General features: G+C 41.1%; 5 protein-coding genes across 15 annotated transcripts in view; 3 read left to right on the top strand and 2 right to left on the bottom strand.

The window, feature by feature from the left end:
* The first annotated feature begins 6,365 nt into the window (after positions 1-6,365).
* On the top strand, positions 6,366-11,894 carry LOC115669527 (glucan endo-1,3-beta-glucosidase 6). 3 transcript variants are annotated; one of them, XM_030590736.2, is made up of 3 exons: positions 6,366-7,510; positions 10,111-11,250; positions 11,439-11,894. In XM_030590736.2, the coding sequence occupies exons 1-2, from the start codon at positions 7,176-7,178 to the stop codon at positions 11,225-11,227; spliced, it is 1,452 nt and encodes a 483-aa protein (XP_030446596.1). In that variant the 5' UTR covers positions 6,366-7,175; the 3' UTR covers positions 11,228-11,250; positions 11,439-11,894. The 3 variants fall into 3 exon arrangements, with proteins under 3 accessions (XP_030446596.1, XP_030446584.1, XP_030446589.1); XM_030590724.2 differs by having other exon boundaries at positions 11,432-11,894; XM_030590729.2 differs by having other exon boundaries at positions 11,412-11,894.
* A 7,215-nt stretch (positions 11,895-19,109) lies between these two features.
* LOC115669562 (uncharacterized) lies at positions 19,110-21,107 on the bottom strand. The gene is made up of 2 exons (XM_030590753.2): positions 20,779-21,107; positions 19,110-19,412 (listed from the first exon to the last, which is right to left on the bottom strand). The coding sequence occupies exon 1, from the start codon at positions 21,065-21,067 to the stop codon at positions 20,783-20,785; it is 285 nt and encodes a 94-aa protein (XP_030446613.1). The 5' UTR covers positions 21,068-21,107; the 3' UTR covers positions 19,110-19,412; positions 20,779-20,782.
* Positions 21,108-25,012: 3,905 nt separating this feature from the next.
* On the top strand, positions 25,013-33,894 carry LOC115669551 (chloroplast envelope membrane protein). 9 transcript variants are annotated; one of them, XR_008818191.1, is made up of 9 exons: positions 25,016-25,861; positions 27,785-27,870; positions 29,392-29,565; positions 30,234-30,348; positions 30,959-31,056; positions 31,518-31,653; positions 32,472-32,669; positions 32,825-33,002; positions 33,397-33,894. XR_008818191.1 is itself a non-coding variant. In XM_056318832.1 (8 exons), the coding sequence occupies exons 2-8, from the start codon at positions 25,502-25,504 to the stop codon at positions 32,538-32,540; spliced, it is 1,038 nt and encodes a 345-aa protein (XP_056174807.1). In that variant the 5' UTR covers positions 25,018-25,242; positions 25,321-25,501; the 3' UTR covers positions 32,541-32,821. The 9 variants fall into 9 exon arrangements, 4 of the variants coding, with proteins under 4 accessions (XP_056174806.1, XP_056174805.1, XP_030446606.1 ...); XR_008818192.1 differs by lacking the exon at positions 33,397-33,894 and adding an exon at positions 33,183-33,376; XR_008818194.1 differs by lacking the exons at positions 32,825-33,002; positions 33,397-33,894 and adding an exon at positions 31,779-31,859 and having other exon boundaries at positions 25,014-25,861; positions 32,472-32,821.
* A 10,264-nt stretch (positions 33,895-44,158) lies between these two features.
* LOC115669971 (uncharacterized) lies at positions 44,159-44,719 on the top strand. The gene has a single exon (XM_030591141.1). The coding sequence runs from the start codon at positions 44,159-44,161 to the stop codon at positions 44,717-44,719; it is 561 nt and encodes a 186-aa protein (XP_030447001.1).
* A 15,917-nt stretch (positions 44,720-60,636) lies between these two features.
* LOC115669894 (uncharacterized) overlaps positions 60,637-60,948 on the bottom strand; it is a 19,169-nt gene continuing 18,857 nt past the window's right edge. The window contains exon 15 of the mRNA XM_030591053.2: positions 60,637-60,948. This exon is cut by the window's right edge and continues 146 nt beyond it. The gene's annotated coding sequence lies outside the window, so the exon portion shown is untranslated.

The following is a 60,948-nucleotide window of genomic DNA, read 5'->3' as shown; positions in this document are numbered from 1 at the left end:
TTAGGCCGGTTACCAAGAAAAGAAAAACATAAAAAGAAAAGGAAAATAAAAAAATTTTGATTTTTTTAAAAAATATGTTTATAAGAACGAATATTTCATTAATTAAAGACCCAAGCTAGAGTGCCGAGGATCCGTGCCCGACCTTTGTGGGCCTGAGCCTGAGTGCCGAGGACTTAAGCATCGTGGACTCAAGCATTACTTTTATGGATCTGGGTTCGGGTGTCGGGGCATTGGACACAGGTACAAGGCTTTGGGCCTACCCTTGATGGACTCGGGCATGGGCATCGGGGTCCCGGGCCTGGCCGCAGGAGATCTAGACTTGAACGCCGAGACTCGAGAACCAACGTTAGGGTTTTCCTACTCAAGTGTAGTGTTTCGAGTCTAACCACTAATACTTAATCATATTTTCAAAAATATTTTTCGATTTTTCAAAGAGAAAATCATTTTCCTTAATTTAAGTATACGTTTTCCGTTGACTGGGAAAACTTTTTCTGTTGACTCATTTTCCTAAGCGAATCAAATGTCGAAATATGAGGAAATATTTTTCGAGAAATAAATGGAGTCTTGAGTGGAGGAGAAGGTGACGGAGGAGGAGGGAACAATGTGGAATTGATGTGCATAGCACTGCAAGTGGAGCACGAGCTCTTTTACTTCAATGAGAATCCTCGAACCACTATTTAATATCTCCGAGAAGACGTCGGCCGTGCGGTCCACCATCATCGTGCAGTTCTCCGACATCTCCTGATTGTTGGATCTCTTTAATTACTACATCAATTCTGACTTTCATGAGGCATCCATGGAACCCTCACCTTCTCCTACTCTCCATTGCAAATTTCAGCATCTAATTTTTCCGCAATTCCTCGATTGGGGGTTAAGTTTTGAAGAACACATCGATTTTAGCTCCAATTCGTTAATTTGGTGGCACAAATAACTGTGATATATGATGCCGTTTAATACTAATTTTGTTGACTTCACTTTGCTGGCTAGCCACATCGAATGTTTTAGGATTTTCTGGCCACAGAAATCATCAATGGCACTGAAGTGATTGATTCTTCACCAAAGTGGCACTCAAGTGATCGAAAAAAAGAAGAAGTTAAGGCACCGAAGTGAACAGGTACGAAAGTTATGATGCTTGGAGTATCTTTTTCCCAACAATTGCCTAGTCAAAGAAGTTGGGAATAAGAGTGGAGAAGCAAAGGATATCCACAATCCATGAGTAGATTATGTAAATATTGGATGAAGCCGACCAGGGGCCAATGGACAAAAAAGATATGTTGGGAATCATAGCCTATGCAAGTATGAAAAGGCGGCGAAACGAGGTTGTGTTTTAGGAATTAATATGGCCATGAGGGAATTTCTTCAAAGCAAAAGCTGTTAAAGACATCTTTGGTAAGTTAGTTGATGACATTGGAAGTCTGGTCGCGTTCAAGATGTGGACACTACAGAAGTCAAAGCTATCAAAGAGGGGTTAAGTGGGAATCTAGAAAGGGCTCATCGAAGAGAGGAAGAGGAAAAAATTCCTCTGCAGTCGTGAAAGGGGGAAAATTACCAAAAAAAATTCATTAATTTGTTGTATTCGTATTAATTCAGTCATAAACTTTTTAATTTAGCCAATTGAGTCCTAAACATTTTCTCTTCTTCCAATGTCATAAAATTACCATGGCCAAAAATCATTGACATGGGTGCCAGCCGTCCTACGCAGCACCGCCGGCGCTGATGTGGACATTTTTGTAATTTTTTGAATTGTTTATTTATTTATTATTTTCTTTTTCTTTATTGCGACCGGCGAGGGCGGCCCTTGCTAGGTTAGCCCTCATTGACCATCACTCGTGGTTGGTTTCCGGCCATCGCTTGACACCGGCCACCGGCGAAAATGAAAGAAACAAAACAAAAAAGGAAAAAAAGAATAAAAAAACGTTAACGTCAGCGTCGGTCATGCCACATAAGACAGCTAGCACTAACTAGATCACCACATCAGAGTTTTACTATCAAAATTGACTAAAATGACTACATTGGCAAATCATCAAAAATTTTATGATTGAATTGGCACAATTGAAAAGTTTAGTATTAAATTGGTACAAGTGCAATAGGTTTATGAATTTTTTGATAATTCTCTGTCATGAAAGGTGACTAGGATGGACTATAAGCCTTCTTCGCTACATACTAGCACCTTAGGCTATAGATCTACTAAGCTCGTGTCGATAGCCGAGGCTAACCCCTCGAAAGGTTTTTAGTGACCTAGTGAACGTGCTAGATTCGGTATGTTATTAAAGGTTCTTGGGTTTTTTGTTCAGGAAAACTACTTGCTTCATGGTTTCCACATGCATAAGAATCAAAGAGATTACCTTGACTGAAACGGTGGCATCATGTTGTGCTAAGTATCTAATGTTGCTGGTGTTGTTGAAGCTATTAAGGGGATGCGGAAAATTACTTTCGGGACTTGGAAACCAGTAATATGGTCCGTCTGTTTTGCGGAAAATAAATGATTTGAAAAATATTATTCTAAAAATAATCGGTTATATCTTTTGGAATAATTAGCCAACAGAAAATGTTTGCATTATTGATAATGATTTATGCCTAAGTTTTTTGTGGTCCATTTTTTTAAACGATTCAAGCGATTATATATAAGAAAATATTTTATAAATTATGAGTTTTTAGCGAAACAAACAGACCCTCAGGGTGAGTGAGTATTTGTTTCACTGAGAATTTCATGATAAAGGAAAATATTTTCCATGGAAATTATTTTAAAGGAAAATGATTGGTTTTTATTTGTTTGGTGATTTAGGGAAAGTGATTTTCTTCTTGCTATAAACTAAAGTCCTTTTTTCCCTCATCTAAACTTTTTGTTTTCAATCCACATAAAGCGTTGTCCGCACATAGATTAATTTTCTGTCATCCAAATATCGGAAAATCGGAAAATAATTTCTTGAAAACAATTTTCCTTTCAAACAAAATGACCTTTAGCTTATGTCGCTACTCGTGACATTTCTTTAATTGGTAGAGCTGTCTATTCTTGTGCAATTGAGTTCTAACCCGAGTTAGAAGGGGGATGTGTCCTTTTTGAGTTGGGTGTCTTCCCCGAATTCCCTCTTTTGAGTTTGATGTTTCTTGACACTAAGCATATGCCTTTAAAATTTGTTGATAGTTTACTTTAATTAGCTATCATTACTTTAATTAAAAGTAAAAATATTTAGCATAGAAACAAAAAATCATAATGACAAAGTGGTTTTGTTCATTTTAATCGTAATGAAGGAAAATAAAGTCAAGATCAAGTAAAAAAGAAAAAGGACATTTTTGAAAAAAAAAAGGGTGCTCACAATGGAAAAATTATCAAATGAGTTATAAATTTGTTATACGACGGCCAATTCAATCCCAAACCTTTCAAATTTAATCCTAAATCTTTTGACTATTTGCTAATTTAGTTATAAACTTTTCAATTGTGCCAATTTAATCCTAAATTTTGATTAAAAAAATCCCAAACATCTTAACAATTTTTCAATTTAATTCCAAACTTTTTGATAATTTGTCAATCTAGTCCTTTCGAATAATTTTAGCCAAAGATCACTGATGTGGTAGTCTAGTCAGCGATGGCCATTCTACGTGGCATGGCTCTGAAGTTGACAATTTTCAAATTTTTAATTTTATGAATTTTTTAATTTTAATATAATTTTTTACCTTTTTCCCTCCACCGGCCACCGATGAGGGCAACCCTCACTAGGGCTAGGGACGACCACCCTTGCTTGGGAAAATGTTAAAAAGAAAGAGAAAAAAAATCCAGAAAATTATAAAAAATTGTCCAAGTGAGCACCAGTTGACTATTTGCTAATTTAGTTATAAACCTTTCAATTGTGCCAATTTAATTCTAAATTTTAGCAAAAAAAATCCTAAACATCTTAACAATTTTTCAATTTAATTCTAAACTTTTCGACAATTTATCAATCTAGTCCTTTCGAATAATTTTTAGCTAGAAATCACTGATTTAGTGGTCTAGTCAATGCTAGCTGTTTTACGTGGCAGTGTGGCACGACGTTGAAGTTGACAAATTTGCATTTTTTAATTTTATGAATTTTTTAATTTTAATTTTTTACCTTTTTCCCTCCACCGGCGAGGGCAACCCTCGCTAGGGCTAGGGATGACCACCCTTGCTTGGGAAAACGTTAAAAGGAAAAAATCCAGAAAATTATAAAAAAATTGTCCGGGAGGACAACTGGTGCTAATTAGACCACCACATTAGTGGCTTCCGGCCAAAATTAGAGAGAAGAACAAATTTGGCAAATCGTCATAATTGAAAGTTTTAGGACAATTTAAAGGTTTGAAACTGAATTGGCCACTGTATAATATGTTGATAACTTTTTCGACAATTTTCCCGCTCACAACTACGAGCCATTGCATAGCCATTGACTGAAGCCGAACCTCCATGACAGCTTGGGGCCAACAATGGTCACACTTAAGGCGACCACCCTGCGATGCTAGTCCAACGCTGGATTCAAAAATTGAAAGGATTGTGGACAAAAAGCAAACTCAGCAAAAAAAATGGATTTGTGCCGGCCGACACAACCCTCATGATCTCAGTAAATGGTTAAGCGAGAATGCAATGCGACCACCATCACGGTGGTCCTTGGGGGTTTGGGGGTCGGCAACCGCCTTTGTGGTGGTTGATTGATGCCATCCTCCATAGATTTGTAAAACAAAGCCTTAGGATGCACCCGAGAAAGCAACCTCATGCTCAAGCGATCACCATCACAATGATCCTTAGAACCGGCAACCATTATCACAGTCATCGACCGATAAGTCTTCCATAGATTTGCAGTGCACGATCAAAGGTCAAGTTAGCGAGAGATTTTCGCAACCACGGTCGCTCGAGAACACGACCAAACATGGCGTTTCGACTCAATAGGCTACAAATCATCCTATCCAAACATGGCCTACGACACGACCGAACGAAAAACTTCCCCGGCCTCAACATGAGAAAGCCGTTAAGGGTGCGCATGGAATGCATTCCGGAATAAAAATTCTGTTCCGGAATGCATTCCGGAACAGAATGACGTTTGTTAAAAAATTTCCGGAATGCATTCTGGAGCGATTTTTGCATTCTGGAATAAAAATGCGTTTGTTAAAAATACTTGATTCTAGAATGCATTCTTGATTCCGGAATGAGTTTTTGGTAAGAAAAAGAGAAGCTACTTTTTGTAGCTTCTTGATTCCGGAATGCATTCTCCCTATTTTCTCACAATTTTTTTTTTTCAGAAAATGCATAAAAATTGAAAAATTCTAGAAAAATTCATAAAATTTTCCAGAAAATAAAAAAAAGTCAGATTTCGAGAAAATATGAAATTTGGTGAATTTTTTTTTACAAAATAAAAAAAATCAAAAATTTCAAAACTTCACAGAATAGCTTAAAACACATGTGGCCACCCACTTTGAGTGAAATTTAAATTTTTTTAGGTGCCCAAAAAAAATCAAAAATTTTCAAAACTTCACAAAATGGCTTAAAATACCTGTGGCCACCTACTTTGAGTGAAATTTAAATTTTTTGAGGTGCCCAAAAAAAAGAAAAATAATAAAAAAAGAAAAATTTTCAAAACTTTACAAAATGACTTAAAATACCTGTGGCCACCCACTTTGAGTGAAATTTAAATTTTTTGAGATGCTCAAAAAAATAAAAAAATAAAAATTTCAAAACTTCACGAATGGCTTAGAATATCTCAGTAGCCACCCACTTTGAGTAAAATTTAAATTTTTGAGGTGCCCAAAAAATAAAAAAATAAAAAAATTCAAAACTTCACAAAATGGCTTAGAATACCTGTGCCACCCACTTTGAAATGAAATTTAAAATTTTTTTAGGTGCCCAAAAAAAATTAAAAAAAATCAAAAATTTCAAAACTTTACAGAATGACTTATAATATATGTGGCCCACCCACTTTGAGTAAAATTTAAATTTTTTAGGTGCAAAAAAATCAACAAATCAAAATAGATTGCTTCGTAAATCAATTTCAAGCGAGAATTAGTCATGTTTTGCCAAAACAGATTTCTCCTTCAGAAATCAATTTCTGGCAAGAATTTGATTTCCGGAACAGAATGGTTACCATTCGCACCTTAACGTGTAGCGGTCGTGCCTCCTGAAAATTTCAAACCGCATCATCTCGCGCGCTCACTCAATACCTTTGCTCACTACCTTCGAAAATTTCAAAGGTGCACGGGACGACGACGTTTCTGTCGCCGCGCAGGGGGACCGCCCCCACACTGCCCTGTCACGTTGTACAGCAGCACCACTGCCCAAGATACCACCGAGGCCACTCGAGGACACGCATTGACGCCTGAACTCACTTGCTTTTGTTCCCTATTTTTCTATTCATTGGTGACCCGTACGTCGCAGTAACTGCGCAACACAAGTCATCATAACTCAAGAACCATCTCTCCCTCCTTCTCAAGAGAGCCTGTGAACAGTGAGCGAGTCTCTGCCATTTTTTTGTGTTTCTTTTTTCAGTGGGGATGATGGGTTGCGTTGGGTTTGGATAGATTCTTGAGCTAAGTTGTCGCCCAAAAAAAAAAAAAAAGGACAGGATCCTTAACTTCGTTTCGTCATTCTTCCCTCCGCTGTCCTCACCCCCCCCCCTCTTCTTTCCTCTTTTCCTTTTTCATTTTTTCTTTCGTTGCTTTATAAATCATTATCATTTCCGAACCTGCTTACCGTTTTTCCCTCTTCCCATCCGGTTTTTCCTTTTCGCTCCTGCTTCAAATCTGGTTCTTGGTTTCCGTTTCTAGCTTCCTGTCTTTATTCGAGCTCAAACCCATCATACCCATCTTGCAAAACGAATATATTCTCTCTTATTTGCGTCTTTTGAGTTACTTCCTTTTCATATTCTGAAGAATCTGTGATGGGGGTTTTGAGCTGATTTCGCCTAATGCAACAGATATCCACTTCTGCTCTCATTTTTCTCACCAAGTATCAGCGAAGATTCTGCTCTGTTATCATCAACTTTAGAGTTTCTGAGGTGCTCAGCTTCCCCACTTCACTTGGCTGACAAGATCCTGGTGGGATTTCTGCTTTGTCTCAGTTTTGCTTCTAGGTCTTCAGACATGAAATAAAGGTCGTGGCTTCTGAGCTTTTTAAGCAACATTTCAAGTTGTTTTCCCCGACCCAAGTTCCTATTTTGAGGTATCAATCGCTTGTGATGGGGTGGTTGGTGTCTCTTGGGTTGGCCTGGGTGTTGTTGCTCTCAGTGGTGAGCTCAGTGAGTGGGATAGGGGCTAACTGGGGTACTCAGGCTACACACCCTCTCCCACCAGCAACGGTGGTGAGGATGCTGAGAGACAATGGCTTCCAAAAGGTGAAGCTTTTCGACGCGGACTATGGGGCGTTGAGGGCTCTGGGAAGGACTGGGATTGAGGTCATGGTGGGGATTCCCAATGACATGCTTGCTTCTATGGCGGGCAGTGTGAAAGCTGCTGAGAGATGGGTGTCCAAGAATGTCTCCACTCACATCTCCAGCTATAATGTCAACATAAGGTATAAACTCCTCTGCGCCTCACCACTTTTGCCTGTCTTAATTTATTGTTGAATTTGAAATAGAATGCGTCTCGAAATGGAAGGTGCAAGCTGTCTATAGTTCATGGCAAGTGTGAATGATATGAATTTTACATAGATTTATTTGCTCTGCAAGAGTGACCGTGGCGACGGACCCAATATTCACTTCACACATATCTCTGCGTAGGAGTTGAAATCTTTTACACTAGTAATAAGTACTGGTACTAGATGAGTAATGATGTACTCATTTATCCTGGTTTTGGATTATATGGGAATGGTTTGGATAATATTCCTGAATGGTTTGATTTTTTTCAAAAGAGATGTTTAGAATGTAGATACGATTACCCTCAAATGTGATAATAATAAGTACCGGTGCTGAATGGTTTGATTTTGTTAAAAGCTCCTGTCACATTCTGAAAACAGAAGTAGCTTTCGAAACTCCCTTCCAATTACCCACCTAGAACATTTGTGAAGTGATTTCCCCTTTACAGCTTAAGATTCTGTATTGTAGGCCTTGAACCAGAACTGAGGGAATCTATCACTAATGCTTGATTTAGATATAATGATCAACTAAGGGTCTTAAGTTTTCCTAGATAAGTTTTAGTTTTCAATTAACAAGAATTTAGTTGTTGCGAGACCATATAGTGGATTGACAACATAATTTCCATCTTATTTCAGTTGTTTGCTCAGTCAAATTTGATTTTAAGGGTCTAGTAGTTCCTACGGGGTAAACATAGCTGCTAAAGCACACACATATAGATGTTTATTCTTTAAAAATTACAATTAGGGGATACGATAGTTGGACAGGCTAACTGGTTCATGTTTGGAACCACTCACGGAGTTGTTGCTTTGATTTTGTAGAACAATCATTTTATATACCTTCTACCTTTCGATGTTTCACATTGGAGGATTTTAGTATGACTAGATTCAAGCATAAAATTGGGTTCCATTGTCATCCATATGTATTGAAAGATTTTTTTGCACTTTCGTAGACTGATGTTTCCAGATACCTAACCTAGAGGGCTATCGTTTTGGAGGAAAGAAATGAAATCCATTATACTTGGCAATGAGGTAGTTAGGTGGGATGGATGAAAACTTTGCGCTCGAGTAGCACTTAACAATATCTATATTAGATCGATATAAGGCATTACTCGAACTTTTTAGCTTAGTATAATAATACAAGAACAATACAAGGTAAAGTTCCTACCCTTTCTGCCTCCTTTTACACATTGAAGCTCCGAGGCAGAGTCTCTATCCTTTATAGCAAGACGTTATGTGGTTTCTGCCTTAGCCATTGAAACGGGGTCAGTTGTACCTCCTCCATTAATAGAGAAAGCGCTTTGCTCTGCTTATCATCCTTCTTATTCTCCATAAGAGGAGCTCACGTGGGTGACCATCTGGAGTAAGAAATGCAACTTTAGAGTATCCTTCCAAGGTGATATGGAAAAGCTACCAAGAGATTTACATGGCACAACAAATAATGCTTAAGAGAGTTGGATGTACATTCTCCACAACTATTGGCATGAAAACTGCTCAATTGACTTAACCTCTCCTTTTGCTGCCAATTATGGAAAGGTTCTGGTGAGAGATAGCGCTTGTAGCAACTATAAAAGACAGTTAGGTGCAATAGGGAGGTGGTAGTGGAAGAGCAGCAGTCATAGAAAGGAGAAATGAGATCAGATCCTCTGCTTTTGACGTGATCACATTCAGTGAACTAAATCTTTTAGTTGGTCCAGCAAATCAATGCTACAGCTGCTAAATGTTATTGGGTTTTCTCATTGTTTTTTTTTTCTCTTTTTGTTACTTTTATTTAGCTGACTTATGTTGGTTAGGCAATTGCTCATACCCTCACATTTTCTTTAACTTCATTCTTCTGCATAAGAGTCGCTGCATCACTCATGCTAGCAGCTTATGGACAGATCAAAATGGATAAAAGTTGTCCTTTCATGAATAAGGGGCTTACAGCTAGCTTTGTATCACGGCACCCTTAAATACGGTTCAGCTTCATGAGGTTGTTGCCAACATAAAGAGTTACTTTCTTCAGAAATCGATCAGCCGATGATTTCGAACGTCTTCTGCTTTTCTGAATTTGTTATGTTATATTTCACCTGACCAAAGTCACAAATGCTCTCTTTGTTGCATTTAACTGGTTAAGTAACTAGCATATTGTCAGTTCATGAACCGCCTGCATGTTATCTCGTCGTGAGTCAGTCATTAGGACTTGAATGACATTCAGCCAAATGGTGATTGTTCCCGGTTTTTGAGTTTAATACTTACTTTTTATTTGGGTTGATTTTTGTCTTCATCGGAGTGAAGATGGCCCACATCTGATCCAGAAAGGTTAAAACTCACTCTATTTGACACTTGCTATGTTTGGTTTTTTTTTGTCCTTAAATTTTTTCTTGTGCTCCTGAGTAAGAATATCCTTGGTAAGGTCTAATATATATTTGAGTTGAGACTTTGTATCGCCCTTTTCCCTTCCTGATCCCATGGGCTGCGGTTTTATTGGTTGCCTCTTAAAGAGTACTTTTTTTTTGGTCATGTGCTGAGCTTAACCAAGAGATCCATCTCGTGACATGCAGGTATGTTGCTGTTGGCAATGAACCTTTCCTGCAAACGTACAACGGAAGTTTTCTCAACACAACCTATCCCGCCCTCCAGAACGTCCAATCTGCCCTCATAAGAGCTGGCCTTAGCAGCCAAGTGAAGGTCACTGTCCCCCTCAATGCCGACGTCTATGAGAGCTCGACCAGCTTACCATCTGGTGGGGATTTTCGTGCAGGCATCCACGACTACATGATCCAGATTGTCAAGTTCCTGAGCGATAACGGGGGTTCTTTCACTGTGAATATCTACCCCTTCATTAGTCTCTACACTGACCCCAACTTTCCCGTGGAATATGCCTTCTTCGATGGCAACGCATCCCCTGTCGTCGATGGCAGCACAACGTACTATAACATGTTCGATGCTAACTACGACACGCTCGTGTGGGCCCTGCAGAAGAATGGCTTCGGGAACTTGCCAGTCATTGTCGGAGAGATCGGGTGGCCCACTGATGGGGACCGGAACGCGAACCTGATCTATGCCCAGCGCTTCAACCAAGGCTTCATGTCCCACATATCGGGTGGCAAAGGAACCCCCATGAGACCAGGACCCATCGACGTTTACTTGTTCAGTCTGATTGATGAGGATGCTAAGAGCATCGAGCCAGGAAATTTCGAGCGCCACTGGGGGATTTTCCGCTATGACGGGAGGCCCAAGTACTTGTTCAATCTCGGCACCACCAGTTCCAATGGCTTGATTCCTGCACAAGGCGTGCACTATCTCGAGCAGAAGTGGTGTAGATTGAAGATGTTAGCCAACCTCACAGCTGATCAAGTGGCGCCGAGTGTGAGCTACGCGTGTTCGCTAGCCGATTGCACTAGTCTCGGTTACGGGACATCTTGTGGGAATCTAGATGCTGAAGGGAACATCTCGTATGCATTTAACAGTTACTACCAGATAAATAATCAGCTTGACAGCGCTTGCAAGTTTTCAGGCTTGGGGACGATCACTAGGACAGATCCTTCAGTTGACACTTGCAAATTCAACATCATGATCCAACCCTATTACGGGAGTGCGGGAAGGCTACGTGGCTATCTTGGAAACATATTCGGGTTGTCACTCAGCCTGATTGTTTTGTTACTGATGATTCTGTGACACTTTATTTCTAAGTTCATAAGGTACTGATTTTTTCCCTAAACTATATTTTCTCTGGTCCTAGGATAGCGGGAGTCGTGCGCTAAATTGGTGGTGTAGTTGTACCAAAATTTTTGCAATGTAGGCACGGGTTTACTTCAGAGTCCGATTGGTATTTGACCGTGTTTGTGCATAACTTTGTCAGCACTAATCTTAACCAAGCAGGATTCAGGTGAAGGCGATTGCATAGAAACAAGGATGGCATCAACGCTTGATTCTCTGTTTTGGTTGGCAAATTGGTCAGTGGATGAGTCAAGATCATGGTTGCCTACATGCATTTCACCGGGATGAGACGATGTGGGGGTTACTTAGAAATATGTTGTCTTGGAAAAAAGGAACAACATGAACTGTCTTCCTTGCTCTTCTTTTAGTGTGTGCGCGGCGAATGTGTACACAATTGCGCACAATATCTGCGTATCCTATTTCTTGGGTAGCAGGGTTTTGTTTCTGGGTGGTGGTGTTCAGTTGTGCTCTGTTCATGGTCTTCTACGCTCACGTTAGGTTTGCCTATCAAGAGGCGACGTGTTGTTGATGTGGGACAAACAGCGGATAAGTTCACTGATTGAGCTTTGCCAATTAAGAACAGTTATCTGTGATCTTTTAGGATCAGTATTGTTTTTGAGCACCAGCAATCCGCCTACTTATCTTGCTAAAGGTCATTTAGGCTTTTGGTGAAATGCCTTTCCTTATGGAAGCGACAATGCTCTTGCCTCGGCTCGCCCTCGTTTACGCACCAATTGTTTTCTGTCTCATGAGCCTTTTTTGCAGTCTCTTGAATCGGCAAATCCTTTGCCTTTTACTGTGCTGTGCTTCTGTGTTGTGTATACATTCTGTACCAACCGGGTGCCGGCTCTTTAGGAGATGCGCTCCCATGGATTGAGCACCTAGTTTGGAAACATTTTAACGAACTTGCCAATAAGGGCAAATGAGAATAAGGCCTCCTCTAAGCCAAAAAACAAGAAAATCAAAAGGATGTTTTGGACTTCAAAGGTAGATAATGAGGCATTGATAGATCCTCCTACTGAAGGGGTGTTGTCTTGTCTGAAGGCTCTTGTTAAGTGCAGTTGAAAATGCTAAGCCTTCGCCAGACAGAGTTATGATGGCTGTTTGGAAATCATGTTTGTTGGGAGAGGTTAAAAAAAAAAAATCTTAAATCTATTGCGTCAGTATCAATTCAGTTATAAATTTTTGAATTGGATCAATTTAGTCCTAAACCTTTTTATATTGGTATTAATTCAATTCATCCAGGAAATTGCTAATATGGACGCCGAGCGTTTTATGTGGCATATCAATGTTGACATGGACATTTTTTTTTTATAAATTTTAATATTTTTTTGAATTTTTCTTTTATTTTCCCTTTTATTTTTTTCTTCTCTTTTATTTTTTTCCTTTCCTTCCTCTTCCCTTCGCCAGTCGCTAGCCTCCACGATGACCGGTGAAGGCCGTTAGTGACCGGCGAGGGCGAGGGCTAGTGAGGGTTAGACGAGGCCACCCTTCACCACATCTGGTGAAGGGACACTTGCCCAGCCCTCGCTAGAGGTTAGAGAAGGTCGGGATGCCCACGCGGCCTCGCCATCGCGAGAGCCGGCGAGGCCCCTTGCCATCTAGGCAAGGCCACCCCTTGTCAGATCTAGCAAGGGGACCCTCACCCAGCTCTGGCAAGAGGCCGGTGAGGGGTGGCACTGGCGGCCTTCATCGGTTATCATGGAGGCTGGCAACTGGCGGAGGGAAGAGGAAGGAACGGAAAAAAAGAAAAGAGAGGAAAAAAATAAAAATATATATAAAAATTTATAAAAATTATTAAAAGATGACCACGTCAGTTCGGTCGTGTCACGTATGATGACCAATGTTTACATTAATGATTTTTGGTCTAAATTGTCCAGATGGACTGAATTGGTACCAATTTAAAAATGTTTATGATTAAATTGATCAAATTGAAAGGTTTATGACTGAATTTGTATCAATGTAATATGTTTAGCACTTTTTGGATACTTTTCTCCATGTTGGTCAGATTTCTTCTTTGATACATTTATCATACATCAATATACATTGGAAGTGGGTTACTAATCAACTATTGACTCTGATATCATTTGTTGGGAGTATGAAGCATTTATCCATGGAGATCGCCAAAAGAAAGTCCAAGTCCGAACCCTTCAATATATCCAGTTGAATTCACCTTTATCAAAGAAACTTAAGCCAATGAGTCATAGGTCAATTATGATTTATTAACTAGCATACATGGAATTTTTCTTGCATAACTCATACTTGCATCTCAATTTTATTTTGCATTCTTGAATTATGACATCTATACTTTACAGTTCGCACCCTCAAATTTGTAAAGCTCCTATAATCTTCGAGTTGAGGTGTCAAAAAGAGCTAATGCCCACGAGCTGCACACCTTTATTAGGTAATGATTCCCATACTCACAGTTGCAAACAGCAGGTTTTCGAAAATCTCATGATGCAGACACTAGTAGAATCTATAACCTAGGACGAGAGAAAGATGCTGTTAGTTTATGTTGCCTCTGCTATCTTTTAGGAGTAATGTGAACTTCAACTAGCCATTAACATCGGAAGACAGTGATGCCAATTTATGGGCAAAAGTATGGCGACACCCATGCCCTCGTCCCATTCATACAGCTATCGTCACCAACACAACTCCACAGTTTATCATCACAACAACAGGCATCATCATCATCATCTTCTTCTCCCTCCGAACTTCACAGACGACGCCCTGCCATTTGCAATCTATAGTGTTAGGATTGGGGGCACTAACATAACGAAATAAAGAGTAAAAACGAGAAAGAAAAATCGAGACATAATATTTTATCTTGGTTCACCATTAAACTAGGGCTACATCTTGCTACTTAGCACATCTCACTTCTCTAAGGTATTCAGTAGTTACTCATGAGCCCAAACCCAAACTACCAATAAAGTATGAGCTCAAACTATAAAAGCCCTCTGGCATTGTGGGGGCACTGTCCCCTACGACCCTTGCTAGGGTGGCCCCCGGACCCCCACCCGCTTACTGGGGAGCGGGGCTCATGTGTCTTCATGTCGATAGAGAGTATGAACCACGTCCCGAGATATAACCCAAGACAAGACAGGGCCATTCAGCATCCACAGCTGTGGAGGTTTATGTGTAAGGGCCTCCTTCAGCTTCATTTTCCTTCACTAAAAGCACCTGTTCTATGACCTACCAATGTTTTATGTCCTATCTTCGTTTTGGCCGAACACTTGGTTACAGGTTATTGAACCAAAGGTGTGTATGCACTGCAAGGCCTGTGAGAAAGACGTGGAAGGCCCTGTGCAAAATCATAGGTATGCAACTCATTTCTCGACCCTCTGATCTTCTCGTCATTATGCCTGTCGGTCCCGTTTTTCCCCGAGCGGCTCGATATGTCATAGATGTTTTTATGTTTCACATGTAAGGTCTTTAGCCGGACTATTCTACACACAATAAGGAGTGAATTCCCTACAAAACCCCAAACTTTAGGTCTAGTCCCAAATCAGCCCCGAACTTTTTTTTGTCTAAAAAAAAACCCAAAACTTTAAGTTCAGTCTCAAATCTGTCCCAAATTTTGTTTTATGTAAAAACAAATCAGCAAATTTCAATTTATTTTAAAAAATATATCCTATGATTTAGTCCCAACTTGAAGTGGCACTTCTACGTCGATAACAAATCCACATTAGCGATAGGTACATACTGTCGTCGCATTTCCACTTCGATAACAAATCAAACCAAATAAAAATTGTTGAAATTCTCCAAAATAAAACGATTCTAGGATATGAAAGTTAGGGACAATAATAAATCCACCCCAAATTTTTTCTTTTAATTTAAAAAACCTAATTTTTAGGTTCAATCCAAATTTGCTCCGAACTTTTCTTTGTCTAAAAAAAAGCCCCATTACTTTGTTGATGTGAATTTGTTATCGACGTGTGTAAGTGCCACATTAAGTTGGGACTGGATCACGGGGGTATATTTTTGAAAATAAATTGAATTCTAGTGATTTTTTGTTACATAAAACAAAATTCGGGTCAAATTTGGGACTGGACCTAAAGTTTGGGATTTTTTCCGAGACAAAAAAAAGTTCGGGGCAAATTTTGGGACTAGACCTAAATTTTGAGGTTTTTTCTGAGACAAAAAAAAGTTTGAGGCAGATTTGAGACTTGATTTAAAGTTGAGGGGTTTTTAGGGAATTAGGCTTAATAAGGAGGGTAAAAGATGCATGTTCAACATACATTGCCGACTAGGAGTGAGCATGGTCCGGGTGGGCGGTTTCCACCCTAGAACCGGGAACCGCCTACTAAGGACCGATTTCGAAAAATTGAAATGGGGAACTGCTCGTTGGTTCCATGGATTCACCTGGGAACTGGACTGCCGGTCCGGTACGGTTTCCGGGTGGGTCCATGGAACTGATCCCAGAGACAGAAAGATGGAGATGGAGACGGAGATGGAGAGTCGGAGACGGTGAGGTAAGCATCGACCGAGAAGAATGAGAAAGTGAGAGTGAGCGTGATGTGAAAGCGAAAAAAGGTGTTTCTCGGCTCAATGTGAGGCTGTGAACGTCGAGCGATTTAGATTTAGTTTAGGGATTTATGATTTTTTAAATAAATATATTATATTTATTATTATATTACCGGTCCGGTCCGAATGGGCAGGTGGGCTGTTCCACACTTGGAACCGGGAACCGGACTGGTACCCACCAGCTCCCAAAAATTAGAACCGGGAACCGGACCAGTCCCCTTAGGAACCACTGGTTCTAGTCGATCCCTGGCGGTCTGGATGGTTCCCGGTTCTTTTGAACACCCTTATTGCCGACATGTTTCCTGTTAAGTACGATCCATATATCTCTGCTTGACTTGAATCCATGAGAAGTGAAAGGCAGGGCAATTTCACACAAATTCACCTGGCATCCTAGAAAAGAAATGCTTACAGCTCTTCCATTCTTTGATTTGTAGAAGGGGGAATTGCACGTAATTTTTCTTCCTACTTTTTCCTAAGCCTTTCTTGGTTGATTCTAATATGCCTTCATTAATTTTTCTTTGGGGCTTACCCGCGGGGAAATGGATTTGATAGCTAGTAAATTGACAGTCTTGGGCTATGTCGAACAAAGGGTGATTGTAAAAGCTATCCGAAGGAAAAATTGTCCAAAAAGTCCTAAACCTATTATATTTTTGTCAATTTAGCCCATTCGGCCAACCAACACTGATGTGGACGCTGGCCGTCTGGTCAACGCTGACCGGACGATTTTTTTTAATATTTTAATATTTGTTTCCATTTTTTATTATTAATTTTTCAATTTTTTTCTTTTTTTTTTCTTTCTTATTTTTTTCCTACCCTTCGTCCCTTGACCTTGCCGACCTTTGGCGAAGCCATTGGCGGGGGTGAGCCACGCCTGCCCCTAGCTAGGCGAGGGAGTCATTGGGTTCTCCCTCGCCCAGCCCGGTGAGGTCGCCCTCGCTGAGCCAAGGGTGGGCAAGGCTTGCCCTCGACAGTGGCTGGGCCAACCGTTGCCTCTGGTCGGTCATTGGACCGACCATAAGGAAGAAGGTAGAAAAAAAGGAAAGAAAAAGAAAAAAGAAAAAATTCAAAAAATATAAAATAATTAAAAAGTCAATGTTGGTCGGACGGCCGGCGCCCACGATAGAGCTGACCAGCCAAATGACCAGATGGACTAGGGGTGTTAATGAAACCCGCGTCAGCCCGGCCCGACCCTAAATTTGGGGTATTTTGGGGTCGGGCCTTAATCTTATTCGAATATGGCCCTAAAATTTGGAGTTTCATTAGGGTTGGGGTAGGGTCGAGCCGACCCATTAACACTCTGGCCCAGCCCATCTCCCTCTCTTAAACTCGCTCGTTCGCTCGCTTGCTCAAATCTCTCCGCTTCCGTCGACAGGGTCATGTCCTCCCGAATTCATCTCTCACTCTCTCTCGTCTCTGCGAATTGTCTGCAACTAGAGAGAGAGAGAAACGGTGAAGAAGATGAATTGCGGCAGCTATGTCGGTCGCGCTGCACGGTGGCCGCGGGGTCGAGGTCCAGCCCCCCAGGTTCTCGATCGGCGCCGCCCAGCCCTAGGCCTTCGATCCGCCGGAGCTCGACTCCTCCAGCGGCAAGGGGGGCGCGGCGGCGCCGGCGCGAAGCGGCTCGTCGTCGGCGGGGTTCTCCTCGATCGGGAAGGATAGCGACGACACCGGGAACCGGTTGTCGGGGGGAGGGGGGGAGGAGGAGGAGGAGGACAAGGAGGAGAACGAGGTGCAGAGCTCTTACAAGGGGCCGCTGGAGATGATGGACGCACTGGAGGAGGTCTTGCCTATGAGGTAAATCGATCAAAGCTCGTCGATTTAGTCAATCTCTTAGGGGACTGAGAGCTTACTCGAGGATGGGATTGGGTTTAGATCGCTCTGTGCTGCAAGTCTGATGCTTACAGGAGATTCTCGTCGGTGGGTGTCGAAAGAATGTTTCGTAGATTGTTGTCCCTCTGTATCAAATTCATCTCTCTCTCTCTCTCTCTCTGGTCTCTGCAAATTGTCTGCAACTAGAGAGAGAGAAACGGTGAAGAAGACGAAGAGGAGGAGGAGAGAGAGTGGGAGAAACGTGTGTGTGTGTGTTTGAAGAGAAAAAAAACCCGAAACCCGACCCGACCCGGCCCGGACCGGCCCACCCGGCCCTTGGGGTGTATGCTGAAAAGGGTCTTGGGCCGGGTCTGGGCGAGTCAAGCGCAACCCTATTGTTTTCGGGTCGGGATCGGGTATCATGAAAGCCCGACCCGATCCGACCCGACCCATTGACACCCCTACGATGGACTTAATTGGCAAGAATTGAAAAAATTTAGACATGAATTGGTAAAATTAAAAATTTTAGGACTGAATTGGCAAAAATAAAATAGGTTTAGGACATTTTGGACAATTTTTCCGCTATCCGAAAGATGGGAAAATATGCTACTCTCAGCCTTAGTCATGCCACCAAGTTAAGCCGAGTTTATCTGGTAAATCTAGAAGAAAGTGCTTGGATATTAGGCTTCTTTTCCATGGGACTATTGTACTGTCAAATTGTTAATCAAAATTCTCAAAACTTACCACTAGTTTTGATTGGAGTAGTGATGACATTGACCTTGATCGAAAGCACATCCGGAAAACAATTAAGTTATGGATATAGAGACCTATGCAGGCCTCGACTGGAAAAGTAAAAGGAGACCGATTTGCCTTCATTTTGATTCTTTCAACGTCCATTGAATTCTTACGAAACGTAGATCGAACAATGAGCAGAAAGCAAGAAGTATATAGCCATAGAAAGATCCACGGTCGACCTTTACCCCCTGTGATGATGCGATCGAACCAAAACGGGAATGGCAAAAACGAGGACCGCTAAATGAGAAGTAAACAGTATAAGCAGCATCAATGGTTGGATCAGAGTGTACCCCAACAATTAAAGCCACAAACTCTTGAGTCTACCCCCGAAACACCAAATCAAAGCCATTGTGGACTGAACCAATCTAAATGGTTGGCATCAGATTCCTGACTTGGGTTCATAGTGTATGGCTATGCCTGAGCAGTTGGAAACTATTCTAATGATTGATATTACCATCAACAGTGTAAAAGTGAGGGAAATCACAACAAAAGAAGAACAACTAAGCCATGACTTTAAGGAATGAACATTATAGACTTAAGTGGCAGCAATGTGTGCAGCTTCTTAATATCCATGCTCCGGACAAACATTTGGTCTCATTTATTAGTGAAGGCCATGAGGCGCTGCAATTGTGACCCTTGCAGCTTCTACGGAGTTAACTGCCATGTAGCATCTCTAACGTATGATCAAAGCAAGAATTTGAATCCTAAAACATTAGCCAAAGAACAGCTTCCGATGTTCTATGAGGGAAACGACATTGGACCAATTACAAAGAAAGGGTAACTTATGAACCATCAATTCACCGGAAAAGATCACCCAAATACATGAGTTTTTCCACGAAGTTGGTTATCAATACCTCCTCTCCAACAAATTAGTCCAGACAATTCTCAACAGTGCAGATGCAGCGATCGTCATCTTATCGAACACCAAAGCAAAAGCCAGTACAAACTATGCCGATCTTAGAAAGCCACTATATTCAGCCTCGCAGCTTTTAATTCTCTATGTTCAAGCTTTCTCCTGCAAGAAAAGTAGAGGCAACATAAGATTTCTTTCTGATACCATTCTTCTAGTCTTAGATGACTGAAGCAGAACGTTTCCACATGAAAGGAGGCGGAGGAAACACAATTAAATTGAAAATATATAATATCCATTTTTAATTTCGCTGTATATTCTTTACATTATCAATATTCCCTTCCCAGCTTCTTTTGACCCACAAATTTCTTAGGCTCATAACCAAAAGTTTTATAGAGCCCTTATATCTTTGGTTCGTGGCTCTCTCATGCGTGGACTTACAAAACTGTCTAATTGGTTGTTATGGCTATCTTCATTTGAAATCTAATCCTTTTTTATTTCGGCTTCCAACTTTGTTTATGTTGGGCCGAGAATCCTGACTTGGCGACCACAAATGTTAAACTGTTAAGATCAAGGCCAATGCAAATTCAAGTGTAAAATGGTCCAGACTGAAATTTTGTTTTGCATTAGGCAAGATTTTCGTCTATGGTTTGCCTCGGTTCTTGATCTGAGCATTCCCAAGTTCAAACTGCTGATTCCGTCAGGACTCAAGAGATGCTCCACCTGCAAATTGCACCTCACTCCTACCGAAGTTTTCACAACCCACTTCATAAATTTATCTGAAGCCAACAGATCGAGAACCCGATAGCCAGGTGCTGTCACTAAAAATTTTAAAGCGAAACAGAAGTCTGCATGAAAATAGTGTGAGCTGACAGTAGGTGCTAAACAATGTCAAGCCACTGGAAGTATCTCCCTCCCTCCCTCCTTCCCTCTTGTGCAACAAATTGAACAAGCAGCCGTGACATTATTCAGATGTTATTAAAAAACAGTAAACCTCTGAAGGAAATTTTCACTGTCAGCGAAAACAGCCGAAACCCATCCCGAAGCAACAACATATACTAAATAACCCTTACAAATTCCCTATAAGAAGATTTGCGCTAACTTAATCTCTGTTGCATTATTTCTCATGCTTCTCCATCAACGAAGTTATCTCGACCGTGACTTCCCCTCATAAATCTCCAACATTTGAAATGCGCAGCCATAGAAGAAGACCAAAAAAAAAAAGAAAAAAACCGACCCGACAAAAGAAAAGCCGACGGTTCGAAATCAAGCAAAGGTCCTCCTTGTCCTCGATTGGGTTGCTCCGGAGCCCGGGACTGGAGGTGATCACTCCCCCAAGCTCCGTACCCAAATACCATAACGAACAAACCCACATGCCGAACTGGTTTCGGAACAGAAAGAGCTTATACCTTCTACCATTCTAAAGCCGTTGAGAGCTTGTACCTTCTAACATAGCTCCGGCCAACGATTCAAACCGGAGGTGATGGGGGAGGGAGGAGCAAAAGGAGACGAGGGAAGAGGAGGAGGCTACCTGGTTAGCCGGCCTTCGTGGGCTTGGGGGGCGGGGGAGGGGGGCGGTAGATCTGGGCGCGCTTGAGGATGTCGGCGACGACCCAGCGCTTGCGCTTGCTGAGGGGGCGGGAGGGGTCGAGGCGGACGCGGTCGCCGACGTTGCAGCGGTCGAGCTCGTCGTGGGCCATGAACTTGGAGGTGCGCTTGACGAAGCGGTTGTAGAGCTTGTGGTGGAAGAGGCGGTCCACCGCCACCACCACCGACTTCTGCATCTTGTTCGACACCACCATCCCCACCACCCCCTTCATCTCTCCTCCCTCCCTCCCTCCCTCCACCGTCTCTCTGCGCGCGCGATAAACCCTAAGCACCGCCCCCCTCCTTTATGCAGAGATCGTGTCCAAAATCGTGATTTCGCCCGGCCGCGTGTCCGAAATCGTAATTTCGCGTCGGGAAAATAGCTTGGCACTATATTTTGTTATTGTTTTGCATATTCTCCTGTGAAATGAGTTAAGTTCTTTCTTTTCTTTGTCAATTTGAACGATTGCATACTGAAAATAACCAAAAAAAGAAGAAGAAGTTTTTGAAACTTTTTTCATTCCGAGTTAGAATGCGTGTGAAGTTACGATTTTGCTCTTGATCTCATAAAAGGGAGAAAATGACAATTTTTCAAAGGCAAGAGAACTTAGATATTCGAATTGGTTTGGAAATTTTCTTTTTTCTTTTTCGGAATTGGAAGAATTTAGTGGATATTAAATTAAATCAGTTATGGATATGAAATTGAGTGAGTCAATGGATCAAATAGAGAAAATGTGTTGTTTTTATGGATATTAGTGCTATTTCTTTAGAAATTGTACTACCTTCACATATTTTAAGATATAATTTGTAGCTTTGAATAACATAATTAGTATCGAGTTATAGCTTTGGTGATTTCCAATTTGTCAACTGCGATTTCTATGCGAAGTATTTTTCCTAAATAGCTTTCTAATTTAGCTATAATTATGTTGTGCCATTATGAATACAGAATTTGATCATTCACCCGTAATTATGTTATAAACTACCTTTTGAACCCGAGCGGTGTGCGAATTATTGATAAACCCAATTGATGACGATCCCCACACTGGGGCAAGGCAAATAACTTCCCGAAGAAGGTATCACAATCCCTAGCATAAATGAAGAGAAGGGTTTCGAGAGTCTAAAAATGTCGAAATGTTTGGAAGTTGGTGGAGCCTGTAAAGTAAAGTGAAAAACAAATAGAGAGAAAATGCGAGAATAAGATGCTGCAAGTAGTGCCTCGTTAGAGACGAAAAGTATCAAAGTTGATTCAACGATGGAAATGAAGCAGCTCCAAGTAAATTTAGATTTAAGTTCGGACTCTCGAGACCAATGAAGTGCCCAAAATGAAGAGCGCATCTCAAATGAATGCAAAGCTAATAATATTGCCAAGATGATCGTCAACTTAAAAACCTTAATGATGAATTTTGTATCTTAGGAATTCCTTTGTTTCTTAACCTGTTCAACTAGCTTAATTATATCACATTCCATGAAGTCTCTTCAAATTGGGATATCTAAGCTAGCATCGGTGTGTCACATGCAGAAAAATCCTGCTCAAAGTTTGTACCGTTCTCAAGCGAATCCAGTTAGTCGTGTGACACACTTGAATTAACTCATTCAAGATATTGTTCACTTTGAACCATCTTATATCGAATCTCACGGTTTTCCCCTTTAGCGTACAAGTAGACATTTTCCTGGGAGGTCATTCATCCTGATAGTGTTTTTCACTTGGGCATGCTTAACATTGAAGTTTTAATGTTAAAAGTTATCGTTACATCAAAAGGCGCATCTTGTGAGTTAATTTCAGTTTCCCATATATGCTAAAAGAATGCTCTTACATTATTTGGTGAATTATTCGATTCATTCTTGCCCCTTTCATCATGTTAGAAGCTTGTTGAAAGCCGCTCCTTGTCCAGTCACTCTAGCCTACGTATTTACTCACCGTCCTCGTCGAACCGGATCGTTACACGTAGGATGCATATTATTGAGTAAGTTGAGTAGTTTTGATCTCGCGTTAATGGATGAGATAAAAGCCCTATTTATAAGAATACGCGAGAAAGTCTTTTTGGACTGAATTTGTTCAGCATTAGAATAAAATCCCGTGATCATTATTGAGTTCATCATGACGATGACTTTATTTTTTTTGTCAGGCATTCAAATTATGCATGACGACTAGTTATATAGTAAGCTTGTAAAAGGTAATAGTTCGTGCACAAACACTTGATTAATGCACGTTGCATTTTTCTTCAAATTGAAACATGGTGTTCCTAATGAATCCTTGCTTTGTCCAAAGGTGCTTTCCTTCCTAGTAAATGCGAGTTGCATGTTGGACCTCCATTTGGAGATTCCAACCCATCTTGGTTTTCTTTATGACGAGTATTTACATCCCAATCTGAAGAGTTTCGAAGGATTGTTTAAATTTTGATGCTCTGTAGGAAGAACTCTTCGTAGCTTTACCTTATTGGAAGAACTCCTAGGGCAATTATTTTGTCTTATCCGTTTGCTGGTACTCCAGAGGAACAACTCCTTAGAAACTTTGCCTTGTGGAACGAACTCCGAATGCCCCATCTCAAATCCTCACGAAAGTTAGGTGCCTAGCTGGAAGAACTCCGAAGATGTTAGGCCCACAGTCGGAAGAACTCCGAAGGTGCCGTGTCAAATTCTAATACAAGCTTGGTCCTCGTCGGGAGTAGGGGTGATTAGTTCTTGGTCTAGTCTGGTTCTCGAGGGGTTCAATACAATTTTTGGAACCTTTGAGGTGTTTGTGAAAATTCCCGAAAGCCAACGCAGGTGAAGCTTTTTAGATCCAAATAGCTAGATCCATTCACAGAACCATCGACAGATCAACTGATTACGATTCAACCGAGCATCTGAGTAAACAAAACAGGAAAGACGGACGATAGATCCAATTACAATCAGCACATCTATTTTACAAGCTCCTCAGTAGCGAAAACAACAAATCATACCACAAATGGTGAAGACCACAACGAGATCCAACACACAAAACGATCCAATCTCACGTCAAATGACCAGATAGATAAATCAAGACTCGTGAAAAACAAACATATAGCGCTCATGACAAGCAAAACCAGAAAGGAGCTTAGAGACATGGAAGCTTTACAACGACGAAGCTCAAGAAAGAGAAAGACAGAGACAGAGTGACTGGAAGCAAATGAAGAGGGATTACTCTTATGAGCTAAGTGCGAGCGATTAGGGCAAGAGCCGAGGGGGAAAGAGCAAGCTTGAGAGGTGTGAGAGGGGAAAGAGCTATTGGGGTTTAAAGATTTTTAAGAAATGAAACAAAAGCAAAAAAAATAATCAGTTCGTTCCGGGCAATCCAGATGGGCGGTTCCACCTTTGAAAAGGATCTTTATGATTCTTAAAAAATGAGGAGAAGTGAGATTTTTAAGAAAATGCTTTCCTTCTTCTTTCTCCTCCATGATTCTTGTGTACATTGAAGTTTTACAACTCCTCCGTAACTCCAATTTCTCTGTAACTCTTTAGTTCATGTCGAAACTCGACGAAAGCGGCCATAGAGTGGAAACTCCTTCTCCTCCATAGCTCTTCGGTTCACGTTGAAGCTTCGCGAGAGAGGTGAGAGAGTCGAAGCAAATGTGAATGATCATACTTTCTCCCTCTTACTAGATTTGACATAGCCGATCTACCTCGTCGATGCAGCTGCAACCCATTTACATTTCTTGTCACGGTCGAACGCGCAGATCCGAAATACTATATCGAACTCAGTTGCTATTTAAGGTTCAGGTCGTGCCATAATCACAGATCGATCGCTCGAGGTTGTCTCCATCTGTGCATCTGTGATTTCTTTCGGCACCTGTTCGTGTTCGTGAGAGATTCTTACCATATCTCTCTCTATGCATTTTCAAGATTCATTTACACCGATATGCATTTCCTACCAAATTATGGTATATGATAGGATATCAAAGTATTTGACTTTACCTTACCAAAAAAAGTATTTCACTTTACTACTGCAATTTCACCAAACGAAGCATTTCTTATCTAGTTTTATCCTGACTAGAAATTCAGAAGACCCGTGATAGTGGTGGACTCACCTCGCCGTGGAAGGGTGTGGAAGCAGCAATTTTAGTTTGGGTGTGGAGTTAGCCATCCCCCCCTAATAGTTCGTCCTTCCTTAAAACAGAAAACTGATGACGCCCCCGTCATCCATTATCCATTCGCTGGCGCTACCAAAGTACAACAAGCAAGATACGCAGTCCCCCTCCTCCTCTCGCGCCATCGAGCGTCGCGCCGCTCTCCCATCGAACGATCTTCCCCCCGCCGCCCTCCGCCGCCATCGGCGCTCCTCCGCTCCTCCCGCCGCCGCCGCGCCGCCGCCTTCGCCGGCGATGAGCGATCACCGTGCCGGCTGAGCGGCCTCCCGGGGCGGCTCCGAACGATGCTGGCTCCGGATAAGGTAGATGATCGCTTCCGTCGTTGCGACCCGCGGCCTCGTCTTCTTCGACGCCAATGCCCGTCTTAGGCCGACGCGCAGGTCCGTGAAGAAGTTCTCCGCGTCGCCGCGCGTCGCCGCGAGGGCGGCGCGGTTCGACGTCCTGGTTCCCAATTCGAAGGGGAAGAGGAAGGGCGGCGGCGGCGGCGGCAGGCGGACGAGCTGGTGGAAGAGGTTCTTCCTCGAGGACGATGGGAACTGGTTGGGGCTGAAGGAGGACGACATGCTGGAGGACGAAGTGGAGGAGCATTCGGGGGGTGGCGAGGGGTCGCCGCCGCCGCCGGGCGGGGGCGACAAGTTCGAGGCTTGGAAGAGGAGGGCGGAGGCCATCGTGGAGCTGAGGGAAGCGCAGCAGGACTCGAGGAACGAGGAGTCTCGGATGTGGGAGGATTGGCTCGTCGACGACGGCGCCGCGGCATCGTGGGATGATGGGAATGGCGGAGCTGGGAATTCGGGGGAGGAGTTGGTGTTGGATTCCGGTGAAAGAGGTATTGTTAAATCAGTGAGTGATATGATTTTAGGAAGAGAAGACGACGATATGCTGTATGAGGATCGTGTCTTTCGGTATGCCTCGCAGAATTCGGTGGGTGCATTCATGCTGTGTCTTGAATTACAAACATAGCTTCTATTTGGTCACACCAGCTTTTGCTACGATTCAGCTTGTGAATTGCTTGCTGTCTGTTTACTCAAAGGTGGTTGCTTTTGTTTTTTTTTTAGTGTGTTTTTCTCTATCCGTGTTTTGATTACGGGGAGATGCCTTGATGAAGTCAGCAGCATTATTTTGGATTGTTAGATGCAACTTGACTTTTGAGTATATATCAAAAGATGGATGGCGGGGTGCTCTCTTCTTCACTTGACCTGTTGAATAGAAAGATGATGCAATTTCGGTTGTCATCTTTCATTTAGTCCTTCACTTGGCATGTATAGAAAGAAAAATAAACTTACGATTATCTATTTCAAGGTTAGGAATTGTCTGCTTTGCCCAAGATTCAGGACTAGAAATTGGATTGTCCGATCTTATTGTTTGAACCATCGTTGGCATCGTTTTTGCGGGCTCCTCCGAAGATTCAAGAGATGAAAAAGGTTTATTTGAACAGACCGAAATACTTCTCGTGGAACATGTAAAACATGATTGATGATTAAAATAATCCTCAAACATTTATGTTGTCGTCACTCATTCCTGGTTAGATGCCTAGTAGGAGATAGGTGAATGGAATATGTCATCAATAAGCTACACTTGTTTTATGATTCGATCACTTGTTTCTTTATAAGAGCACTGAAATAGATATGAGACTGCTATGAATGTCTGATAGGTAGCTGTACATGTTTTTAGCTATCTAATATGTATAGTATCGAGAAGCATTTGACTCAGGGATCTTCTTTTACTTACACTAGTTATGTTGATTTGAAATTCATTGACAACACTGAGCAATAAATCCATCTACACAATAGAATCAACACATGGACAAACCTTGAAAATTCACCAAATAAGGTCAAAACGGGGTTTTAGCCTTAGTACACTTGGACAAATTATGAGATTTTCTCAAACAAGGTTGCAATAGGGTTTTGGACTAATCTTTATGCCTTTCTAATTTCGAGGAGATTCCTTTGTTTCTCCTTAACAGTGAGTTGATTGCTACTCGAGCATGATAATATAGAAGCTCAAGGTTGTAAAAATGTAGTTTTCCCCTCTACAAACACTTAATAGAGAGACTGTAGGTTCTAAATTGAGCTGGGTGACAGAAAGGGGACTTCTTATGGCTCTGTTGCATCAGAGCCTCTAAATTGATGACTTTCTCGTGTCTTTTTTAAAGCTGGGTGACAGAAAAGGGGACTTCTGGCTCTGTTGCCTAAACAGCTAAGTCAGTTCTATGCTTTTTCCCAATCATACTGTTGCTTCAAGTGCAACTTCTTTGTTCAATTCTCATCAAATGTCTCTCCCCCTTCTCCAACTCTCACTACCCACATCTTAACCCATAAAAGTGAAAAGATATTACCTGCTCTAGCACTTTTCTGCTTCTATTTAATGCTAAGATCTGCTACAGAACAATTGCTAGGGGTTTAGAATATACATTCTGAATATTTACTGTTATTGGATTTAGAACTACTTGGACAGTAGTTTTTTCTGAAGGGCTGTGATTTATGATGGGTTTGCGAAAGCTTGCTTAAGTAGCTGATGAAAGAAATATGACTGAGGCTTGCATTGCGAGCTTAGTAAGATGGATGGGCTATTCATTTAAGCAATTGTATTTTGGGGACAGGGCTTTCTAAATAAATCTCCATTTTCCATGCTCAAATCTGGCCGGTTATGCCATTTGACAGAGTACATGTCTTAAGAACGCTTGATGAGATAGCTGACTGTTTGTTGTGGTGGTTGAAGTTTACATTGTTGTATTGTTGATGCTCATTGTTAGCTCATACTGTTACTTCTGCTGTTTAGGTGTTATGTTTTCCGATCGCAACTATGTGAGAATTACTTGCTGAATAAATGAAATTTGACTTGTAGGCTAAGTTTCTGGCGATTCTAATAATAATACCCTGCGCCTTGGACTTCATGGTTCATGACTATGTTCTTATGCCTTTTCTGGACAGGTAAACATCAAGATCTCCATGATTTGTCTTTTTCATTTTTATTACTTTTAAACATGTAGAGTGTGATAAAACTACTATGAGCTGGTGGTGTTTCTCTTAAGCTCTGACTGGTTGATTTTTGCTCTGTTAAAAGGAATATCAATGGGGTTCTATGTTTTCTCGGAGAAAATGTCCAACAGGGGAAAAGAACATATCTATGAGACTTGATACTTCATTAAAATTAGGAAGAGTGACCAGATATCTTCCCTTTACAGTTTACAGCCAGTCGTAGTTGTTGTTCTAGTCTCTGCAACAAAAGTTTTTTGATAGGTTAGCCAATTTAACTTGTTTTGTCCTTCCTGCATGACTGCATCTTGTGGTGCTTGATGCTATTCCTGAGCATCTTACTGTTGCCAAGTGTTTTAATGTCAAACGATGGCCACGGAAAAATCATGTCTCCTCCTGTTGCAAGATTAGCATTTGCATCTCACTAACTAATTTGTAGTACATTTGAAGGCACACGGGACCACCAAATCCTTTTCTTTCTATTGACTTCTCTTTCATTAGAGGAAATGGTTGGGGCTGCAAAATTGTTCGATTGCGGTCATTGTAACAAAAGACTATGGCATAGAGAGTTCACGTTAATCATTCAATAGAGGAGATGGTTGGCTATATAAATCTTTTTTATGCCATTGCACTCAATTCTGTACCAAATTCTTTGAAAGATCTACCCACTCCATATCCATTTTCTCATCTGCTTCTATGTCTTTTGGTCTTCCTCTACCCCTTTTAATCTGACTCTTCAGGGTACGGATCTACAGTAAAAATCTTAAATTTATCATAAAGAATTATAAAGTGATGATAAACTCCATTATATACAATCAGTGAAATGTATGCAAAAGGATTATGATTACAGAGATCCTTTATCAATACAAGAACAGACATTAAGAGTATCCAACTTAATAATTATAACTATACAGATTATATATGAAATTTATTTCCTTAAGGGTCTCCTAAATCTAAGTAGAGTGCAACCTTCTCAATATATAAGTAGTGTTATCAAAGTAGTAATCTGTCATAATGTTAAAGCACAGCATGCCAAATTTTCTTCTCAAATTTGAAATTCATATCTGGGCTCCCCTGGCTCCCCCCTTAAAATTCGTCCTTGGGACTCTTCATCTCGTAAATGCATCTCCTCACTAGAGTATCTAGAGGCCTTTGTTTTATATGGTCCTTTCTTGGTGCCACACCTACCTTTCTTGAATGACTTCATTTCAATTCCTACCTTTTCTTGGGCTGACACATCCAATGAATCATTCTCATCTTTGCCACTCATCTTTTTGTGCATGCTGGTGTTTAACTGCCTAGCATTCCATGTCATGAAGCACTGCGGGCCTTATTGTTGTTCAATGGAGCTTTCCCTTAAGCTTATGAATTGGCATTCAGTTCTTGCATCAAATTCAGTTGTTTACTCTTTTGTCCTAATCAATGTCATTGGAAATTTTCCCCAACTGATCAAATCAATCACTTTGGTTTTGACAGGTATGTAAAGACTGTTCCACTTGCAGCCCAGATGCTTGATGTGAGAAGGAACCAAAAACTGGAAATGGTTAAAGAATTGAAAGTTGAAAAGGCAAGATATAGGTTTGAGGAAGAGATTGGTAAATCTCCACCACTATCCGACGAAGAGGCCTGGTTGGAATTACGGCATAAAGCGTAAGATCGCCTTTTCTGTCAAACCTTAGTTGATGTAGATGTTAGTTGTAAGAGATTGCAAATTTCTTTCATTATCATTTCTTTTTTCCACCTTCATACCAAGAGATGTTGTACTTAAGTAACGGAAAAGAGGGGCAAGCTAGCCAACTGAAATACCTATGCTAAGAACCTCTAATCAGGAATACACCCTGAAACATGTGTCCGAAAAACCTGAATTAAATAAGATAGGGAGATAAACAATGATCTCAACTTTCAAATTTTTGCAATCGATACATTGTGACCAGAATGTGGCCAATTTTGTCGGATAAATGATATTGTGTTTGTGCCCATGTAGCAATAACGTGGCTTTCATTAAATGCTCCACACGTTTGCCTCGTCAATGGTTCATTGGAAAATTAGCTGGATTGCAGTCCAAGTACATCAATTGCAAAATATTCAAAGTAGTGCACTGTGTTATTGAAATCAAAGTTTAGTTATCTGACTGCAAAATCCACTAAACTTCAGTGACCACAGATGAAATTTACCCACTTTAAACGCTACGTTTGTTTGTTAAGTGATAGCATTCCTCTCTCTTTGAACATGTTATAAGTTCTAGCTTGAGAATTCTTACAATAGAAGGAATAATGTAAATCTTGTAATATATGTTTCCTTTCTTGTTGCTCGAACAGCTTGGAGTTGCGAGATGAGTGGAGACTAGAAAATCGTAGAGCATTTGCCAACATATGGTCCGATATGGTATTTGGCATTTCACTCTTTCTGATTTTGTATTTCAATCAAAGTAAGGTGAGTCCTTGTCTGCCACCCTTTTCGGTCTTCTTGTAGTAGTCTTTATTAATTGTGAGATGATAGATTCTTATGATGTCTTCATTTATAAGTCGTTGCTTAATCACCACAACATAAAAATGATACCATAACATAGGGAGTTAACGATGAAGTAGATGTCATAGTTGTGTAGCTTGTGCTTATTACAACAGAAAATATTCCAGGTCGGTCTAACTCTATGTAAGGCTATCAGGTTAGGGTGAAGTAAATGGAAAAGAAACGAAAAGTATTGAAGGAAGAAAAAGACTGGGAACTGTAATTACGTTCACTTGTTTGGATGCATTTTGAGATGAAACAATGCAGGAAAAGGAAGTTAGTCATACACTATATTGTCTTACTCAATTTTAGAAGTGTACCCTAAAGAATATCTCTGGAGATCGCTGTAAGTTTGTAATTTTGTTTTTGGTTGTTCATCTGAATGTATGCCATATACTTCATAAATGCAACAAGACCATCAGTTCTCCATAAGTGACCTAAATCATATAAATTTCATAGGAATACGCAGGTCTGTCTCTTCCTTTTTGGTTGTTGTCTTGCCTGTTAAATTTTCTAACCTTGTGGTCATTGGCAGGTATCATTGCTGAAATTTACAGGTTACAAAATTATAAATAACATATCGGATACTGGGAAGGCATTTCTTATTATCCTCATCACAGATATTTGCCTAGGGTAACATTTCTCTGCCATGCTATGACACGATACTCCCATCATTTTCAGTTAGAGTACACTTAATAGGAACTGGTCGTTGTTCTTATGCCAATTGATGTAAATGAAACAATTTGCAGAGGCTGCATTTGAAGAAGATAATATTTCTCAGTTTGGATTTTAAATTTGCTCATTTCTTCCTCTTACGTATTCCCCTCAACCTCAAATTTGTAATTTGGCAGTTTTAATGCTACATGCTCATCATTATGTTTTGTCTTTCTTTACTGGTCGCGCTTTAGGCCATTGGTTTACTTCGATAAAAGGTTGTTTGTTGATTCGTGCAATAATTTTGTTACTACTCTGTATGAAATCATGTGTAGGCTTTTGGAAAGTAGAATATAATTTCTTTGAAGTTACTCAATTTCTTTGTGACTCATGTCTTGTCTTTTTATAGCTTGTGCACCTTTTCAATTGGTTACATGCAGGTATCATTCTGAATCTGGTTGGCAGACTTTGTTAGAAGTAATTGTTGAGCATTATGGAGTGGAAGTTGATCAGTCTGCTATTACTTTTTTCGTATGCCTGATTCCCGTCATCATTGATGCTTGTGTGAAGCTTTGGGTATGTACTTCATCAAACTTTTTGTGGTGAATTTCTGATCAAGAAATATCTCCTATAGATACAAAGTGTCTGGATAGATTTTTCTGGCCCTTTTGTTTAGTTCTTGCTTTCACCATGCACGACAACATTACATCTATCTGATTCATTCATGAAATAGCAAGAGGTGCCCAACCTTACAAAACTAGAAAGCAAGGGGATGAACACTTGTAAGTGGAAGCACCTTAATGAGGATACCGCCTTTGTAGTTGATAAGTGCCGTGATTTTGATTTAATTGCAAGTCTGCAATACTCACTGTCTTTCTTGTTGGAGTAACTTATGTAGAAATAAGAATGTATTTCTGAGATTATTTTTTTCTTAAATCTAGTCTCACATCAATAAAATATCAAAGAGGCGGTTAGTCTGTTATTTGTAAACGACCTTTTGCTCACCAGCACAACTCTGTTTTCATCTATTTGGAACTCATTCCTTCTTGTTTCCTGTCTTGTACCGTGATCCTTGGTTTTGCATGCATGCATGGAAGTTTGTGTTCTTAATTTGCCGTCCTTTGAAGGCGTTGTGGAAAAACAAGAGAGCTCCAATCTCTTTCTCCCAATTAGCAATTTTTTTAGCTGAGATCTTTGATTGGATACATTCATAATGATGGGTTTTAATATTTGGCTGTTAGAAGTAATTTCGAGTGTACTCTTGACATGCTCACTGCAACTAATATGCTCTCTCTCTCTCTCTCTCTCTCTCTCTCTCTCTCACATCTGAATTGGTTCTTCATTTTTTTGACATGTCTCATTTGGTTAAATAATGCTTTTGCTCGTTTGAACAGTTATTCAAGTTCCTCCCTAGATTGTCACCAAAGGTATCAAACATATTCCAGGAAATGAAGCGACATTGAGTGGAGTTATTCATTGGGACATCTGATGCTGGTCTGAGAAAATTAAAGCAGCCCTCATCTCCATTACTACATTCATTTTCCCTCCACAGTTTTGCTGAACCATTCTTGGTAGAGGCTTTTCTTTCTTTTGTAAGTATAGGTACCATTCGATAAGTGTGGTTTCTGGGTGACCGGTTGTCCCAGCTCCCACGTACTGATTCATGCATCAGTTAGTTGATTTGTTGTAATAAAGAGTCCTAATAATGCACGATATTTTCAGTCTAATAAATTCTTCCTTACCACAGGGCATGAGTCAGGTTCAAATCTCTGACTCTTCTTTTTCCCCTTACTGCAATAGAAATGACCTACGAATTCTTCAGAAAATGCTTCTGGAGAAGTTCGGCAAATTGGCCAAATTTCTGAATCCTCGGTCTACAATGGCAGAGGGAGATGACTGCTTCAGCCACTCGAGGTCCCACGGTGGTAAGTTTCTATGTCTATCTTTAAAAATCTATCAATTCCACTTAATTACTTCCAGAAAATCATGGCAATGGGGAGAGATTTGTAAAGAGTGGAGTCAAGTGGATACCAACTCTACATTCGACTAGCTTCATTCTGGTTATTCAGCTTCAACTATCAATTCTACATATCTTACCGTTGCAGATACTGAAATTGGATCTTGCTCTTATGAGGCGCAACTATTTGACGGTTTAAGTTGTTAAATCAAAATTTTTGTTGGCCCTATGGGTAAATCAAGTAACTCAAATCAGCTGCCCTGTCACAGTGACTTTGTCAATGTACCGTAATATTTGGTTGAACTGAGCATTTGTGGCAGCCTCCATTTTATTCGTTTCTAATCAGGATTTTGTTTTATCAGCCGAGCCGAGGTGAGGGTTTGCGATTGCGAGGATCTTGCATACCTTCCCCAGCTGATTGCGAGGATCTTGCATACCTTCACCAGCTGATTGCGAGGGTCACGCAGCCCCTTGCTTTGCCACGGCAAGGGGCGTGCAAACCCTTGCCAAGCGGTGGCGAGAGTGTGGGCAAGCCTCGCTTCGCCGCAGGGAGAGCGGTGCAGCCCTTCCCCAACTCGATTTGAGGGTGGTGAGGCCCTCGGCCCCTGGCAAAGGTGGGGCTGCTCTGGCCTTTGTCTCGCCCTCTTTCCATGTTTGTTTGTTTTTTTTTTTTTCAATTTTCTTAATTCTAGGTTTGTATTTCAATTTTCTTAATTTTCTTAATCTTTGCACAACTCTTCCCAACTGGTTGCATCGTCATAATCTCAGTTTTTCCCTGTCGATTTCGGTACTGATTATAGAAACTTTGTTTCTAATATAATGTGTGTCACGTGAAATCGATATGATGTTGTAAAGTCCAATTGGAAATTGAATAATTAGAGCTTGATGAAATTATGTGGACAGACTAATTATTCTTATCCGTTCATATTGCTTCTCGGGTATCTATATAAATGTCTTGTAACAAAGTTTTTTCTAAGTTTTACCTTTAAGTGTACCTTAGAGTATTGTAGATTATTAGAATAGAACTCTCCTCGTTTCAAGAAATTTTTTTGGAGTTTTCTCATAAATATAGCAAAGCATATCCCCTCTAATATCGCCCCTCACCCTTCTCCCGTCTCTTCATTATCTAACTATTGTAATTCATTTGTATTTAAAAAAATATTTTATTTATCTCAAAATTACATTGTTGAATAATTAGAAGAAAATCTCGGAAATCTCAAGGGAAATCTGCCAAAAAATTAGATGAAAATCTCGAGATCGAAAATTATTTTGTTTCCATTTATTTCTAAATTCTCAAGATTAGGAAGTAAATCGCTAGAATTCAGAAGTAGGAAATCTATTCTTATTTCTTTCTATTCTTTTAGTTGTCGTTGGCCCTATTTAAATGTCATGTTCTTTGTAAGTATGAGAAGTAATAAAAAATAGGAGAGACAAATTTTCTTCTTTAAAAATTGAATGGTATCAGAGCTTAGGTTTTGAATCCGGCTCCTATAATGGTGAAAACAGCGATGACCAGAGCTAGTAGGGACACCAATCCTTTAGGTGTCATGCTAGAGACAACCCAACTAATCTCTCTACACAATTGAGCAATGGTGGAGAGCAATTCTCCAAGAATTCCAACCTGCTATAAACAGTTAACTGACTGAATGGCCAAAATTATTTGGAGTGGGCTCAATAGGTGAAATTAGCAAATTGATGGTGGAGGAAAGGTAGGCCACTTGACATGCGAGGTGAAGGAACCAACAAAAAGCAATCCATCTTGGAAGATTTGGAGATTTGAGAACTCTTTAGTGATTGCCTGGCTAATCAATTCTATGGAACCATCAATTGGAAAACCGCACCCGTTCCTTCCTACTGCTAAAGATGTGTGGGACACTGTGAGAGAAACATATTATGATTTGAAAAATTCATCCCAGATCTTTGAACTAAAGACAAAGCTATGGCAATTAAAGCAAGGGGATTGTGAGGTTACTATTTCCTGCAATGAAATGGTGACCTTCTGACAAGAATTAGATCAATGCTACGATGATACATGTGAAAGTCCAGCTGATTGTAAGAGTCAAATGAAGAGAGAAGAGAATGATAGAGTATATATGTTTTGTAGCAGGCCTTAATCGAAGCTTGGATTAAGTGAGAGGCATGATCCTTGGTCGAAAACCTTTGCCATACATTCGCGAGGTTTTCTCTGAAGTTAGAAGGGAGGAATTTTGGAGGCGAATCATGCTACGTGATTTGGAAACAAATGTTAGCTCTATATTTGAAAATTCTGCACTTGTATCTCGAGGGCCTGATTTTGAAGAAGATAGGAGGAAGAAACCGTGATGTGAACATTGCAAGAAACCATGGCATACCAAAGAGACATGTTGGAAAATTCACGTAGAACCGCAGAATTGGAAGAAAGAAGGTTCGAAGAGAAGGAGCAGTAGTGATGATAGTGTTTTCCAAGCAACCAACGAAGAAGAGCAAATCAAGTCAGATTCGATTCCATTTACAAAGGAACAATTAGGTCACCTATACAAACTTCTTAAACTTGTTCAATCTCCACAACCTTCTTCAAATCTATCTTGTTCTTTAGCCCAGAAAGGTAATTATTTTTCTATTGCTTTCCTCATAGAAAATCCACACCAAAAACTCCATAGATTCTCAATTCAGGAGTAACCGATCATATGATAGGTTGTTCAAAACTCTTTTCTACCTATAGTCTGTGTGCAGGAAATAAAAAAATCATAATTGCATGTGGTTCTCTTTTAGCTATAGCAGGATCATGATCTATCAAGCTCTCACCTGCCCTCGCACTTTAGAATGTTCTTCATGTCCTGAAGCTATCTTGTAACTTGCTGTCGATTAGTAAAATAACCTCTGATTAAAAGTGTCAACCAGATTTTTTCTCATCTCATTGTGAGTTTTAGGACTTGACCTCGGGGAGGACAATTGGCAATGCTAGAGAGAGTGGAAGACTATTTCTTTGAGGATGGAACAAGCTCAAGTAGACAAGTTTACGGTAGCTATTTCGAATCTATTACTGTTAGTAAGGATGATGACATTATGTTATGGCATTATAAGCTAGGTCATCCAAATTTTCAATATTTAAAGTTCTTATTCCCAAAGTTGTTTTTGAATAAAAGTGCATTTTCATTTTAGTGTGAATTCTATCCAAACATCATCGAACCAATTTTCCTTCACAAATCTACAAGCTGTCGAAACCATTCTCCTTAATTCATAGTGATGTTTGGAGCCCATCTAGAATTCCTACACCCTCGCGAAAGAAATGATTTGTTACATTTATTGATTATTCTACAAGGGTGAGTTGGGTATACTTGTTAAATGAGAAACCTAAAGTAGAGACTATTTAAAAAAAAAAAATTACACCATAGTATAAACACAATTCCAAGTGCAAATCCAGAATTTTAGGAGTGATAATGGGAAAGAATATTTCAATAGAATTTTGGGACAATTTTTCTTGGAAAAGGAGATTGTGCATCAAAGTTCTTGCCCTAATACCCCTCAGCAAAATGGGGTGACAGAAAGGAAGAATAAACACCTTTTAGAAGTAACTAGACCTCTACTCTTTACAACTAAAGTTCCCACATACCTCTGGGGTGAAGCTCTTGACATATCTCATCAACAGAATGTCTTCTAGAGTGTTAGGATTTCAAATACCCTTGAGAGTCCTTCAGGAGACCTACCCAATTTTTGGACTTGCTTCAGCCTTACCCTTAAAACTATTCGGTTGTTCCTCCTTTGTCCACATCCATGATAGAAATCGGGGGAAACTTGATCCCAGAGCAAAACCATATGTGTTTGTTGGTTATGCACCTAATCAAAAAGTGTATAAATGCCTTGACTCGATTTCCAAAATATGTTTGTGACCATGGATGTCACCTTTTTTGAATCAATACCATTTTTTAGAGCTCATCTTCAGAGGGGGAAAAAGTGCAAATTCGCACAACACCATCATAGATTCTTTTCGTCTAACGGAACCTAAAAATCCTTTTTCCAAAAATCCTATTCCTGTAATCTTTATACCAGATTTGGAACTAAGTGTTTTAAATAATGAAAATTCGGGTCCACCTATATTGCCATCGCATCCTACTTGTGAGCATAACAGGTGCGAAACTACTACCAATAATACAGAGCTTCCATCCTATTCTCAAGTCTACACCAGAAGAGATAACACTCAAAGAAATGAGTCTCCTGCTCCCTTAAGGTGCCATGAGTCCGAACCAGGGCATAACCAAAACTCCATACAGTCATCGGGTAATGTTCCAACTCAATCTGTTTAACCTGATGAACTTGACAAACCTATTGCAATTCGAAAAGGAGTTAGGTCTTGTACCAAACATCCTATGTCTCGTTATGTGTCTTACAAAAACCTCTCACCCAATTTCCTTGTATTTATCTCAACATTGTCTTGTGTAGAGATTCCAAAAACTGTGCAGGATGCTCTACAGGTACCTGAGTGGAAGCAAGCAATTCTTGAGTAGATGAAAGCTTGGGAAAAAAATGGAACTTGGGATATGGTGAATCTACCCAAGGGAAAGACCACAGTTGGATGCAAGTGGGTATTCGCAACCAAGCATAGATCTGGTGGATCTATTGAAAGGTATAAAGCTCAGTTGGTTGCCAAAGGATTCACCTAGACTTATGGGATCAATTACTTTAAAATCTTATGATGGATATCGGGTTTTATGGGTGGGCCGCCCATGTTAAGCTAACCCAGCCCATGATTCATCATGAGGGCCCATCTCAAGTAACTTCTCTGGCGGCTACTTACGAATTATGCAACTGCTCTTGGCGGTTCAATTAAAAAAAATGGGATAAGATCTTGTGAAAGAGATAGAGCAGTTATCAATAGATAAAAAGAAATGCAGAAAAGAGAACGATGTTATGAGGTTATGAAAAACACACGTTTTTACTCTCTCCTCTTCACCTTGACGAATGATCCGAGAAACTCTTGAGCCTACAATTGATGGCATTTAATCCGTGGAAACAAAGTATGTTCGTTATGTGATAAATCTATTCGATTAGCGTTTGTAGTTTTTCCTGGGCATGTTTCTCGTTGTTTAAGTCTCGATTTTAGGAACTGTTTCTTGACTGTTCGAGATTTGGAATCCGTTTCCAACATTGGTATCAGAGCTGTGGTTGATATATTGTTAAACGAGTTGTTATACAAACACGGATTTGCCGGAAAACAAGAATTGGCTCAGATGGCCGCTCGGGTACGAAAATGCCACCCGATTGTACTGTTTGAGACTGCTTCTCAGAGTTCCGTCCATCAAAAATCAATTTTGATTATACGAGATGGTAGCACTTATCGAGACGAGTAAAACAAGTGGTGGCACGTCGCTGGGGAAGCCGCACGCTCCCCCATGCGCGACCTTGCCTCACACGCTGCCATGCGCTTGCCTACGCGGTTCGCGTGTGCGTGTGCGGTATGCGTGCGCCAACCGGCGCAGCGTAGCTAACATCAACCACGGGGTCCTCTAGTCTGATTGACCCAACCCGTTGACCCCATTGACCAACCCGTTGACCCCATTGACCAACCCGTTGACCGTTGACCGACCCGAAAAAAGAAGTGGGAGCTCTGAATGGAGCGTTCTTGGTACCGGTGTGTTCGTAATGGAATGCTCTACATTTTGGTATATTCATATTACATGTTTGATGCTTGTAAGGATGTGAAAATGCATAATGAACCCTATAATATTCGTGTTTTTGGGTATTTGTGGCATTTTCTTTTGTATTTCCTTATGATTTTGGAAAATACAATTGATGGCTCACAAAATAAGTGTTTCCTATTTTGTTGTACCATGGATTATGAGTAATCCTTTTTTGTTCTGCATTTGTTGCCAGAACAATGGTACATTTGATACGCATGCCTATATTCCTAAGGACGGATGAACAAAGGTCGAAACTTTTGAAGCTAAAAATGAGTTAGCTGCTTATTAATGGGACGATCGTGTTGACATGATTATGCACGTTGTCAAGGTCAATGAGATGATACAAAATATCATTTGGAATGATTACCTTATGCCAAATTAGTATATGGGTGCTAAGATGCCAATCAGGAAAAACGAAGACAAGGCTTGTGGCATGTATGCTATCCCACACACAAACGGCTTTCCGGGCCTTTATAAAAGCGAATGCCTTTTAGCCACCAAGCCCTCTTTCGAATTTTGATTAGCACCTTATAACTGCTTTATAGTAGCAGAATTCTGATGCACACTCTTCCAGTGGAATGGCGAGAAGTGACATTGTTCTGGATTATAACAAACTTGTAGAGGATTTTCTGAGACTATATATAAGGGTTGGGGCAAGGAAGACGTCGACCATTGGGATGAATGCATCATAGCGCAAAATGAATGTGCCACGGCTGAAACCTAAGGGATGTCTGAGGGTCTTCCCTTGGTTACCAAATAGGACCATAAAATTTTCAAAGGAAATTTATGAGTCTTTCCCGGTTTATGAGAAGCATGTGAGTCACTGAGGTTATGTCTTTATGTTTAGTCATCACTTATAAATATTTTTTTTATGTTGATATTTGTCATTTCTTTAGGACTTGTTGATATTTTCTTTTCATGTAAGACTTATGCATCGTTTATGGAATATTTAGTTTTGAATATTCAATGGCATTGTTCTTATATTGATTGCATGATATATGTGAGTGAGAAGTTTTACAAAGTTTTAGTAGCTTAAAAGAACTTAATTTTACATAAATAATTATATTAATGATAATTTTAAATTAAGATTCTTAGATGATGATTGGGAACATAGTGACCTTTCGAATCTAAAACCTCATGTGAAATTATTCATTAATGTATTAGGTTTGTGTAAAATAGATGCATAAATGTTGGGCATTAATAATTCATGCATATATATATATATCTGAAATGTTAAGATAGAATGGCTTCAACATCTAAGAATATAATGGCTGAGTTGAACAAACGAGAGAAATTAAACGGCGATTATTATGGAAAAGCAAGAAGCACTCGAAATTCTTAATCAGGTTATGGAAGAACTTGAAGATGGAAATACTGCACAATACAAAAGGGATAAAGATGCATTTGTTGTGTGGAAGAAAAAGAATTCTATGGCTCGCATTATGTTGCTGAGTAGTATGGAAAATAATATCATGCAGGAGTTAAGGCATTTTGACAATGCCAAAGATATGTGGGCATCATTGGTAGCAAGGTTTGGTCAAATATTTATCACCAAACTAAAACAACTCATTATAAGGTTTGACTCTTATAAGAAGCCTCATGGACAAATCATGAAACAACACTTGAGGCGTATGTCAAACATGATCAGTGAGTTGAAGGATGTTGGCCACATATTGACTGACAAAGAGCAAGTGCAAGCAGTAATCTGTTCGTTGCCTTAAAGTTGGGAGCATATGACCCACAATGAAAACATAAAGACCTTTGAGGATGCTATGTGCCACCTCGAACTAGAAGAGAACCGCCTCTTAGCGGCTAAACCAGAAACAGACATTTATTTTGCTGGTTTTGGCTCACATGGGGCTTTGGGCTCCGAGCGCAAGCGCTTGGGTGGGTTCAATATGTGGGATGGCAAGTGAGTGAATTCTTTAGATAAAAAAACCGAAGCTCAACCAACATGGGAAAAGAAAACGTCCTTTCAAGAAGAACATTTCAAAGGTGAAGTGTTTTAGCTATGATAAGAAGGGTCATTTCGCTCGCGACTGTGGCGAGCCAAAGAAGGTATAGACCCTTTGTATTCTTGAGAGTATTACTTATGTATCAATGCTCATTTTTTCTAAGTAAATCTAATCCTTTATGGACTATAAACTCGGGAGCCACAGACCATGTAGCGAAGGACGAAGATGCATTCGTTGCGTTCCGACGAGTTCCACTTGGAGCAAAGTGGATATATGTGGGGAACAATTCCAAAGTGGAAGTCAAATGAATTGGCACCTACTAATTGATTATGCGTGGTGGACGCACTTTGTTCCTACATGATGTATTATATGCTCCGGAGATTCGTCGGCATTTAGTTTTTGTGTTGGTTTTAGTTAAGCTTGGTTTTAAATTAAACTTTCATAACAATGGTGTTGACTTATTTTTGGGAACAAGTTATTATGGTTCTGGATATTTTCTAGATGGTTTAATTGTACTGAATATCGACTGCAGTGGTGTTAATGTTTGTTATTCACTATTTACATCTTCCATCTCTTATGATAATGATGTGAATATATGACATGCTAGACTTGGTCATATTGGCTAACTACGAATGAATAGATTAGCCAAAGAGGGTTTAATGGCCAATTTTGAAAAAGTTAATTTGCCTATTTACTTGCATTGCCTAGAGGAAAAAATGACACGGAAACCATTTGGAAAATGAAGAATAGATGAGTTTCCTTTGCAATTGATCCATTCATACATCTGTGGTCCAATAAATGTAAGAGCAAGGTTTATAGATGATGATACTCAATTCAGACATATCTATTTGACTTTTCATAAATCTGAGACATTAAGTTGCTTTAAGAAATTTACGAGCTTGGTATAAAATCAATTAGACAAGAAAATAAAAGCAATAAGATCCGATCGAGGTTGAGATATACGATGAGTTCATAAATTTATGTGATGAAAAATGAATAAAAAGACAATTGTGTATTTCATATACTGCTCAACAAAAAGAAGTTGCAGAAAGGAAAAACAGAACCCTACTGAAAATTGTTAGGTCTATGATGGTACTAGCTAACTTACTAATCACCTTTTGGAGTGATGCTTTGTTAACTGCTGCCTATATACTTAATCGTGTACCTTCTAAATTAGTTGCTTATACTCCATATGAGTTATGGATAGGTATAAAACCTGACTTGAGTTTTCTTAAACCTTGGGGTTGTGCTGTCCATATTTACGAGCCCTCTCATAAATACAGAAAATTGGGTCCAATAGGCAAAAAGAGTATTTTCATAAGATACTCAAAGCATTCAAAATGGTACATGTTTTTAGGTGAGTAAGAAAGTGGAAGTGTAATTGAATTTGAATCACGAGATGTCACATTCTTAAAGAATGAATTTTCTAAGGAGGGCGAATAGGTGAGGACTACTCTCTATTTGAAACTTTGAATCGTGATAATGAAATTAATGGAGTTCATCCAAGTGGGAGCAATGTGAGAAGTGGGGAATTAAATTCGAACTAGTCTCAATTACAACCACCTAATGAGATGATATACTTATTATCTAATCCAAGTGGGAGCGTAATGAAGCATGATGTACCAAGAGTAGAGTCTCCCATATGGCGAACAAGTTGCAAAAGCATTTTCCATCGACGTTTTGACATTGAAGGGGAAACTTTCATGGTCGCTTCGCAAGAAAAGGATGAGCCGAGGAATGCAAATAAGGCTCTAACAAGCCTTGATAAAGAAAAGTGGATGCAAGTAATGGAAGAAGAAATGAAGTCAATTGAATCCAAATGAGTTTGGGAATTGGTTGATCTCCCAAAAGGAAGTAGAGCCATTGGGAACAAGTGGGTTTTCAAAATAAAGCATAAAGTTGATGGCTCAATTGAAAGGTATAAGGCTTACCTTGTGGTAAAAGGGTATAATCAAAATGAAGGAATTGATTATGAATAAACTTTTTCTCCTGTGATGAGATTTATCTCAATTCGCCTTATTCTGGCAATAGTGGCAAGTATGGATCTTGAATTACATCAAATTGATGTAAAGACTGCTTTTCTCAATGGAGAATTAGAAAAAGAAATTTATATGGAATAATCCGTTGGTTTCATTACAATACGATAAGAACAAAAGGTGTGTCGACTTTTAAGATCGATATATGACCTTAAGCAGTTTTCGAGATGATGGTATGTACGTTTTCATAATGCCATAATGGCATATGATTTTGATATGATCGATGAAGATCATTGTGTATATATCAAAAGATCCAAAGATCAATTTGTGATCTTATTATTATATGTGGATAATATGCTAATTGCTGGTAGGAATATGGAGTTTGTTAATATGATTAACTATTGGTTATCTTCCAATTTTGAAATGAAAAATATGGGAGAATTTGCATATATTTTGGAGTTAAGATTTCAAGAGATCGTTCAAAGAGATCATTGTTTTTTTCTCAAGAGACGTATATAAACAAAATCCTTGAACGATTCGTATGCAAGACTGCAAAAGGTGAAGGATTGAATCATAGAATGTGTCCTAAAACTCCATAAGAACATGAACAAATGAAACATATTCCTTATGCTAGTGTTGTTGGAAGCTTAATGTACGCTATGATGTGTACAAGACTTGACATATGTTTTGCAGTATCCAATTCAGGTCAAGCACATTGGACAGCCGTCAAAAGAATCTTGAGGTATCTAAAGGGTACTACTGATTATTCGCTGAGTTATCAAGAAAGGGATCTGTGGCTTGAAGACTATTTAGATGCTGACTGGGGAGGAGATTTAAATGAAAGGAAATCTACTTCTGAATTTGTGTTCTTACTGAATAATAGCATTATATCTTGGAGTAGTAAGAAACAAACATGTATAGCCTTATTCAAGATTAAAACCGAATTCGCGGCATGATCAGCAACAGTACAAGAGGGTGTTTGACTTAAGAGATTTTAAGATCACTTAGGTATTGCTGAGAATGCTGCAAACTCATTGTTGGTTAATTGTGATAGCCAAGCAGCGATAGCTTACACCAATGATCCCAAATTTCATTGTAAGACCAAACATACAGATACAAAGTATAACTTTGTCAAGGATATAGTTGCACGAAGAGATGTGAACTTGTAGTACATATCTATGCATAGCATGATAGCAGATCCTATGACAAAGCTAATTCCTAGAGATGTTTTCTTGATTATGTAAAATCTCTAGGACTGTGTAGAAGTTGATGTACTCGTCATTTGTATTTCCCTAGAAGTTCACATTTAATGATATTTTCTATCATTATTAATGCTTGTGAGTTTAGGCTACGAATGACAACCATTTTGTTTCAGAAATCAATTTCTGGTCAGAAATTGATTTTTCTATTTTTGTTTCTAGAGGCGTTTTTGAGCAAAAAAACACATTTGATAACGACACAAAATTTCTATTCCAGAAATACAAATTTGTTTGATAACGGCACAAAATTTTTTCCTCTCAAGTGGCCGGTGAGTGGATGGCGGGCAGTGGACGGCGGAGGGAGGCGGCAGCGGGAGGAGGGTTGCCGGCGGCAGGAGACAATGGCTGGTGGTTGGCGGGCGGCGGCCCCCGGTGGCTGGCGGTGGGAGGTAGCTGGAGGAGGGTGGCCAGAGGCGGGAGCGGTGGCCGATTGGACGGCGGTCGGTGGCCCACGGTAGCCGGCAGTGGGAGGTGGACGGCGGCGGGAGGAGGGAGGCCAGTGGCGGGAGAAGGTGGCCGGCATTGGGAGGTGGGTGGCGAGGGGAGGAGGACGGCCGGCGGCGGTAGACGGTGGCCGGTGGACGGCGGGTGGCGGCCCACGGTGGCCGGCAGGTGGCGGCCCACGGTGGCCGGTGGTGGGATGCGGACGATGGGAGACTATGGCCGACGGTGGGAGGCAAGCGGCGGGGGGATTCGGGCAGCGGTGGGAGACGGTGGGCGGTGGATAGCGGGCGGCGGCGGGAGGTGGGCGACTGCTATCGGCGGGTGGCGGCGGGCGGCGATCGCCGCCAAGTGGGTGGCGGATGGACGATCGACTAGTAGCAAGGGTGAGCGATGAGAAGAATTTTAATTTCTCATTTCTATTCCAGAAATAGAGAAGCAAAAAATTTTAACTTCTGATTTCTGTTTCAAATTTATTTATGGAACAAATTTTTGTTCCAGAAATAGAAATTAAAATTGCGTTACCAAACGGATTTCTGTTCCAAACTTATTTCTAGAACAGAAATAGAGAAACAGAATGGTTATCATTCGCAGCCTTATTTGACATTTATGCATATTAATGCTTGTGCATTATATTAAGAAAGTATGTTGGACAAATGAGAGATTAGTCCACTCACATTGGTAATTGCCTCTATTTACTGCGTGATAAATAGAGATGAGATAATTTTAAACTTATTACCTAGATGATAATTGAGAGCTTAAGCTTAAAATATAGATGTCGCCTTAATATTTATTATGTTCGAAAGTGAAATAACCCACATATTTTACTTTATTTGTCTTTGATGCCAGATGCGAGTTCTAATAGATTCTTTAAAATGAGTATATTTGTTAATTCAAGTTAGATATTGGGAATTCTCAACTATCATCTGTATGGTATTAAGTGTAAAGACATACGCTCCATGGAAAGAAGAAAATACCGTAATACGTAATTCATATCACGTATGCATGAAACGACTAATAAGAGATGACAAAAGTTTTGATCTCAACTTTTTAAGCCGTGTGAGACTCTTGAGGATAAGTGTTCCTCAATTGTGTACCCTTATAACTCTTACTTATTCCCGAAATTTGTGTTTAGTGTTGGCTATCTTAGAATGTTGCCAATGATCATTAATGATTCGATCGAACGGGACATTACTTGAAAAGCAAATTGAATAGGGATTGAAAGATTTAAGGGAAAAGGAAGATCAATTTGTTATTGATGTCACATTCTATTTTTGTATTCTCAGGTCGACTAATTATGATTATTTATGTTTAATCGTAATTGTGAATACAATATATATAACATACTTAAAGAGATCAAGAGAGATATAAATGTGACTAATTGATCTAGGGTACTGCATACTACATCTACTCTGACCCATAATATCCAATTTGAGCTGTTATATATTCCTAACAGTTGTATGGCAACGAGCTCTCGATATATGTTGGTCGTACAGATTATTTACTGATATGAACTTTGCAAAGATGAGAGAGATAAGCTTAGTCCATCATGGGCAAGTGGGAGATGATGGATATTGGGTTTTATGGGTAGGCCGCCCATATTGGGCTAACCAAACCCATGACCCATCATGAGGGCCATATCAAGTAACTGTTTTGGCGATTACTTACGGATCATGCAACTGCTCTTAGTAGTTCAATTAAAAAAAAGGGGATAATGTATTGTGAAAGAGATAGAGCAGTTATCAATAGATAAAAAGAAACGCAAAAAGGAGAATGACGTCCTGAGGTTCTGAAAAACACGACATTTTTGCTTTTTGCTCTTCACCCCAACGAACGATTCGAGGAACTCTTGAGCCTGTAATTGACGACGTTTAATCCGTGAAAACAAGGTATGTTCGTTATGTGATAAACCTATTCGATTAGCGTTTGTAGTATTTCTTGGGCATGTTTCTCGTTTGTTCAAGTCTCGGTTTTAGGAACTATTTCTTGACTGTCCGAGATTTTGAATCCGTTTCCAACACTTTCGCTCCAATTGCAAAACTAAACATGGTAAGAGTGCTTTGACCACTTGCAGTCAACCTTGACTAGCCTCTGCAATAACTAAATGTGAAGAATGTATTTTTGAATGGAGATTTGGAGGAAGTATACAAGGATTTCCCCTCGGGCTTTGATAGAAGATTTGGATCAAAGATATATAGATTGAAAAAATCACTATATGGACTGAAATAATTACCGAGGGCCTGGTTTGAGAAGTTCACTCATTCTGTGAAGAAACAAGGGTATGTTCAAGGACAAGCTGATAATACCATGTTTGTAAAGCATTATTGTGATGGGAAGGTTGCAACTCTGATAGTGTATGTGAAGGACATCATTTGCATTGGGAATGATATTGCCGAGATGAACATGTTGAAAGAATGTCTCTCTTCTGAGTTTGAGATCAAGGATTTGGGAACTCTTAAGGTATTTCCTTGGAATGGAGGTAGCTCAATCGAAAAAGGGAATTAGAGACTCACAAAGTGTCACGCCCCGAACCTTACGAGCGTGCGATCATCCCTCCGAGGTCTATTCAGTGCGACGTCCCAGGACGCGTCGCCGACCCAAAACCCAAACAGAGAACAATGCACAAGCGGAAGCAACGATTCACCAGAACAATAAAACACATGACCAAGGATAGCCATCGAACAACAACCATTATAAACATACTTGCATTAATGACAGGGATTTACAATATCCATTACACCGGAACTATACGTGTAAACCAAAATGGGTCAACGGCCACTAATATATACTTCCCCGTTCCAACCGGGGTACTCGGTCACCGAACGGTCTATCCGGTCTCGGATCCCAAAATGAATCGGCACACCTGCCATCCTCAAGGCTGGGGTTCTGAAAAGTGGGGTTTAAACAATAGTGAGAATAAATCTCAGCGAGTAGGCCCCCTAATCCAAAACTAGGCTAACATGCACCTCCCGGACAAGCATCAACTAAACACACAGTTGATCAATCACACGACTTAGGCCCTCGGGCCCAAATCAAGCATATAGTGACCCTGCAGGTTAGGCACATAATAATAATAATACTATGCCCAGCAATGCACATACACATGTCAATTGGCCACTGTCACATGCCACACACATGTTTGCACTCGTTTATGCACTCTTCGCACACTTGTTAATGTCATGCTTCTGCTTGCACAATTCAATGCACACTTGCACACTTGCACACGTGCCAACTTTCCATTTATTCACCGACCCGCGTTAAACGCATCAGGTCCGACCCGCGTAAAACGCATCAGGTCCATCACTTATCCAACACTTCCTGGCCCGCGTAAACGCATCAGGCCCAGTGTCTCTAGCCCGCGTAAACGCATCAGGCGCAACACTGATCTCCATATACAGACCGAACCCGCGTAAACGCATCATGTTGGCCGTCTTCCGGCAATCCGGGCATCGTCCCGCGTTAAACGCCTCAGGACGGGTTCATTACCCCGCGTAAACGACACCTCAGGGTTTATGTGATCACACGAGCCTAATCCACCAATTATTATCTGAACCCCGTGTAAACGACGCCCCAGGGCGATTTAGGTGATCACATGCTCATGTCATTCGTGCACACTCACATAATGCACATATTATGCCAATGCTCGATATACACATTCATGGCCATAACGTCCACGCTCGGCATCCACAATTTCCACACTCAATTAATGCCACAATATGCTCAATTCACATAATAGCCCAAATCAAGACCACAATGATCAGCCACTAAGAACAAGGGAAAACCGAATACACAGATTTGGAGCAATTCTGAGCCAACGCACAGTTCTAGAATCCCTTTTTAAATAAATAGTAATTCAACTCCAAAAATTATGAATTTTGGATATGTTGCATAAAACATCTTGATAAACATTTTCCGTGAGAACTCAAAACCCAGTTTCAACTGTAAACACCTCTTTTTGTCACTTGAAGTCAGACGAAAATCAACCCGTCCGGTCAGGCCGCCTGACCATAAAAATGCATCTCATCCAGTACCCAAATCACTTTGGAAAGCCTTGAAATTTTATACGTCATAGAAACGAATGTTCTTAACAATTTTTGTGTAGGAAGTTTGTCGAAAAGAGATCTGGAAAAATTTATAAAAAATCGAACAGACCCGAAGGTCGGAGGAACAGTGTTTTCGGCAGACTAATTTCGGTTCAAAGATGGACTTCCGAATGGTCTCCAATGATTTCCAAAAATTCTCAAATTAAATTATGCCATACGTCAAAATGTTATGAACAACTTTCATGAGAACACTTTCACAAATTCGACCCACAAGAGTCACAGAGAAAATAGCAAAGTCCGGCGACGCAGCAGCAACCCTACCGAAAATCAACCAATGCTTAGCCCATTCTAGGCCACCAAACCACATTTAAATCATCACACTAAATCACCAAAACAACCACAATATCAGCCCTAATAAGCTTACACTAATTAACTCCTAAAATACCCTAATAACCTCTAAAACTTGTCTAAAGTGCACATAAGCCTAATTAAGGGTTAGGGTTTCCATTCACTAGGTTTAAGGCTTCAAATGTGGGCCGGACAAGGAGAGAAACGGGCTAAACAGCGGCGGCACGACGCCGGACCAGCGGCGGCGAGCGACGGCACGACGCCGGACCAGCGGCGGCGAGCGGCGGCTCACGGCGGAGTCGGGTGGAGATGGGGGATGAACGGCGGTGCTGGTCGGGCTGGAATGGAGGGCGAGAAGCAGCAGAAACCAGAGGAAGCAGAATGAAGAAGCAAGTAGCAGCAGCAACAAAACAGCAAAGAAAAGAAGAGAAGGAAGAAGAAGTCAGCAGAAGGAAGCAGCAGCCACGTGAAGCATCATGGGCAGCAGCAGTAGAGGCATGGGCAGCAGCAGCATGGTCAGTGGTCAGCAAAGCAGAAGTAGAAGTCACGTGAGGAAGTGGAGAAAGTCAGCGGAAAAAGAGTCAACAATGTGGGGTGTTCGGCGGGGAAAGAGGAGGAAGTCAGCGGCGTGGGCAGCGGCGACGTAGGGGAGGAGGAGAAGAGAGAGAGAGAGAGAGAGAGAAGAGAGACCAAAGTCAACATATTAATCAAGTGTAATCCAAGGACTCACAATTGGTCTTGTTGGGCAAGCTAGATCCAAGGGCCACAATTCATTTTTACACAAAATATCTAGAGGCACTTAGGGAATTGAGCAAGAGTGATGGGGGCACCAATGTCCAATATTTTCGGCACTATTAGGGGCTGAATAAAATAAATTAAACCTCTAAAATTCGGAATTAACACTTAGGGCTTAGGGGCAATTCGGTAATTTTCCGATTCCGGTCCGAAATTCCATTTTTCGACTATACCGACCCCAAATATAATTGGCCACACTAAAACGACGTTGTCCTTGCAAAATAGTCGCGTACGTCCATGAAATTCGACACTCAAGTCCGGACTCAATTCCATGATCAATTTCGCTCAAATGCGATTTTAGCATCTCTTACTAATGGGCGGCTGTTTAGGGGTTACGCATATCGACTTAGGATTTCTCGAGTCGTGACGGTCTCGATTCCAAGAGAACACGAGGATTTTATCACTAGTTCCGGGGGTCGCGATCGTTCGGAATAAGTTCGGGATTGTTTGCCACACGTACTCTCGGTCGTGCGGAATCACCCGCGTTCCGATCGTACGTCGTTGGCCAAATCAAATCCGTCACTCTCCTTGGATCGGCCCATATTGGCCCAAAATATTTCCTCGTCGTTTCTCGAAATCGGACTCGATTCGCGATCGAGTTCTTGGGTCCACGTACCGTTTTCCTAGTTAGCCTTTCCCTATTGGTCAGTATCCCGAGAAGGATCCGTTCCGGGCGAGACTTACTAAAATGAAATGAGAAATACACATCTATTTCATTGATCACGAAAGTGGGTCGAATTCAGGATGTTACAACTCTTCCCCCCTTACAAAAATTTCGTCCTCGAAATTTACAACCAAACTACACTACTCAAACAAATGGGGGTGCTGACGTCGCATCGCTTCCTCACTTTCCCAGGTGGCACCTTCTGTTCCATGATGCTCCCAAACTACTTTGACCATCGGGATCGTCTTGTTTCGCAGCACACGATCTTTTCTGTCCTCAACTCTTACTGGCCTTTCCACGTACGACACTCTGTCGTCCACTTCTATCTCTTCGTAACTCAGCACGTGGGTCGGATCCGGCTCATACTTTCTCAACATCGACACGTGGAATACGTTATGCACTTGAGACAAATTAGGCGGCAAAGCGAGTCGATAGGCTAAATCTCCAATCTTTTCCAAAATTTCGAATGGACCTACATACCTCGGGCTTAATTTTCCTTTCTTGCCAAATCGGGATAGTCCTTTCATTGGCGACACCTTGAGAAATACATGATCACCAATCTGAAACTCCAAGGTTCTCCGTCTCCAATTGGCATAACTTTTCTGACTCTCAATCTGTCTCGAATTATCTCGACTGCCTCAACTGTTTGTTGTACCAACTCTGGACCCGTTATACTTCTTTCCCCAACTTCATCCCAGCACACTGGTGTTCTGCACGCTTTACCATACAATGCCTCAAACGGTGCCATCTGAATACTCTGCTAGTAGCTGTTATTGTAGGCAAACTCGACCAAGTGCAACTGTTCTTCCCATTTACCTTGGAAGTCCAACACGCATGCACGCAACATGTCCTCTAAAGTCTGGATCGTCCTCTCTAACTGGCCATCCGTCTGCGGATGATATGCCGTACTAAACTGAAGCTTAGTTCCTAAGGCCACTTGCAGACTTTTCCAAAAATTGGCCGTAAATCTGGGATCACGGTCCGAAGTGATCGTCACCGGTACTCCATACAGTCGGACAATTTGTCGAACATAAAATTCTGCATATCTTTCTAACTCAAAATCTTTCCGCACCGCCAGGAAGTGCGCTGACTTAGTCAGTCTGTCCACTATCACCCAAATAGAATCGTGTCCTTTCTGGCTTCTTGGCAATCCCGTTACAAAGTCCATCGTAATATGCTCCCATTTCTATTCTGGGATTTCCAACGGTCTCAGAAGTCCTCCAGGCTTATAATGCTGCGCCTTTACTTGCTGACAGGTCAGACACTTCGCCACATGTTTGGCTACATCTGTCTTCATACCATTCCACCAATAATGCTGCCGCAAGTTCTGGTACATTTTTGTACTACCCGGATGAATGCTATAATTGCTCCTATGAGCCTCTGATAAAATCTCTTCCTTAAGTTCCAAATCGTCGGGCACGCATAAACGTCCGCGGAACTTCAAGATCCCGTTCTCGGATACTTGGAAGTCCGATTTTCTCTTGGCGGCGTCCATTTCAACTATCTTCTGAACTTCTTGGTCCGTAGATTGCAATGCCTTAATCTTGACTTGAATTTCTGGTTCAATTCTCAACGCCGCGAGTAGACTCGACATGTGGCTCACCTCAAATTTAAATTCCGAATCTCTGATTCCTTCCAATAAGGTCCACTCCTTGACCATCATGTGCGCTATACTTGATTTCCGACTTAGCGCGTCCGCTACTCGATTAGCTTTCCCCGGATGATATAAAATGTCGCAGTCATAGTCCTTGAGGAGTTCCATCCAACGATGCTGTCTCATGTTCAACTCATTCTGCGAAAACAGATACTTGAGGCTTTGATGATCCGTATAAATCTGAAACTTTTCGCCGCACAAATAGTGCCTCCAAATCTTGAGGGCGAAGATGATCGCAGCCAATTCCAAATCATGCGTCGGGTAATTCGCCTCGTGCGGTCTTAACTGACGCGACGCATACGCTACTACCCTTCCATGTTGCATCAATACACATCCAAGTCCCTTAAGTGAAACATCACTATAAATCTCATATCCCCCCGGTCCTGAAGGGAAAGTCAGCACAGGCGCCGTCGTCAACCTATGCTTTAGCTCCTGAAAGCTCATCTCACACTTATCGTTCCATTCAAACTTTGTTTCCTTCTTGAGCAATCGTGTCATCGACCTAGCTATTGATGAGAATCCTTCTACAAAACGCCGGTAATATACCGTCAGGCCTAAGAAACTCCGAATTTCTGTTACTGACGTCGGCCTTGGCCACTTAGTCACTGCCTCAATCTTAGTCGGGTCTATGGAGATTCCATCTCCAGAAATTATGTGTCCTAGGAACGCCACTCGGTTGAGCCAGAACTCGCACTTACTGAATTTGGCGTAGAGTGCGTGTTCTCTCAAGGTCCGTAGTACTTCTGCCAGATGTTCCTCGTGCTCTTCCGGGCTCTTCGAGTATACTAAAATGTCATTGATAAACACTATCACAAACCGATCCAAAAACTCCTTAAATACCCGATTCATCAAATCCATGAAGGCAGCTGGGACATTAGTTAATTCGAAAGGCATCACTGTAAACTCATAATACCCATATCTCGTCCTAAAGGCCGTCTTAGGAACATCCTCCTTCCAAATTCTCAACTGATGATACCCCGTCCGTAGATCGATCTTAAAAAACACTGAGGCTCCTTGCAACTGATCGAACAAGTCATCGATCCTCAGCAGTGGGTACTTATTCTTGACGGTCACCTGATTCAACTGCCGGTAGTCGATACACAACCTCAACATTCCATCCTTCTTCCTTACAAACAGCACCGGCGCTCCCCATGGAGACGCACTTGGGCGGATAAATCCCTTGTCCAAGAATTCCTGCATCTGGACCTTTAATTCCTTTAGTTCCGACAGGGACATCCGGTACGGTGCTTTCGAGATTGGCTCAGTTCCTGGGGCCAACTCTATTACAAATTCCACTTCTCTTTCTGGTGGCAAACCTGGCAATTCCTGAGGAAAGACTTCGGGAAAATTGCACACCACTGGTATCTCTTCCAACTTTGGTTCCGCAACTGTCGGATCAACCACATTCACCAAATACCCTTCACAACCCTCATCCAATAACTTGGTTACCTCAAGCGACGAAATCCAAGGGATCGAGGTTCCTCCTCGGTTTCCCTGAAACTCAAATCTAGGATGTCCAATCGGATTGAATTGGATCACCCTGCTACTGCAGTCCATTACAGCTTTTTGCTTAACCAACCAATCCATTCCAATGATCACATCAAAGTCGAACATGGCCAAAACTGCCAAATCTATCCTTTCTTCTCTACCCCCAATAACTATCTTATAATTAGAACATCCTAGCGAAACTAATACCTTATCATTCAATGGGGTCGTCACGCAAAGCATAATCTCAAGCAACATTGGTTCAATTCTAATCAATTTAACAAACTGCTCCGATATAAACGAGTGGGTAGCCCCCGGATCAAACAAGGCATACGCAGCATGATCACATAGAGAGACCGTACCTGTGACTATGCCTGGCGGGCCCTCCGCCTCCCTTCGCGCCATCGCATACACCCTTCCTTGCGCTGGCGGTCTGCCCTGAATAGCCGGCGGGGGATTCCCAGCCTAATTCCTGATCCGAGGCGGCTGAGCTCGCATTGGTGGTCCTGTTGGACGCAGTTGAGGGCAATGTCTTATCTGATGGTCCATGCTCCCGCACTTAAAACAAGCCACAAACCTGTTCCGCTGGTAGTTCAGCTTCCCGAAGTTCTTCCTTACGGGAGGGACAAATCGCCTATTTCCCGCCATCGGCTTCTTCCCGAAGCGGCGATTGTCCTTAACCGGGGCAAACCGTGACCCAGAAGCGGCTGCCCTGTTCACTTGATCCCGCTCAATAGCCTGAGCCCTCTCATATAGATCCTCATAAGTTCTCAAATTCACTGGAATCAACTGAGTGCGAATGTCGGCTTTTAGTCCATCCCGAAATCTTCGCGCCTTGTCCTCAGGATGCTCTACCATCGTTGGCGTAAACTTAGACAGTCTAGCAAACTCTGCCTCATACTGATCCACAGTCATTTGGCCTTGGCGGAGTCTCATAAACTCTGCTAGTTTCCTTTCCCTAGCACTCTTAGAGAAGAATTTTCCATAAAAGTTCTCAGAAAACACGGCCCAAGTCTGGGCGACACCCTCAGGAAATACTCTTCCCCTGGTGGCCTTCCACCAATCGTTGGCGTTATCCTGCAGCTGATACACCGCCAATGTTACCTTTTCGGCCTTGGTGCACCCTAACACTTCGAAGGCCTTCTCTAGCGCTTCCACCCAACGTGGCGCGGCCTCGGGGTCACCCTTTCTGTTGAACTTTGGCGGCTTTAACTTTAGGAACTGCTCTACCAGTTGGTGCATCAGCCTATTTGCAACCACTGGGGCCTGCCCTTGATTGGCCTGGTTTCCATTAACAGCAGCAACAGCTGCGGCCTCGGCAGCTTGGGCAATGGTGGCAGTCCTTTCCTGAGCCTGCCTTCCTATCACATTTCCGATCTCCTGCATTGCCTGAATGACTCCATCAATCCTCAGGTCTCCTGTTCCTTGGCCCCTAGTGCCCGATTGTCCTCTACTTCCCCTTCCTCTGCTCATCCTTATGGGTTTCCTCACTATCCAACTACCTGCTATAATTCCACTCAGGAATTAGAGACCTAGGCCAAATTATACCAGTCTATAGCCCTAGGCACAGAATCACAACAGCAATCACATAGCAGGCAGTCAATCACAACGGCACGAAGCCTCAATCAAGAGATAGGTGCACTTACCTCAGGTCCTGCCGCACCTGCACTTTACGGGTCATTCACAACAATCACTCAATCAATCAAGACACCAAACAGTCCGGAGGTACACGTAGCACACAAGTCACCCTATTTGGCTACCCATGGTTATCGCTCCTTATCACTCCAGGCTTCGATCTAATTGGATCAAGCTGACCTTGCTCTGATACCAAATCAACGGGGGATGTCACGCCCCGAACCTTACGAGCGTGCGATCATCCCTCCGAGGTCTATTCAATGCGACGTCCCAGGACGCGTCGCCGACCCAAAACCCAAACAGAGAACAATGCACAAGCGGAAGCAACGATTCACCGGAACAATAAAACACATGACCAAGGATAGCCATCGAACAACAACCATCATAAACATACTTGCATTAATGACAGGGATTTACAATATCCATTACGCCGGAACTATACGTGTAAACCAAAATGGGTCAACGGCCACTAATATATACTTCCCCGTTCCAACCGGGGTACTCGGTCACCGAACGGTCTATCCGGTCCCGGATCCCAAAATGAATCGGCACACCTGCCATCCTCAAGGCTGGGGTTCTGAAAAGTGGGGTTTAAACAATAGTAAGAATAAATCTCAGCGAGTAGGCCCTAATCCGAAACTAGGCTAACATGCACCTCCCGGACAAGCATCAACTAAACACACAGTTGATCAATCACACAACTTAGGCCTTCGGGCCCAAATCAAGCATATAGTGATCCTGCAGGTTAGGCACATAATAATAATAATACTATGCCCAGCAATGCACATACACATGTCAATTGGCCACTGCCACATGCCACACACATGTTTGCACTCGTTGATACACTCTTCGCACACTTGCCAATGTCATGCTTATGCTTGCACAATTCAATGCACACTTGCACACTTGCACACGTGCCAACTTTCCATTTATTCACCGACCCGTGTTAAACGCATCAGGTCCATCACTTATCCAACACTTCCTGGCCCGCGTAAACGCATCAGGCCCAGTGTCTCTAGCCCGCGTAAACGCATCAGGCGCAACACCGATCTCCATATACGGACCGAACTCGCGTAAACGCATCAGGTTGGCCGTCTTCCGGCAATCCGGGCATCGTCCCGCGTTAAACGCCTCAGGACGGGTTCATTACCCCGCGTAAACGACGCCTCAGGGTTTATGTGATCACACGAGCCTAATCCACCAATTATTATTTGAACCCCGTGTAAACGATGCCTTAAGGCGATTTAGGTGATCACATGCTCATGCCATTCGTGCACACTCACATAATGCACATATTATGCCAATGCTCGATATACACATTCATGGCCATAACGTCCACGCTCGGCATCCACAATTTCCACACTCAATTAATGCCACAAAATGCTCAATTCACATAATAGCCCAAATCAAGACCACAATGATCAGCCACTAAGAACAATGGAAAACCAAATATACAGATTCGGAGCAATTCTGAGCCAGCGCACAGTTCTAGAATCCCTTTTTAAATAAATAGTAATTCAACTCCAAAAATTATGAATTTTGAATATGTTGCATAAAACATCTCGATAAACATTTTCTGTGAAGAACTCGAAACCCAGTTCCAACTGTAAACACCTCTTTTTGTCACTTGAAGTCAGACGAAAATCAACCCGTCCGGTCAGGCCGCCTGACCATAAAAATGCATCTCATCCAGTACCCAAATCACTTTGGAAAGCCTTGAAATTTTTATACATCATAGAAACGAATGTTCTTAACAATTTTTGTGTAGGAAGTTTGTCGAAAAGAGATCTGGAAAAATTTATAAAAAATCGAACAGACCCGAAGGTCGGAGGAACAGTGTTTCCGGCAGACTAATTTCGGTCCAAAGATGGACTTCCGAATGGCCTCCAATGATTTCCAAAAATTCTCAAATTAAATTATGCCATACTTCAAGATGTTATGAACAACTTTCATGAGGAACACTTTCACAAATTCGGCCCACAAGAGTCACAGAGAAAATAGCATAGTCCAGCGACGCAGTAGCAACCCTACCGGAAATCAACCAATGCTCAGCCCATTCTAGGCCACCAAACCACATTTAAATCATCACACTAAACCACCAAAACAGCCACAATATCAGCCCTAATCAGCCCACACTAATTAATCCCTAAAATACCCTAATAACCCCTAAAACTTGTCTAAAGTGCACATAAGCCTAATTAAGGATTAGGGTTTCCACTCACTAGGTTTAAGGCTTCAAATGTGGGCCGGACAAGGAGAGAAACGGGCTGAACAGCGGCGGCACGACGCCGAGCGGCGGCTCACGGCGGCTCACGGCGGAGTCGGGTGGAGATGGGGGCTGAACGGCGGTGCTGGTCGGGCTGGAATGGAGGGCGAGAAGCAGCAGAAACCAGAGGAAGCAGAATGAAGAAGCAAGTAGCAGCAGAAACAAAACAGCAAAGAAAAGAAGAGAAGGAAGAAGAAGTCAGCAGAAGGAAGCAGCAGCCACATGAAGCATCATGGGCAGTAGCAGTAGAGGCATGGGCAGCAGCAGCATGGTCAGTGGTCAGCAAAGCAGAAGCAGAAGTCACGTGAGGAAGTGGAGAAAGTCGGCGGAAAAAGAGTCAACAACGTGGGGTGTTCGGGAGGGAAAGAGGAGGAAGTCAGCGGCGTGGGCAGCGGCGGCGTGGGGGAGGAGGAGAAGAAAGAGAGAGAAGAGAGACCAAAGTCAACATATCAATCAAGTGTAATCCAAGGGCTCACAATTGGTTTTGTCAGGCAAGCTAGATCCAAGGGCCACAATTCATTCTTACACAAAATATCTAGGGGCACTTAGAGAATTGAGCAAGAGTGATGGGGGCACCAATGTCCAATATTTTTGGCACTATTAGGGGCTGAATAAAATAAATTAAACCTCTAAAATTCGGAATTAACACTTAGGGCTTAGGGGCAATTCGGTAATTTTTCGATTCCGGTCCGAAATTCCATTTTTCGACTATACCGACCCCAAATATAATTGGTCACACTAAAACGACGTTGTCCTTGCAAAATAGTCGCGTACGTCCATGAGATTCGATACTCAAGTCCGGACTCAATTCCACGATCAATTTCGCTCAAATGCGATTTTAGCGTCTCTTACTAACGGGCGGCTGTTTAGGGGTTATGCGTATCGACTTAGGATTTTTCGAGTCGTGATGGTCTCGATTTTCAAGAGAACACGAGGATTTTATCACTAGTTCCGGGGGTCGCGATCGTTCGGAATAAGTTCGGGATTATTTGCCACACGTACTCTCGGTCGTGCGGAATCACCCGCGTTCTGATCGTACGTCGTTGGCCAAATCAAATCCGTCACTCTCCTTAGATCGGCCCACATTGGCCCAAAATATTTCCTTGTCGTTTCTCGGAATCGGACTCGATTCGCAGTCGAGTTCTTGGGTCCACGTACCGTTTTCCTAGTTAGCCTTTCCCTATTGGTCAATATCCCGAGAAGGATCCGTTCCGGACGAGACTTACTAAAATGAAATGAGAAATACACATCTATTTCATTGATCATGAAAGTGGGTCGAATTCAGGATGTTACACAAAGGAAATATGTCCTATATCTTCTAAAGGAAGCCGAAATGAGTGATTGTAGATCCGTAGAAACTCCGATAGATCCCAATCAAAAACTTGGAGATGACAAATATGGGGTTTCTGTTGATACATCGAGAGACCATAAGCTAGTAGGGAAACTGATCTATTTGTCGTAAACTCGACCATATATTACCTTTCCAGTGAGTATGGTAAGCTAATTTATGCACTTTCCATATGAAAAACATCTTAAGGCTGTGTACGGGACCCTAAGATATCGAGCACACTTGGAAAATGTCTGTTATTCAAAAAATTTACTTAACGAGAGATTGAAGCATACACGGATGCAGACTGGGTAGGGTCAATTATTGATAGATGGTCGACTTCAAAATATTGTACATATGTATGGGGGAACTTGGTTACTTGGCAAAGGTAAAAGCAAAATGTGGTGGCACAAAGCAGTGCATAAATGAAATACCAAGCAATGGCCCACGGGATCCGTGAGATGTTGTGGCTAACACGAGTATTAGAAGAACTTCGAGTATTAGTGAAAATACCTTTGAAGTACTGTGACAACAAGGCTGCAATCAACATTGCACATAATCAAGTGCAACATGATAGAACTAAGCATGTTGAGATCGACATACACTTTATCAAGGAGAAGATTGGCGCAAGAGCTATTTGTATGCCATTTGTGCCAACAACACAACAAATAGCATACCTTCTTACAATTGTTATTCAGACCTAACTTCGAGTCTCTCGTCAGCAAGTTGGGCATGATAGACATTTATGCACCAACTTGAGAGGGGGTGTTGAAGAATTAGAAAAAAATCTCGGATGTCTCAAGGAAAATTTGTCAAAGAATAAGATGAAAATCTCGAGATAAAAAATTATTTTGTTTCTATTTATTTTATTTCCTTTTATTTCTGAATCTTCTTGAATAGGAAGTAAATCGCTTGAATTAAGAAGTAGGAAATCTGTTTTTATTTCTTGCTTTTTTTTAGTTGTCGTAGCCCTATTTTAAATGTTATGTTCTTTGTAAGTATGAGAAGTAATAAAAACTAGAAGAAACAATTTTTCTTCTTTGAAAACCGCAAACATAATTTAATTTTTTTTCCATATCAGTTAATAGACAAAAGCTTTGTTCATCTGCATTTCCAATATAATATACTATTTAAAAGTTCTACCTTATGTTTGTGCATCTTTTTAAAACTAATTAGTTGCCTTCTAATTTCGATAATTTAGTTTTGTGGTACCCTTTACAACTAATGAATGTAAAAAAAATAGTGTATCTATACTAGGTTCATGCTTCCTTTTAATTATACTTTTGTGTGACAATATGCATAATGTGAGGTAAACAACTAGCATATATAGTCAAGGAAGAAATAGAGGATAATGGTAAGGGTTAATACCACGAAAAACTATAAACTAGTACACTTATAATAAATTTATCCAAAATTAATTTTTTAACCAGAAAAACCCCAAAATGGTACACCTGCGACAATTTTACCCTCTATTAGTTTTCATTAAATTTTACCGTCAAATTTCTGAGTTAGATAACACGTGGCTGTTGACTGGTGTACCAATTTGGGGCTTTATCTTCCGTTAGTCACATGTATACCAGTTTGTGATTTTTTGTGATATTTTTTTCATTTAATGGAGGGTAAATTTGTCACAAATATAATAATTTGGGGTTTTTAGTGGTCAAAAAATTAATTTGGGATAAATTTGTCACAAATGTATCGGTTTAGGATTTTTCGTGGTAAAAAAAATAATTTTGAATAAATTTATCACAAATGTACTAATTTGAAGTTTTTCGTAGTATTAATCCTAATGGTAAAGAAAAACTGAAAATGACTTAACGAGTACATCTTTTTTCCCAGGTAGTCCTTCATCCTTTCTCTGCATGTCTTTATATTGAGGATCACAATGGACAAAAAGGAAACGAAAAGGACCTGGTGATTTTACAACAGTACCGAAAGTGAGAGGAATGGTAGTTTACATGAAACAATGCCTTACTAATCTCAAGTGAAAAATTTACCAAAGTTTCGAGCGATTAAATATTTCATGATTGGAAGCAGATGGTAGAGATTTAGCAGATTTCTATGACACCTCTCTAATATAATTTGTAGCCCTTCATCTGTCTAATTTCTCAATCGCTGCATTAACTTGCCAAATTACCAAAAGAATAGATTCTGCTCAAGACTATTTGGGTGAGGTTAGAGAACTACATTATTACAAAGTGGATCTTCTATTGAATATATACTTAGCTTAACAAAATAGCCAGTAAAGTAGAAAGAGGTCTTAACACTCTTTCTCAAAGTAATCAGCATCGAAATGTGTAAAGCAAGAAAAGATTATACACGCTATTTTCCTCAAGGAAGAGAAGTACTATCTATCATGATAACAATGACTTGTGCATGCGACGGGATTACGAGAGGGCAATACATGTA

This window comes from Syzygium oleosum, unplaced genomic scaffold, assembly GCF_021117445.2.
Source record: "Syzygium oleosum isolate NSW1041296 unplaced genomic scaffold, Sole_v2.1 Sole_v2.16, whole genome shotgun sequence".
NCBI classification, from domain to species: domain Eukaryota; kingdom Viridiplantae; phylum Streptophyta; class Magnoliopsida; order Myrtales; family Myrtaceae; genus Syzygium; species Syzygium oleosum.
Note: the sequence above shows the minus strand (reverse complement) of the source record. Positions and strands in the feature narration are given on the sequence as shown.

What these genes read in the sequence shown, in the direction of transcription:
- LOC115669527 (XM_030590736.2), top strand. Translation starts at nt 7,176, where the DNA reads ATGGGGTGGTTGGTGTCTCTTGGGTTGGCCTGGGTGTTGTTGCTCTCA. An exon ending in AGCTATAATGTCAACATAAG is followed by an intron (nt 7,511 to 10,110) that starts GTATAAACTCCT and finishes CGTGACATGCAG; the next exon opens with GTATGTTGCTGTTGGCAATG.
- LOC115669551 (XM_030590746.2), top strand. Translation starts at nt 25,247, where the DNA reads ATGATCGCTTCCGTCGTTGCGACCCGCGGCCTCGTCTTCTTCGACGCC. An exon ending in CTTATGCCTTTTCTGGACAG is followed by an intron (nt 27,871 to 29,391) that starts GTAAACATCAAG and finishes TGGTTTTGACAG; the next exon opens with GTATGTAAAGACTGTTCCAC. An exon ending in ATCACAGATATTTGCCTAGG is followed by an intron (nt 31,057 to 31,517) that starts GTAACATTTCTC and finishes GGTTACATGCAG; the next exon opens with GTATCATTCTGAATCTGGTT.
- LOC115669562 (XM_030590753.2), bottom strand. Translation starts at nt 21,067, where the DNA reads ATGAAGGGGGTGGTGGGGATGGTGGTGTCGAACAAGATGCAGAAGTCG.
- LOC115669971 (XM_030591141.1), top strand. Translation starts at nt 44,159, where the DNA reads ATGGCGGGCAGTGGACGGCGGAGGGAGGCGGCAGCGGGAGGAGGGTTG.